At 46.2% G+C, this 72,089-nt stretch overlaps 1 long non-coding RNA gene and 1 pseudogene across 1 annotated transcript; both read left to right on the forward strand.

Moving 5' to 3' along the window:
* Positions 1-19,434: 19,434 nt before the first annotated feature.
* On the forward strand, positions 19,435-41,305 carry LOC123583628 (annotated as a pseudogene).
* Positions 41,306-42,162: 857 nt separating this feature from the next.
* On the forward strand, positions 42,163-57,909 carry LOC123582161. The gene is made up of 6 exons (XR_006704252.1): positions 42,163-42,256; positions 42,579-42,581; positions 44,072-44,076; positions 45,751-45,754; positions 46,772-46,776; positions 57,895-57,909. It is a non-coding gene; the product is annotated as an uncharacterized LOC123582161 (long non-coding RNA).
* Positions 57,910-72,089: the final 14,180 nt, after the last annotated feature.

Genomic DNA, 72,089 nt, shown 5'->3' on the forward strand with positions numbered 1-72,089 from the left:
GGTTCCTAGGGGACATACATACCATGGAATATCGAACGGCTATTAAGAAGAGTATGTTGGATTTCCACTGGTTCAAGGGGATTTCCAGGGTGTATCATGAAAAAAGAAATGCAAGGTGCCGAGAAATGTATCCAGCCCAGTCTCAGTCTTTGTGAAATGAACCACCACGCTCCCTATGCCCTCAGGTTTGAATGAACATGAAGAAAGGCAGTGGAGCGGGCACCCCGAGGAGGGAGAATGGGGAGGGAAGCCCAACACAAACCAAACTCAATCAGACCAAATCAAACCGGACCAGACCAGATCAGACCAGACAGAATAACCCAAATCAAATCGAACTAAACCACATCAGACTAAACCAGTCCAGTCCAGTCCAGACCAGATTAAAACAGATCAGACCAGACCAAACTAAACTAAACCTAAACGAAAACCCACTGTCAAAGTGAGTAAACGGTATGCGTGACATCCCTTTTAATATTAGGTGTGTGTTCACGGATAGATGTGTATAATGATGAAGAAAATGATGGTCACTAAATGGTGACACACACTGGTGACAGTGTGTGGGATCTCAGGCAATTTTCATTTTCCTTGTACTTTTTGTGTTGTCTGATTAAAAAAAAATATACATATATATACACACATATATATATATACACACATATATATGTGTATATATATATACACATATATATGTGTGTGTGTGTATATATATATATATATATATATATATATATATATATATATATATATATATAAAGTATGTATAACTTATATAATTAGAAAAAATAAAACTTTTCCATTGTGGAAGACTGATTTTTGAACAAAGGAAAAAGGAAGTGGGAGAAAGAAGCTCTTTATTCTGCAAGTTAGAAATGTGCTCCCCTCAGTGACCCTTCCTGCCTGGGAAGGCACACCCAGAGCCCCCTCTGGGACCACTGACTGCTAAGACCCCAAGAAACCTTGCGCCCACACTATTTCTGGGCTACAACCACATCATGGTGCATCTTCTCGTCAGTTTGGGTTCGGCTCTGGGCCCCTTCCCAGGAATTTTGGAAGAGGGAGAGAGAGAGAGAGAGAGAGAGAGAGAGAGAGAGAGAGAGAGAGAGAGGAACTTTTGCAGGAAGCAGAGGTAGCTCACAGGTCCCCTCCCAGGGTAGGAGAGCAAGCCTGACAACAAGGAAACATCGAGGCAACAAGAAAAGTTTATCGTGGCACAGGGCTGAGTCATACTGATGGTTAAGAAAGATCTGTCCTTACACTGGTGTGAATCCCCAGGCCTTTCTCTCTCCAGCTCCCAAAGTGTCTGGGAGCGCGGGGCTTTCCGGGGAAAGAGAGTATTGAGAAGAGAGTAGGCTCGTGCCCCTATTTTAGTTGCCTAATATGGAAAAACACAAGCCACACTCTCAGCTGAATCTCCATGGCCGGCCGGGCCTCTGGTGGAGTTTTTTAATAATATCTGCACACCGGCTGTAATTAGGGGCCAAGTACACCCTCAACCCTCCTTCTCCCCATGATGGTTGGTGCTGGAAGGGGAAGGGTCCCAAGGCCGCAGCTCAACATTGCATCTCTGTTTTCATACCGAGTTTGACTTTCTCTGAGTTCTCTTTGTTCTTGGCTCTGTCATCTTTTTTCTCTGGTCTAAGGGCTGAAATGTCAAAACATGGACAAATCACAAAGACAAACACAAGAACTAGGCCCAAGGAATGTCTTTTTAAGTCTTTTTCTTGCGTAACCTTTTCAGCTTTGGGGGACATTGACAAAGTCCGTTGTAGGGCCTTGCACTAAATAGTTGCTCAGTAAACACGTATTAAAGTAAGCCTCATGTCTTCCCCCATACTGTGTGTGAGATGCCGCACACGCACCCACTTGCCTCAGTCACGTATCAGCATAAGCCTGTTTAGCAGATTAACTCACAAAATGGCCCGTCTGTTGGAGGAGCTCCCCTTTGATCCTTGGACTCCTTTGGCTCTGATGGAATGAGACAAGGGCAGGTATACTCTAAGGCCTGGGGCGGTGGGTAGGGGGAAGCCAGGAGGGAACGGTATGTCCACAGATTCCCTGCTACAGAGAAAGGTGGAAGGGAATGAGCCGAGGAAGGGGAAGAAAACCATTCAAGAAAGGCTAGGGACTTCAAAGAGATAGCCAGTGATAGCAGCAACCATGATAATATAATTGCCATTGGGTAAGTGCTTCCTAAGGACTCCAGAGATATATCATTTCCTCTTGCCCTGCAGAGGATGTTTGTGGGGTGACTTTTGAATTTTGCTTTTCAGTCCCCAGGCCCAGGAAGGGATCATGGGGCCAATGCCACACACCCCTAGCCCTGGTTCTGGGCCATCATGCCTGGGGTGCTACGTCTTTCAGTAGGAGATCAGTGTGCTGGGCAAAGAGGGAGGGAAGGTCTCTTCCCGCATAACAAGGCAGCCGGCAGGAGCAAGGCTTTAGGGAAGACTTCAGGGAGGACTGAGACTGCAGTGGCCGAGGAGTCAAAGTGGGCAGAGCCTGAGCCCCAAGCCCTGGGACAAGCCATTTCGACACAGCTCTGAGCCGGCCTGGGGAAATGAGTTCATTGCTGGCTCCCGTTCGCGTCTGAGCAGCCTACAATTAGGGTGCGTTCAGGATACTGCCTGGTTTCCTGCTCTGGGCATTCTTACCCACCCCCGCCCCCAAACTGCCCCCTAGAAGGGCTGACTGGCCCACAGGCCTACAGAGGGTCAGGTTTACATCCTCCATGAAGCCTTTTGGGCTCCCAAGGGAAAGGGCTGTCCCCCGACCTTCAGATAGATCCCTGTACATCTTGTCTTGGTGACCCAGAGTAAGCTGTTTCTGCACAGGGCTGGCGCCCACCCCTTTCCTGGTCTCCATAGCACTTGGCACGAAGCCTCCTACATAGGTGGGTCCTCAGAGAATTTTTCAGAACTGGCTTGGAGGTCAGATAGACTGGGGTGCAACTCCTGCCTCCGCCTCTAATCAGCTGTAGGACTGTGGTCCGAAGGCATCCTCTGAGCCTCAGTTTCCTCATCTGTAAATTGGTGATAAATTTTTTTTGACAGCTGTGAGCATTACATTAAATAATGCATATGAAGTGCTTATTACTCAGTGCCACACATGTACAGGCCGGCCACCGTGTCTGCAAACAGGCTCTATTAGTCAAGTACTGTAATGCAATACCAATAAAGCCCTTACCATGTTTTCGCCTGTGCTTGCAGAGTGGTTCCTCACCCTGCTGAAGGCCCTCAATCCAAGTCGTCCATCCATCGCGGTAACCAGGGGGGTACACAAATGCTTGCTGCCTCCTGGAGCCCAGATTTGCCTGGGCCGTTTCCCCTAAAGGCCACCCCAGCCTGCCCCTTGCTGCTTCTGCGTCTAGCGAGGGCTGCCTCCCAGATCTGGTTTTGGTGACCGAGGAGAGCGCTCAGAGACAGGCTGGGCTATGGGGACACTGCAGGGAAAAGCCAGTTCGGGGCATGAGCCATTCTGTGGGGGTTGGGTCTGTGTTCACTAGAGACCAATGAAGCATCTGTCACTGACATGCTGCTTCGAGCCCCCGGGAATCAACATTTGTACCTGTACGTGTCTGCCTGCCATGTACAGAGGTGTCGAACGTTTAGGAGAATCGGGAAGGGGGCAGACTATTAGTGTCTGCTAGATCATCAGTTCAATCACCCTACAAATGTTTATTGGGCACCTACTACGATCAGGATCATATGCTAGAAGGGGTTGCACAGACACAGACATCTAACAGATGGTCCCTGTCCTCAGGGACAAGAGACGTATCCAGAGCAGTATAAGGTGAAGAAGTTTGCAGGAGCAGAGGACCACTCAGACCTGGGCAATTTAGGGAAAGTTCCTCAGGGGAGGTGCCCAGGTCTGAGTGAATTCTGCATTCTTAGATGGAAGTATTTGAGCAGATATTGGTGGTGGTGGTCGGTGTCGATAATCTGAAAATAAGCTCCTTTTGGGCTTCGAGAGCTGGGATTCACAAACTTCTTCGATAAAGGGCTAGACAGGAAATGTGATCTTTCTGCTACTTCCTCCTCCTCCTCTTCCTCCTCCTCCTCCTGCTCCTCCTCTTCCTCTTCCCCCCTCCCCCCTCCTCTTCCCCCTTGTCCTCCTCCCCCTCTTCCTGCCCCTCCTCTTCCTTCCCCTCCCCTGCCCCCTCTCCTGCTCCTCCTCCCCCTCCCCCTCTCCCTCCTCCTCCCCCTCCCCCTCTCCTCTTCCCCCTCCTCCCCCTCTCCTCTTCCCCCTTGTCCTCCTCTTTTTCTTCCTCCCCCTCCTCTTCCTTCCCCTCCCCTGCTCCCCTCCTCCTCCTCCTCTTCCTCCTCCTCTTCCTCCTCCTCTTCCTCTTCTTTCTCCTCTTTCTCCTCCTCTTCCTCCTCCTCCTCCTCTTCGTCCTCCTCTTCCTCCTCCTCCTCTTCCTCCTCTTCATCTCCCTTCTCCTCCTCCTCCTCCTCTTCCTCCTCCACCTCCTCCTCCTCCTCCTCCTCCTTTTTATGACCCTTTTAATGTGTAAAATAAAAACCATTCTTAGCTCACAGGCCATACAAACACAGACAAAGGGCTGGATTTGTAGTTGTTTATGAACCACTGTTCTAGAGAATTACCAGTAGCTTGATATCCTTATGAGCAGCAACAATGACTCAGCCCCTGGTTTAGGGTGCAAGCACTAGGCTATGTACTTTACTTACACTGTCATGTATAATTCTCACAACAACCCTGTGAACTAGGTATTGTCATTATGCCTTTTGTAGGGAAGGAATTGAGGCTCAGAGAGGTTAACTAATTTCTCAAGGGTGCTCAGCTGGGAAGTGCAGAGGCTGGATTTGATTCTAGGTCTGTTTGATTCAAGCACCCACTCTCAGCCACGGTAGACACCAACCTCAGCAGGCGGAGGCTGGGGTAGGGCTTTCCCCTCTCATGAGTCCAGGGGACAGTCCTGTGGCGAAGGGATGGAAAAAATGCAGGAAAAACAGTTCAGAATCAAGAAGAGAGGTTGACAAGAAACACAATCTGGCTTTCCAGTGGCTTCCCTGGACTCTCATGTCCTTTCACACCTGGAAACCTTCCTTTGACCATCTCTGAAATGGATGTACAATTGTAGTAGCTGTTTCCCTGCCCCCGCCCCCAACTACGAAGAGGGCTCATTTTAGGCACTTAAAAAAAGAGTGTTTATTTATATATTTTAAATTTTTTTGATGTTTATTCACTTTTGAGAGACAGAGACAGAGTTTGAGCGGGGGAGGGGCAGAGAGAGAGGGAGACACGGAATCCAAAGCAGGCTACAGGCTTTGTGCTGTCAGCACAGAGACCGACATGGGGCTCGAACCACAAACCGCAAGATGATGACCTGAGCTGAAGTCAGATGCTTCACCGGCTGAGCTACCCGGGTGCCCCTATTTATTTATTTTTTTAGAAAGAGAGTGAGAGATAGCATGAGCAAGAGAGGGGCAGAGAATCTCAAGCAGGCTCCACAATGGCAGCATAGAGCCTGATGCAGGGCTTGAACTCAGGTACTGTGAGATTGTGACCTGAGCCAAAATCAAGAATTGGATGCTTCACTGACTGAGCCACCCAGGTGCCCCCTTTTCAGGCACTTTTAGTACCTCCTGGGGCATTATTTACATGAGAGTCTGGATTTATTTGTTCATTCGATATATACAAAAGTCCATTCCAACAAAGATCTGATAGGTGTAAAAGGTAGCATTTGATCATTCTTTCCTCAAAAAGAGTGGGGAAACAGCCATCAGCCCTGAGAACACACTGTACAGAATTTCTATTTCATTATTTTCTTTGCTCTTGAACGCACTCGGAGAGGAAATTAAAATGCAGACAAGAAAATAAATACATTTGTTACTTCCTAGAATGAATTACTTTGTAATTTTAAAAAACCCAATAAACTCAAACACACGCACTCACACATGTCTCAGGCACAGCATGAAAGAAAGGGGTAATTTCTGGATTGTTTTCCCAGGGGCAGGCCCTGCCTCAGTAGAGACCGACAGGCTCGGCCTGCTGCCCTTCAAGAATAAACAGAGTGTGCGAGGTAATGTTTGCGATTTCTTAGCACAGGATCAGGACCCTGGACGTGTTGGCTTTTGCTATTATGTCCATAAATCCACTCAGCCGGAATGAGCCAAAGTCGTGAACAGTCGCATGGGGTGCTTCCATGGAGCACACAGCTGCCTTGGGACCCCCAGTCCTGGCTCCAGAGGTGGAAGCAGAGAGCAGGGACAGGAGGAGCACCAGCAGACTCACACGGGGCGGGGGGGAGGGGGGAACTCATTTCTAAAAATGAGAAACAGACCAAGAAACCTGTAACCCATCCAGGACGAGGCTGTTTCTCTCTCATGCCCGACAAGCCAGCAGTTTAGGGGTTACTTGGGGGAACCCAACTAGAAGTTCTCACAGAATATTTTTGCAGACCCCTTGGGTGGTGCCTGAGACTGTTTCTGGGATCTGAAAGGCCCAGTTTTTAAATTCTTTTTAATGTTTATTTAATTTTGGGATAGAGAGAGAGAGAGATAGAGAGAACGAGCTGCAGAGGGGCAGAGAGAGAGAGGGGGAGACGCAGAATCTGAAATAGGCTACAAGGCCCCGAGCCTTCACGGAGCTCCGACAGCGTGGGGACCGATGCGGGGCTGGAACCCACCAACAGTGAGATCACAACCTGAACCGAGATGGACGCTTAATTGACTGACCCCTTAAAGTGCCCCTCTTTTCAATTTTTTTAAATGTTTATTTAAAAAATAAATGTTTATTTGAGAGAGAGAGAGAGAGAGAGAGAGAGAGAGAGACCCCAAGAGGGGAAGGGGCAGAGAGAGAGGGAGACACAGGATCCGAGGCAGGCTCCAGTCTCTGAGCTGTCAGCACAGAACCCGACGCGGGGCTCGAACTCACGGACCGCGAGATCACGACCTGAGCTGAAGTCAGACACTCAACCAACCCACCGAGCCACCCAGGCACCCCAGCCAAACCGTTTTCATAACAATACCAAGGCTGCTTGGTATTTGCACTGCGGGTACAAAAGCAAATGTGTGTACAAAAACGGGTGTAGCCGCTCTTGTCTGCTGTGCCCTCACAGGGAAGAAAGAAAGAAAAGGCCAGTTCCAGTTAGGAGTGTCCTCGATGAAGCGGCAAACTTCTTAATTAAATTAAGTCTCAGTCCTTGAGCAGATGTCTTTGCGCTGTTCTGTGTAGTGAAACGGGGTGCACCCGTAAAGCGCTCTCCCTAGGAGAAGCACTCAGGGAACCCTTTGAATCGCAAGGTGAACTAGCCGCTGTTTTATGGAACGCAATTTGTACCGCATAGAATGACGAACATCCAAACTCTGGTTCTTTACCCCTGTATCGGGCAGACAATTTCCTGAAGATGGATGAAGTGGCTTTTCGCTATTGGCCAAAACGGAGGAATAGGAACTGAATTTATCCTCTTACCTAATACGACTTGAAAAACAGAGAAAGCCAGACAAACTATGGGAAACAATGGCCTTCAGATACTGGGCGATAGGCAGCTCAGGACAGTGACTCTCGGGGAAGGGTCACAAATGAGGTGTTTCAGCTCGCTGGAGGGTTTCCAGGCCACAGTGTGGGGAGGGCTTCCCAACAGAGCCGAACGGAATCTCCTTGAATCGAGAAAAGAGAGCCGAAGATTCAGGGAACGTGTTGTGTGGAGCCCAGGAGAGGAGAGAGCCCCCAGAGAACTGCAGAAGGGCTCTTGAGACTTCAGCGAAGTGCTGAGCTAGCCCAGAAAGCTGTGTGGATCTCCGGCCCCATTAAAAAGATAGAAGACAGTAGCGACAGTAGGTAGGTGAGGTTTCAAGGAGCGCTGGGGTCACTCTGTGTGTTTTTGTCCTTCACCCCTGCACCTCCAACTTCTCAGGGCCTGAATCAACGGACAGGACTGAGGCTCAGGAATGGGGAGGGTCCACTAAGAATGGAGGCCTCTGCCTGCTCTTTACACCCCAAAGCTGTGCAGCAACAGAAGTGTTCTGGAAGTCACTCTGGGTCACGCTCGCTTGGAGCCAGAAGGGGATGGATTTACTAGGAAACGAATGAAGCTTTAGCTGTAAGGGTCCCTTATTGGCAAGTCCCGAGAATGGCCTAGATTGCGTGCTCCCATGCCATGTTTTTGTAAAGCTTATAGCACAATTATTTTATATTATTTTTCTTCAAAGGGACCCCCCTCCCAATTATACAAGCTTCAGGGTTCACAAAGTCTAGATCCTCTGGTAAGGAGGTTTCCCACCTAGATCCCTGTCCTAGGGACTCTGCGTAACCACGGCCCTTTATGTAACACAAAACATCCTGTTGCAAAAACAGTTCACTTTCCCTCATTCATGTATTCAACAAATGTGCTGAGTGCCTGCCATGTGCCAGCCCTGGGCCAGCTCTCAGATGCAGGGGTGAGCAGAGCAGCCATGGTTCCTGTCTCTGTGGAGAATGCAGACTGACGGGGGAGAAGGGTGCGAAGTAATTGCCCAAATAGGAGTGGGACTGGACCAGGGGTAGGTACGGTGAAAGGGTGGGGTGGGTGCTGAGAGCGAGCACATCAGGGCTTCCAGACTCTTCTGGAGGGTGATGTCAGGGGGGCTTCCCTGGAGAAGTGATGTTTAAGTGGGACTTCGGACAAGAGCATGAGGTGGCCAGGCATAGGGTGAGTGCTGGGAGGAGAGCTTCCGGGCAAAACAAACACTGTGTGGCAAAGGCTGGGAGGGGTGGAGAGCTGAGTCAGTCTGAGGAGCCCAGGAGGGCCAATGCGGGCGCCGGGACATGGTGGGGGCAGAGGATGAATCTGGGGAGCCAAGCAGGGGGCAGTCCCTCAGGCCACTGCCAACTGGTATTAGGGATTTTGACTTCCCAAGTATTTCTTTCTAGAAAAAATCCAGGGCTGGGACCAGACTGTGTTGGCAGGGTTTCAGCCCAAATAGTAGGCTCCTTTTATGACTCTTTGTAATTCTGCTCGCATCCAAGTCAAAACCGTCTGCGTCTGGAAGGCCACCCTCTCCAGGCCAAATTACAGACACCATCCTCCGAGGGACCAATGGCAACGCGCCACCTCCTCCCACAACGCCAGTCCTGCGGCCAAGGCCCAGCCTGCAAGGAGAGTCAGAGCACACGGGGTACGGGGACAGGGTGAGGGCTGACCAGGAGTGGTGGCCACAGAGGTCACGCAGGAAGCCCACACCCAGGAAGCTGCGAGGTGGGGGTGCAGGGGGTCTGCCCCTGCCAGAGATGCTGGCACACAGAGTAAATTGCCCGTAAGCCTCATATTACAACACTGGCTGTGTGTGACTGGACCCACCCCCCGCGAGGTCCCAACTGCCCTTAAGTCATTTCCTAGGACCCCACAAAACCTGCATCAGTTTCCAGGGCCTGGATGGCTCACTCTCAGAGTCACCCCTGAAAGAAATACGTCCTGTGTTGTGTAGTTAGGCTAAAACGTGGCTCCGCGGGATCAGCTTAGGGAACGATGGGTGTGGGAGGGGGTAGTGAGATCGGGCACTCAGCGAGCACCTGCCTTTGGGTGGCAGGCACCGTGCACCTGGGCATCTGTACACGTGTCATCAGTTCAGTCCTCGCCTGCACCTGGGAGACGCCCGTGTCCCCAAGCAAACTGGGGACTCCTGGTTTGAGCTGCAGTTTCCGTTCACAAGGCGTTAGTTACATCCAGAAGTTCACAGTGGCCCTACATCCACATATCACCGAAAAGCAATTTAAATTGCTTCTGCCGTCGTCTCTCGAAAAACATCCAGGAGGATCACGTGTCTGTGAAACACAGCAAAACGTTGACCGCTGTGTGCTCACGCCTATCTGCCCCCGCCCCCTCATCGGAGCAGGGCGGCTGGGCCAAGATCTCTCATCGCTCCGCCAAGTCCCCCCAGACCCTCCGGAACTTTCCTCTCACCGTTCCCTCTCCCTTTCAGGATAGTTCTTTCCTTCTCCTGACAGCCGTCAGGGTAGCTTTCCCCGTCCATTCAGTTCTGCAGGCACAGCTCCTACCTCTTTCCAAAGGTCCCTGACCCCAGAGCCACACAGGTAGGTTTTGTGAAGCCTCTGTTGTTTGCGGGGAGGGGGCAGGAGGACGGAGGAGGAGGAAAAGGCCAGGGTCTGGTAATGCTAGAATCCGCACCTGGCTGGCAGGTCCAAGTATCCCGCTCCCCGGAGTCGGGCTCTGCTGTCCACAGCACACGTGCTGGCTGAGTGACTGCGGGCAGGGCAGGGATGCGGCCAGCGGGCAAGGGGGCCAGGTGGCAGTGGGTGCAGCCTTCCCTTCATCAAAGGGTGCAGCCTGGTAGTGGTGTGCCGGAGACAAGTGTCCCTGCCTCTGTGAGGCCTCTGCTGAGAGTCGAGGGGATCAGTCAAGATAACAAAGGGCAGGAAAATGCAGTGGTTCTTTTTCCACTGGGAAAAAGTTCCACCCCAAGTTCTTCCACAACAGACACACCAGAGAGGGGCAGCCACCGTTTGGAGCGTCTCCCACCCTGCTCTGATTGCCCCGTTCCCCCTCAGCCTGATAACCCCCCAGTGCTTTATTAGTGGCTACGGTTCCATTTCTTTCTTTCACCCTGGCTTGCTCAAAAATACTCCTTGATCTCATCATCAATGTCTGCACATTAGACTTGTCTGGGGAACTTTCACAAAAAGGGTCCCCCAGTCATGAGACCACTTAAATAAAAACCTCTGGGGTGTGGCTGGGACATCAGTACTTTTCACAAGCTCTGCCAAGGGGTTCTAAGAGAGATCCAGCATTGAGACCGTGAGACCTAGAAGCAGTTAGGACTGGGAGTGTCCTTATCGTGCAGCAGGAGTCCAGCCCTGTGAGGCACACGCATGAGCTGGGGGCCCAGGCTCTGGATGTGGGGGCACTCTGCCTGGCTCAGAGAAGCAACTGGCTGTGGCATGGGCAGGAGCTGGAGGGCCTCGCCTCCCAGAAAGCAATGCTGAAGGCAGGGAGAACCCGGCAGCTTTCCCGCCCCCCGGCCCTTTCTGCCCTTCTTCCACTGCTTCTGGAAGGCCTGAGCGGTGAGAACAAAACAAAGAGGCCCAACATCCAAATGGGTAGCAGAAGAGGTAAAACTTTCACTATTTGCAGATGACTTGGTACCATATATACAAAACCCAAAGGACTCCACCAAAAAACTACTAGAACTGATAGATCAAGTCAGTAAGGTCGCAGGATACAAAATCAATACACAGAAATGCGTTGCGATTCGATACACCAATTCTGAGTTGTCAGAAAGAGAAATTAAGAAAACAATCCCACTTACAATTGCACCCAGAATAATAAAATACCTAGGATTAAACTTAACCAAGGAGGTGAAGGACTATAAACTGAAAACTATAAAACACTGGTGAAAGAAATTGAAGATGACACAGACACGTGGAAAGATAGTCCATGCTGGGAGAACAAATACTGTTAAATGTCCATATTACCCAAAGCAATCTACACATTTAATGCAATCCCTATCAAAATACCAACAGCATTTTTTCACAGAACTAGAGCAAATAATCCTAAAATTTATGTGGAACCACCAGAGACCCTGAACAGCCAAAGCAACATTGAAAAAAGAAAGAGCAAAACTCACAATCCCAAATTTCAAGATACACTACAAAGCTATAGTAATCAAAATAGTATGGTACTGTCACAGAAATAGACACATAGATCAATGGAACAGAATACAGAGCTCAGAAATAAACCCACAATTATACGGTCAATTAATCTCTGACAAAGGAGGCAAGAATATGCATTGGAAAAAAGTCTCTTCAATAAATGGTAGTGGAAAAACTGGACAGCCATATGCAAAAGAATGGAATTAGACCACTTTCTTATACCATACACAAAAATAAACTCTAGATAGATTCAAGACCTAAATATGAGACCTGAAATCATAAAAATCCTATGACTTCAGCCGTAGCAACATTTTCCCCAAATATTCCCTGGGGTAAGGGAAACAAAACAAAAATAAACTATTGGGACTACACCAAAATTAAAAGCTTCTGCACAGCAAAAGCCACAATCAACAAAACAAAAGGATAACCTCCTGAACGGGAGAAGATATTTGCAAATGAAATATCCAATAAGGGGTTAGTATCTTATACAACTCAACACCAAAAAACCCCAAATAATCCAATTTAGAAATGGGCAGAAGACATAAACAGACATTTCTCCAAAGAAGACGTACAGATGGCAAACAGACATGCGAAAGATGCTCAACATCACTCATCATCAGGGAAATGCAAATCACAACTACAATGAGATATCGCCTCACATGAGCCAGAATGGCTAAAAACAAAACAAAACAAAACAAAACAAAAAACCCCACAAGAAACAACAAGTGTTGGTGAGGATGTAGAGAAAAAGGAACCCTCCCACACTGTTGGTGGGAATGCAAACTGGTGCGGTCACTGTGGAGAACAATATGGAGGTTCCTTAAAAAAAAAATTAAAAATAGGACTATCCTATGATCCCGTAGTCACACTACTGGGTATTTATCCAAAGAATACAAAAACACTAACTTGGAAGGGATACAAGCACCCCTATGTTTATTGCAGCATTATTTACAACAGTCAAATTATGGAAGCAACCTAAGTGTCCATCAATAGATGAATGAAGAAGATGTGAAATCTATCTATCTATCTATCTAGATATAGATAGATATTTTTCTGTCATAAAAAAGAACGAAAGCTTGCCATTTGCAGCAACATGGATGGATCTAGACAATATAATGCTAAATAAAATAAATCAGTCAGAGAAAGACAAATACCATATGATTTCGTCCATAAGTAGAATTTAAGAAACGAAACAAAGAAAGGGGTGCGTGAGTGGCTCAGTCAGTTAAGCATCTGACGTGTGGTTTGGGCCCAGGTCCTGATCTCATGGTTGGTGAGTCTGAGCCCCACACTGGGCTCTGCATTGACAGCATGCAGCCTGCTTGGGATTCTCTCTCTCCCTCTCTCTCTCTGCCCCTCCCCTGCTCATTCTCTCTCAAAATACATAAACATTAAAAAAAAAAAAAAAGAAAAGAAAACCAAGGAACAAAGAAAAAAGAGACAAACGCAAAAACAGACTCTTAACTTTAGAGAATAAACTGACGGTTATCAGAGGGGAGGTGGGTGGGGGGGATGGGTGAAACAGGGGAAGGGGATTGAGGGTAGACTTACCCCGAAGAGCACTGAGTGATATAGACAATTGTTGAATCACTATATTGTACACCTGAAACTACTATAAACCCTGTCTGTTAATTATACCAGAATTAAAAACATAAAAAATAAAAACAAGAAACAAAAAAATAAACCCAGAGAGGCTGAGGGCTGAGACTCAGTCACCACATTTCCAACTTTCAGCAGCCCAGAGCTGGGTTCCCAAACCCAAGGGAGTTTTGGCAATTTATTAATCCCTATTAAATAGCCAGTCATTAATCTCAATGAACTTGATTGCTTAATTAAGTAGCGCAAATAAAGAAAAAGAGGAAACCCTCAAAATGAAAATGGCTCCTGGCACACGGACAGGCCGTGTGGCCTCTGCGAACCAGCATCAGGTGGGAGGTCTGAGTTCTGTTTGCCCTTCTGCCGAGACCCATGTCAAGCACAGGCATTCACATTGCTAAGCCAGGGGTTGATGAATGGGCCATTCCTGTTACCAGGGCTTTTGTTATGGATATGAGCAATTTTCAAAGAATTGGACAAAAATAAAACCCAAGTAAATAAATTCAAACTGAAAATCATACCAAAGAGCCTATAATTTCTCTTTGCTACAGATGGCTTTCCAGACTGCTCTGTCATTAGTATTGCATTATGAACATTGATTATAACCAGACAACTATGATCCTAATAAACAATCAATAGTTATTAAATAAATAAAAATGTTTCTAAGATCCTGAGCTAGGGTATCCATGGTTTACTTTGTTGCTGGATATTAACGTGTGTTCACTGTGGGGAGTTTGAAAGATACAGAAAAATGCAGGGAAGTCAACTTGAGATTATCACTATGAACGGTTTAGTATATATATAGCTCTAGTTTTCTTTTTCTATGTACATATACATATTTTTTTATGTTTGAGACAGGTATGCATACTGTTTTTAATGTTTGTTTATTTTTGAGAGAGAAGGAGACAGAGCATGGGCAGGGGAGGGGCAGAGAGAGAGGGAGACACAGAATCCGAAGCAGGCTCCAGGCTCTGAGCTGTCAGCACAGAGCCCGACGCGGGGCTCGAGCTCACAGACCGTGAGATCAGGACCTGAGCGGAAGTCGGTCGCTTAACTGACAGAGCCATCCGAGTGCCCCCATATACATACTTTCAAAGGTAAAATCTCTGATATGAAAATGAGTAGGGATGGGGCAGGTGGCCTGGAAGACTTTTAGGCCTTTGGAGTAGATGGTTGGTGGCCTGCCAGATCCCTATACCATGGAAGTGTGCAACTCCCAGGGGCTGTCAGTGTTGGATGCCGATGGCTCACACTTGTATGCTTCTCCTTGACCAAATGGGAGCCACTAACGCCTGGCCATACAGGGAGGTTCTGCCCTTCTCCCTGCGGCAGCCCATGGCCAATGACCGACTGACGGTGGGGCAAAACCCTGGCTCTCCCGCCTCAGGATGGAATACCGTCGCGGTATCACTTGCGTTCCAGAGCTGCCCTGAGGATCAGACTGAGGTTAGCGTTCTTCTGCACCACCCCTGTGCTTAGTTTCTTCCCTGGTCTCATCCTACACTCTCTTCCAAATTTCTCTAGAGGGCACTTCTACAAGAATTCCTGGCTCAGGCTCTGCTTGGAGAGAACCTGACCTTGACAGCTCCTTTCAGCTCCAGCTCTCTCGGACCAGAGCATGAGTGTAGAGCCTCACTACTCAGAGTGTGGTCCATGGACCGGCAGCCTCAGCATCATCTGGGATCTTGTTAGCACTGCTGAGTCTTGGGCCTCGTGCCAGTCCCAGTGAATCTGCACGTGTATCTACCAAGCTCCCAAGGAGATGTGTACACACAATGCAGTCTGAGAAGGCTGTCCTCGATTATTAGCACTGTAAAAGAGAAAGACAGCTCTGGATGGAACACAGTGGGGAGGGTGACTCTTCTGTGGCTAACTTCCACTGGTGCCTGGGAGGTTGGATAACGCGCGAAGAGTGTGCTGGGATTCTAAGTCTTTGAGCTGCATCCCTGCACACAGGGTGAAGAGTATCTTTTTGAGGAGACCAGAGACCGTAGAAAACACATGAGAAGCTGACAAAAACTGAAGCTCCAGCTTAGCCAGGGAGGGCGAGCAGTTCCTGGATGGGGAGGGCCTGGGTATGTCATGTGCAGTTTCTAATCCCACCCCTCCCACCCTTTCACAGGGTGAGCCTTGCTCTCTGAGCTTCCTTCACAACATACAGGACATAAGGGGTCTGGACACGTTGATTTCTAAGATGCTCTGCGGATTGCACCCTGTATGGGTCTAAAAAGAAAACAAAAACTGGTCTCTATAACTGCAATTGTAAGCCTCAGGCAAAGATGACAGAGATATTAAATGAGAGAGGCCGTTGCTAGGATAATGGGGCCTACAAGGCAAAATTTGGGGCCTGTGAATGAATCCCATTCCACTGCATCCAAAGTGTTTTAGAGAAGGAAGGAAGGAAGGAAAGAAGGAAGGAAGGGAGGGAGGAAAGAAGGAAGGGAGGGAGGAAGGAAGGGAGGAAAGAAAGGAGGGAGGGAGGAAGGAAGGAAGGGAGGAAGAAAGGAAGAAAAGAAGGAAGGGAGGGAGGAAGGAAGGGAGGGAGGAAAGAAGGAAGGGAGGAAAGAGGGAAGGGAGGGAGGAAGGAAGGGAGGGAGGAAGGAAGGGAGGAAAGAAAGAAGGGAGGGAGGGAGGAAGGAAGGGAGGGAGGAAGAAAGGAAGGAAAGAGGGAAAGAAGGAAGGGAGGGAGGAAAGAAGGAAGGAAAGAAGGAAGGGAGGGAGGAAGGGAGGGAGGAAGGAAGGAAGGGAGGGAGGAAGGAAGGGAGGGAGGAAAGAACAAGAAATCACAGAGTGGCTACTCTCTGGGAGGTACATACAAGGATCAAGGGAAACAATGGAGTGGGCAGCAATCTCCCAGTTTGTGGAATCAAATGGCATGGACAGAAGGCGCCTGATATCCAAGAAGATTCCATGTCAAGTGAAACTGCCCCCTGCACAGCAGTGTCTCCCAGAGCTTGTATAAAGTGTGGAGGTCAGTCACATACCTTGGAGCCACACCTATCTGGTCAAATTCCAGATGCCGAATGAATACGGCTGTGGCTGGAAAAACTTGAGCTGGTGAGGCTGTCTTCATACATCCCTCAGCAACACACCTTCCGTTGGAATTTCCCTTCCTTGTCTCAGATGCCCAGGGTTATTTATGCTGCAATGTGGTGCCTGATTAAGGCTAACCCTCTCCAGACATGGCCTCCGTTCCATAATTTTCTAAATGTAAGGTTAGTTTCTTCTTTGTGACATCTACTCTGGGAGCCACTCCTCACATGTGGCTATTCAAAATTTCAATTAATGAAATACAAAAAAATATGATTCCTCAGTCACACTAACCACACTTGCAGTGCTCCCTAGCCATGTGTGGCTAATGGCCACCGTATTGGACAGTGCAGATAAAGAACACTTCCATTATCACAGAAAGTTCTACTGGACAATGCTGCTGTAAACTACTCCTGAGCTTTATTTACTTGGCAACATATCTGACCAGTTACATGAGCGGGTAGGAGGGGGAAGTATTCGGAATGCCTTCCCACTTCTCCCTCCACATGTCTCCTCCGTTGGCAAGTCTGCATATCACTCTGCCTTCAGATACCATCTGCTGTTCTCTGGAGAACATTCGGGCTCTGGCAATCTCTGTACCTCTCCTTCCGGCCCTTCGCCACCACACATAGCCAAGTCTGTCTACCATCCACCGCTGCTGAAATCCCCCCAACACGGTCCCAGATTGCTTTCAGAGCAGCTGAAAAATAATGCGTGCCTTACGTCTGTTTGGGTTGCTAAAACACAAACCACAGACTTGGGTAGCGTATGAACGACAGAAATTGCTCACAGTTCTGGAGGCTGGAAGTCCAATGTCCGAGTGCCAGCACGGTCGGGTTCTCGTGAGGAACCTCTTCCAGGTTGCTGACTGCCTCGCTTGGCAGAAGGAAGGCAAGTCAGCTCTATGGAGCCTCTTTTATAAGGGCACCAATCCTATTCCTGAGGGATCCATCCTGATCACCTAATTACCTCCCAAAGGCCCCGCCTCCAAATGCCATTGCACTGGGGGTTAGGATGTCAACATATGAATTGCGGGAGGATGCAAACATTTAGACCACTGCAATGGTTACTGCTCATATTAATCATGATAGTGCGATTCTTCAAGACCGTGAAGGTTTACACGACGTGGTATCACCTTACACTTGCCAGAATGGCTGGAATAAAAAACACAAGAAATAGCAAGTGTTGGTGAAGATGTGGAGGAAAAGGAACCCTTGTGCGCTGTTGGTGGGAATGCACATTAGTGCAGCCACTGTGGAAAGCACTGTGGAGCTTCCTCAGAAAAATTAAAAATAGAATTATATGACCCAGCAACTCTCACTCGGGGTATTTACTAGCAAAGAAAATACAAATGCTAATTTGAGAAGATATATGCACCCCTATGTTTATTGCAGCATATTTACAATAGCCAAGATACGGAAGCAAGTCAAGTGTTCATCCACAGATGAATGGATAAATAAAATGTGTTGCATACATATAAATATAACAGAATACTATTCAGCCATAAAAAAAACAAGAGTGAGATCTTACCATTTGCAACAGCATGGATGGATAATGAGAAGTGAAATATGTCAGTCAGAAAAAGACAAATACACATATGATTTCACTCGTATGTGGAATTTAAGAAAGACCCAAACGAACAAAGAGACAAAAAAGCACACCCTTAACCAGAGAGAACAAACGGGTAGTTACCAAAGGGGAGGTGGATGGGGGGACGGGGAAACAAAGGAGGACTGAGCAATGCACAGAACTGTTGAATCACTATGTTGTACACCTGACATCATGTTAATATAACACCATGTTAATCGTACTTAAATGAAACGAGAAAAATACAATTTAAAACGGCGCTGGGCAGAAGATCCGCCAAACCTTTTCCTGCTTGCCCTTCGTGCATCCAAACTGTGGTTAAGGAGGCGTCAGAGTCTCAGAGTTGAGGGCTAGGCCACAAGGCACGGTTTCAGTTCCCTGCCTTTCACCTGCCCGTGGTGTGCCTCTTTTAGACCCTGTCCAATCCCCCTCAGGTACAATAGTCGTGGTAGGAGTGTTCAATGTCATCAGCTGTGGTACTTGGGGGAATAGGTTTACTCAGCACAATGTGTCCTTAGGCCCAATTACTCCCCAGGCTCCCTCCTGGATGGATGCCTCGGGAGACCCTCAATTCAATACAGATTATTCAAACTATTTTTATTCGGTGACACGTGCTCTCAAGTTTCTTGTTCTGATTTTGTTTGAATGAGTTAAGCTCCTTTCAGGGTCCCCGCTTTCCTGAAATGCGGTGGGGGAGAACGTGGTACCAGACAGACCGTGGACTTCGGAACGAGACAGCCACTGTTGAATCACTGCTTTGCATATGGTGCCACCTTACCTGACAAATGGCCGCAGAAACACCTGCCTCCACGCTGTGGTGAGAGAACGCACGGGAAATTGCCTGCCCAGCCTCTGATCCGTGGCAGGGACTCAGCAAATACGAGCCTCCCTCCTCTTACTCCCCTCCTGCCCAACTCCAGGCAACAGCCCTTTGCACTTGAACCCAAATTCACAGTTTTGAGTTATTTTCTTCTTCGTCCAAAGGCTTTGGATGCAGCGGCTTGCCGTTTCTTCTTTACCCACTGATATTTGGAAAGACGAGGCGCTCTCCATCTGCACTTTTCTTTCCCAGCTGTGCCAATTCGTCTGCAAGCTAGCAACCCTTTATTTTGCGGCTGAGTTTTGTAAGGCACAAGTAGGGGCGGGTACTTCCTGCCCTGGGAAATGGCCCAGGGATGATCGTCTCTGGGGGTTCATCAAAACTGCTGAATTGCGATTCTCTTTGCCAAAGCCCCTTCTACAGGATGTGGAGCAGATGGCGGGGTGGCACAGTCCTAGGCTGGAGACACGCGCTCACAAACGAAGGGGCTCTGACGAATACGCCAGGATGGTGTGCCTAAGTCTCCAAAGAGGGGAGGGACACTCAGTATAGACTGACAGGCTGGTTACAAGCAGGGCCCCCTGCCCACATAGTGCTTGTGGCAGCTCCATATACCGGAGCCCTTGTTAATCAATCAAGGTGTCAATCCAGATGGCCAGTGAGGAAAGGATGGGGCCACAGGTGGAGGGTTGGGTAATGGAGCTGGAACGGCCTTCTCCTGCACATAGTTAATGTATGAGGCGATATTCAATCACCTCCCAGCGCAGCAGTTAGAAGCCCCAGAGAAGCTAACTATGCACCGAATTACCACCCTGAAGACCACCAGAGTCGGGCTGCAGCTGAACGATGGTCCCGGACTGGTTCCCAACCATCCAACTGGCCAGGGAGGATCTCCTAGGGGCTGGATTAAGCAGGCCCACACTCTTCCTTCAAGCAGAAAGAGACGGCTGCAGGCTTCTGTCTTGTGCCGCTGAGCGAGGGCGTCGAGGGATCACTTTCAATCCCATCCCACTTTGGAAAAGGCAGGGCTTTGGGAGGGAAGTCAGCATGGGGGACCAGGCCAGGGCAAGAACGGGAATGACAGGGGCACTGTCTGGGACCAAGGCTGGGGAGCAGAACCCAGAGTGGGAGCACCCATGTCAGGGACAGCTGCATTTCACCCACAAGTAATTGTGTCACCCAGGGCAGACTGCGGCGGCTGGCTTTGAACAGGGTGGCCGCCTTGGCCACCCTGACTCGAGGCTGTCGATCCATACATCCTGGTCCTCGTGGGGCCCAGCTGACAAGTCCCCGCCAGCCCTGGAGACCTCTACACCCACTTGGGGATGGGGGCGGGGAGCTCTCAGACACAAAGAGAATGGCCCATGTTCACAGCGTTCTCTGATTTGTTCTCTGAGGTCAGAGCGAGGAGCGGTTGGGACAGAAGACACCCTATTCATGGGCAGAAATGGTGTGCGCAAAATTTCAGGGGCGAGGAAAAGCATCACATATGTGGGGAGTTCAGCAAAGCAGGGGCATGTTGAACAGGCATGTTAACGTTCACGTGTTTCAGATGAAGCCCTCATCACCAGCTTCCCCGGATCTGCTCCTGTGCTCAGGCCTCCTCACCTGAGGATGAATAAAGGGACTCCATCCTTCTAGTTACCTCAAGCCAAATCCCCCCCCACCCCCGCTTTGTTTTTAAATTAAAAAATTTTTTCTTAATGTTTATTTTTGACAGAGAGAGTGTGTGAGTGGGGGAGGGGCAGGGAGAGAAGGAGACACAGAATCCGAAGCAGGCTCCAGGCTCTGAGCTGTCAGCACAGAGCCCGATGCAGGGCTCGAACCCACGAACCTCAAGATCACGACCTGAGCTGAAGTCGGTCACTTAACCGACTGAGCCACCCAGGCGCCCCTCAGAGCCAACCTCTTTAAAGTCACCTCCAGCCCTCTCAAACCCACATTCAAGGTCTCAGCAAGTCTCGTTTCTCCTCCTTCAGGCACTTCGCCATCTAGGTTTAAACCACCATGCACCATCCCGCGGGGTGCCTTCCAATCCATCCTCTGAACTGCATCCCGAGTGACCTTCCAGAACATCACCTCCCTTTTAAAATCCCCTCAGTGGTTCTCTACACCCCACAGGATAGAGCAAAACCTCCTTTACATGGCTTACAATGCCTTTTGGGATATGACCCCTTCTTATTGCCAGGCTCCTCCTCAACAACACTGCACCCCACATCCGGCCCCCATATAGACATACCATCCAGCCCATTCATTTGTTCATTTTATCAGTGACTCATGTATCAAATATGTGTTGAGGGCTTACTATGTGCTAGATTCTGTTCCAGGTACTGGCAATACAGCAATGAACAAAATAAATTATCTGCCCTGAGAAAGCTTATATGCTTGGGCGCAGAACCCCAAATAGGTAAACAGGCAAATACACAGTATGTCAACGATGATAAGGGCTCTGGAGAAAGGGAGGAGATGGTTGGCAGCAATTTCCAGCGCTCACCTTAATCCAACTGCCCCCTCCTTGCGGGCCAGGACCCAGCAGGGTCCCCCTCTGCCACCCCCTCCTCCCATCGAAGTTAGATGGGGTCACATGACCAGTTCTGACCAATGGTGTGTGAGCCTTAGTAACGCGTCAGCTTAGGGCTAAAGTGTTTGCGGGTGTGAGGGCTTGCACCACCCACTTTCCCTGCAGCAACAGCGAAAAGGCTTCGTGAGCCAAGGTAAGGAGACTGAGCAAAGGGGGTCAGGGAACTACGTCATGAACGGGAACGAATGGTGTAGGTCAGGCTTCTCAGACTTCGAAGCCCACACAAATCCCCCGAGGCTTTTGTGAAAATGCAGACTCAGTAAATCTGGGACCGAGCCCAAAATTCTGTGGGTCCATAAGGCTCCCGGGTGATGCTGATGCTACTGGGCTGCAGACCATTCTTGGAGAAGCAAGCATGTAGGAGAAGTCAGGGAAGAGGCTTTTCAGAAGGAGAAAGTGGTTGGCCATGGGATTTCGCCCTGCAATGACGGTCTGTCTCAGCAGGAGCACGGAGTGGGGAGGACTGAGGCTCTTGGGTTTAGGAATTCGGGGGCAAGAAGACTGACTGAGCATAGTACCCAGGTTTACCTGGACCGGGTGATGCCATGGTCTTTAGTCCCTACTATGGATTCTGAAAGGCAAGCTCTCTCCAGGAGCCCTTCTGGTGGAATGCACCACCTCCTTAGGGCCCCCAAGCAGGGCAGGGTGTCCCCTCTTCCACAGGAACAAGGGCAGGGCTGTCTGAGATGACCTCTAACTGATGCAGCTGGATGGGCATTCCCCAGGCTCTCCCTGTCCTGTGATGCGTCTGCACACATGTCTCAACCACCCCTCTGCGGGATGCGGTCATGCTGACGCCCGCCTCAGGGACTCCCTCAGCTGTAGTGAAGAGCATCTGGGACCCCCTTTGGAAGGCCACAGTGTGAATTCCTCTTGCAAGACAACCCCGCTTCTGACAAAGGCCCAGGACAGGGGGTTGGAGGGGATCTCTACTCCCCAGATTCCTCCGGCTCCATCCAAGCTCACAGTCCTCAGTAAGTCCCTCAATGCTCTCCCCCATATGACCTTTATTTTCATCTCTTATAACATCCTCCCAGCTGTCTTCCTCCATCCTCTGGCTTTCATCTGCGGCCGTAACAGTCGACACCCCTTTCCTAGAAGACACCTTGAAATCCTGTGCCTCCTTTCTCTACTCCCCTGTGTGGCAACGTTTCAAGGCCTGGCTCAGATTCCATCTTCTCAGGAAGCCTTCTCCGATTTCCCTGACAGAGTGAATCTCTCTGGTCTGTAGGAAGCCCCCACCATCCTTTGCACTTCTGTTTCAGCATTTCCCAGAGGCTGCTTCTGTTAGTTGGCTGGTTACGTGTGTGTGCTGGCCAGCCCATTTATGAGCTTCTGGGGGTGGAAGGCTTTGCCATCTTCGTCTCTGTATCTGGGGCTGCCGTGTATGCTTGCGCAGGTTGGACACTGCACAAGAGCCCCCAGCTTGGAGGTGCGAGGTAGTGGGATCTGATGTAGGCTGCACGTTGCTCACCAAGCTGTGCTCCCTGGCAAGGGCCTGTATTGGCCCAGAGGAAAAGGTGGGTTTTCTTCTGTCTTACCTAAAGACGCTGTACAGACAAGGAGGGGCCCAGTCTGTACCCTTCTCAACACCTGAGCATTTTGCTTTGCAGGTGACAAGAGCTTCATGAACGTTTGTAGGATCAATGCAGTCCTGTTCTTCAATGTGAGTGCTACACGGTGATTCAAGGCGACTGGTCATGTCCACACCCTATTTTCCAGCTCTGTCTCTGTGAAGTCCTTGATGGATTTACTTTGTTATCCTGAAGAGGCTGCATACTTCTCTGACAGCATGTAAGAAATCTGTCCAACATCGATCCCTTTCTGGAAAGATCTCAGCCCCTCCCCCACAGACAGCAGTCTGCCTCTCTCTGGCCTCACGTGGGGTCTTAGAGCCGGACCACATCTCTAGGTGGCTGGTGGAAGACCTATTACCAGTGAGGACTGGATCTAGCTGAACAAATAATTGTGCGTTTCTTTCCCTCAGAGTGAGAACTGTCCATTTTCCTATTTCCACCCTATTTCCATCCAGCCCTTAGTGTTGTCACAACTGCCTGCTCTTTGCCTAGCCCAGAGGGAGGAATCTTATTAACAGGAAATTTCCTTCAGGGGTGTCCTTCAGAGGCCACTTGGACCTCCATGTAGGGAAGCCACTAATGGGAGGGAGGAGGGGGGGAGGGGTAAGCTGGCCTGTCGCGGTCCAAGGGATGGCTGGTTTTGAACGTGTACCTCACTTGGAGAAGCTGTTCCTGAAAAACTGAAACTCCCCAGGTGGACCTTAACCTTTCAGCCTCCTGTCCTTCTTCCTCTGTCTTTGCTCCCCCTTCACTTTCCAGGACCCACATCTCTAGATGTCTTGGCTGGTCACCTTCCTTCTAGAAGTCTCTGCTCTTCTGCCTTCCACACCATGGCATACTCCCGGGCTCTCTGTATCACTTCCCTCTGGCGTCCTTCCTGCTTTCCTCTCCCTCTGCCCACCTCTCAAAAGCTGGTGCACCTCTAGTCCTACACTGTAGGCTTCCCTGCTTGGCCAATGGTGATGTGCCGCCTTGTAGCTTTTCTGTGCATCAACAAAGTACAAGTACACACACACACACACAGGTTATTTTTAATAAATATGGTATCCTACTAGGTGTATGGACTGTGCTCTTGATTTCTAATGATAGCACCATCATCTCCTACCTAGTACCTGAGGCAGAAGTCTAGAATCCTCCTTGACTCTCCCTATTTCTGTGCTTTCCAATTTAACCTCCTCAATAGTTCTGGAATTGTCCTTCTCTATTTTGACTATCTCTGTCCACTCATCACCTCCTACCGGGATTATTACAATCATTTTCTAAAATTGGTCTTCTGTCTCCAGGTTGGCCTGTTTCAAATTAATCCTGCATATCAATGAAATGGTTTTTTGAGATGAAATTTATATCACACAAAAGCCATCATTTTGATCATTTTAAAGTGTACAGTTGTTTTTGGTATATTTCCAAAGTTATACACCCATCCTCATGATCTAATTCCAGAATATTTGAGCAGTATTTTTGCAATTCTGGTCCTTCACCTATTGGTGGGATGTGAAAAAAAGTTAATAGTTTTGGATCATTATGGTTTTTAAAATTTTTTTTTAAATGTTTATTTACTTTTGAGACAGAGAGAGAGAGAGAGAGAGACAGAGAGACAGAGCATGAGGGAGGGGCGGGGGGGGGGGGGCACAGAATCCAAAGCAGGCTCCAGGCTCCGAGCTGTCAGCACAGAGCCCAGCGCAGGGCTCAAACCCACAAACCGCGAGATCATGACCTGAGCCAAAGTCAGATGCTTAACCGACTGAGCCACCCAGGTGCCCCACATTATGTATTTTTTTTTAAACAAAGTAGCCATAGAATAGATCAAATAGAATAGATCATGGAGCATTGTAAAAGGTGAAAAGGGTAACTATTATTTCATGGAACTTTTGTTTCTGTTAGACTTTTTTTAAAGTATATTAGTGTGTATGTAGTATGTGTTTACTGTGGGTCATGTTAAAAAGAGGGGGAGAGGGAAAACTGCCATGAGTCTATGCTGTGTAGCTAGAGTACGTCCCTCCCCTCACCTAATGCCTGTTCGTGGTTCTCTAGCTTAGTCACTTGTTAACTAAGAAATACTCTCTGGGGCGCCTGGGTGGCGCAGTCGGTTAAGCGTCCGACTTCAGCCAGGTCACGATCTCGCGGTCCGTGAGTTCGAGCCCCGCGTCAGGCTCTGGGCTGATGGCTCAGAGCCTGGAGCCTGTTTCCGATTCTGTGTCTCCCTCTCTCTCTGCCCCTCCCCCGTTCATGCTCTGTCTCTCTCTGTCCCAAAAATAAATAAACGTTGAAAAAAAAAAATTAAAAAAAAAAAAAAAAAAAGACTCTCTGAGGGGCACCTGGGTGGCTCAGTTGGTTAAGCAACCAATTTATTTCTCCTTAGGTCATGAGCTCACGGTTCGTGGGTTCGAGCCCTGCATCGAGCTCTTCACTGAAGGTGCAGAGCCTGCTTGATGTTCTCTCTCTCTCTCTCTCTCTCTCTCTGCCTCCTCCCCACTCATGTTGTCTTCCTCTCTCTCAAAATAAATAAATAAACTTAAAAAAAAAAAAAAAAAGAAAAAAATACTCTTGGGGCACCTGGGTGGCTCAGTAGCTTGGGTGTCTGACTTCAGCTCAGGTCACGATGTTCCCGTTCATAGGTTCAAGCCCTGAGTCCAGCTCTATGCTGACAGCTCAGAGCCTGGAGCCTGCCTCCGACTCTGTGTCTCCCTCTCTCTCTCTGCCCCTCCCCTGCTTGCACGCTGTCTCTGTCTCTCAAAAATAAGTAAACATTAAAAATGTTAAAAAAAAAAAAAAAAAAAAAAAAGAACTCTTTGAAAGCATTATGGGCTAGCCACGGCTCTAGGTGCTAGGGACATAGCAATAAAGAAGGTAGATAAAAACCCCTGCCTTGGTCCAGTTTATATTCTAATCGGAGAGACCTAATAAGTGCTCTGGAAGAACAAAATCAAACAGGGTCAGGGGTTTAGGAGTGTGGAATGAGAGAAGGAGGGTGTGGCAGTTTTGAAAGGAGGGTCAGGGCAGGCTTCACCAAGAAGTAACATTTCAACAAGACTTAGAGGAGGTGAGAGAATGAGCCACATAAGTATCTGGGAGAAGAGTGTTTTGGGCAGAGGAATAGACAGTGCAAAGGTCCTGGGGCAGGAGTTTCCTGGCTTGTTGGAGGGCTCAGGAAGAGCTTGTCAGAGTGTGCAGTGCGGGGCGGAGGCAACAGAAAACGATGAGGTCAGAGAGTCAGCTGGAAGCCAGGCATGTGGGGCCTGTGGGCCACTATAAGGACCTTGGCTTTTACCGTGGGGAACATGAAGGCCACTGCAGAGCTATGAGCAGAGGAATGACAGGCTCTGGGTCACATTCTAACAAGATCATTTACAGGATTCGTGCTCCTTAGGTTGAGGTTTGAGGTCCCTTATATTTTGTTCCTGACTACTGTTCTACAGCCATTTCTTGCTACTTCCATCAGCAACAGCAACATGCTCTCGTTTTTTTCTATGTACCGTGATGTCTCCCCACTCTGGGAGTCTCTCCACTGTCCGTCTCCCTGGAAGTTCACTCCTCTTTGGCCTGGCTCATCTCTACTCATCCTTTAGCACCCAGCCCAGATGCTACCCCCTGTTATAACCCCCTGCCCTTAGGCTGGGTGATGTGCACCCCCCCAACCCTCTAGAACCTTCCACGTATCTCTGTCAGTAGTTTACTTTATAGTACTGTAACTTCTGTGTTAGCTTTCCTGTACATCTCCGATTCCCAGGGGACATGGGCTCTTGCCTTTTGCATCTTGTGACCCCACCATCCATACCTAGAACAGTGGTGCATGTGGTTCAAGGATGCATGAATACACGAATTGCTGTTAAATCCGCTGTTGCTTATGAGGACTCAGTGAGCTCAAAATCAATGGCTCAAGACCACAAAGTTCAATGCTCCCTGTTCCTTGCTCAGTGCACCTCCTCAACCAACACACTCCTCTCCTGGGTTCTCTGAGGCTTTCCTGGTGGAGGCGGAGGAGGGATGTGATTCCCCATCATCCCTGGAGGAGTTTAATAGATGAGACAAACTGCTCAGTTGGAGGGGTGCAGGTGGGGAAGGTGCTCCCAGAGGAGGCGGCATACCTAAGGTTACGCTGTGCTCATTGAACTTGGGGGTCCCCTTGCAGTGTTTGGCTCTGCATCGAGATAAGTGCACACTGATACTTCACCACGTCCATTGTATCTCCTCTCAATGGCAGATTCCCTTTCACCCAAGGTGCTTCCTCAATATTAGACCCAGAGAAGGGGGGCCAGCCCAGTGTCCCTGTGGCCCACGGCGCAGACGGGGCTTTGGTATTTTTGAGAGCAAACTTGGGGATTCTCCTCCAACATCTGGGGGAATCCTGCCCCCGGTTACCCTACCAAAGCTCGGAGGTTAGGGAGGGAGAGAATCAGACTCCCCCAGTAAGTTCCACTCTCCTGTAGCGAGAAATACTCCCAGACACACACAAGGACCGGACACTGTTGAAAATGAAATAAAAATTCAACACACCATTTTTCTCCTGATGGAATCGTCAGCTTTCCTTTCTTTCTCTCCTTTCTTCCTACAGGCAACCAAGAATCTAACTTTTCTAGACATACCAGAAAGCCCTTCTTCCAATAATTTTTGCAGCCTAGACATACCGTTCTTCTTCCCAGGTCCATTTCCTTATAAATATTCCAAGGTGAGGCTGCCAGCGGGTGATTTATTTACAAGGGGGTATCATTTCCTGCCGCTGTGAGTGGTGTCCATGCAAATGGCTGACTACAGCTCTCACCAAACTCAGCCTCCTTATCTATTTTAGATGAGACCAGGGCAATTCACTCCATCTCTAGTTTCAACTCCAGCCGAGCTAACAGGATTTCTGCTTTATAAATGTGAAGAATATGAAAAAGGGGAAAACTGTAGAGACGACAAGCCTAACGAGTGGCTATTCTGATAGCCACCATTACTCATGACATCTGAATGCTGTCACAGGAAGGGCAGACACACGTTGAATGCCACAATGCTGGAGCCTCTCCCAAAGTTTCCCCAGCCAAAAAGGGAACATTACAAAAGGGACAAGGAGAGCCCACCTGCACACTGCCAGGCCAGTCTTACTAAAGCGCTGCTCTGTCCAAAGCCTTCCCGGGCCTCCTCATCCCCTCCCCCATGGTTCTGAAGCTTTTGGGGATCGAGGACTCCTTTGAGATTTCCCGGAAGAGTATGCCTATGCCCACGTGTGGACCACTTCTGCTTGGGATCTCAGGAGATACAGTGGAGTGCAGGGCAGCAGGTATAAGGCAGCAAATACTGAAGGAGGCCAGAAGGGCGGAAATCTTAGGGGACTGGGAGAGTCAGGCCCGGTGGACTTGGCTACACAGAGGAAATGAGAAGTGCTTCTGGACAGGAGATATTCTTGAAGGTGAAGGAGCTGAGATTCAGATGGCTTGCTTGCAGAGGAACAATGAGGGGAAGAAAACTAATGTTTGTCCAACATCTACTATGTTCTAGTCACTGTGATTGGTTCTAGAGGGACAAAAACGGGTGTGGTCCTTCACCTGAGGGAGCACAGGGTCTAGTGGGGCAGGCAGCCAAGACCCAGGGTACCATTCACAATAATACGAACCAGAAGCATCAGGGAGCAGTGGTCCGAACATAAAAGCCTGGAGGCTGTAGACGGGCTGCGCTGGATGGGTGCCAATGCCCCCTGAGAATCCGCATCACCAGGGCAGAGGGTTGGCTGCCTCTTTCCAGTTAGGGGTTGGGTCACAAGGGCCGGGACCGGACCGTTGACTCAAATGGGTGATGCCTCAGTTAGGGTTTTTGGAGATCTTGTGGTTCCAGCTGGTTCCAGCCCCTTTGACCAGACGCAAGGTGGGGTCATATCTTGTTTTCTGGTGTGGTGACTCCGCTAACCAAAATAACTCGTGCTGGCAGGAGCTCTTTCTGCAACTTATGGGCTGAAGATGGGTATCCTGGGAAGGGCAAAAACTGCCAACCAGTGAAATGTGAGGACTCCTCCATCTGACTCAGCCAGTAAGAGAGAGAGAGAGAGGCAGAGACAGAGAGAGAGACAGAGAAAGGGGGAGAGGAAGGGAGTGAGTGGATGCGAGGGATGGTGAGGGAGGAAGAGAGATGCTCTGGAACTAAGTGGGGCTTCCTCGAGTGCTGAGGATGACAAGTACCTCAGTTCCTGGCCCAGCAGCTGGGGAAGTCACAGGATGCTGACTTCCAGTGAAAACAGCTTCTAGGTCCCAGGACTCACGATGCCCTCCAAGGCACTGCAAAGCACACCTGCCAGGTGTTATCATCCCCTGAAAATGGATTCCTGTTGGGGCGCCTGTGTGGCTCAGTCAGTTGAGCATCCGACTTAGGCTCAGGTCATGATCTCACGGTTTGTGGGTTCGAGCCCCGTGTTTGGTTCTGTGCTGACTGACAGCTCAGGACCTGGAGCCTGCTTCGGATTCTGTGTCTCCCTCTCTTTCTGCCCCTCCCCTGTTCACGCTCTCTCTGTCTCTCTCTCTCAAAAATAAATAAACATTTAAAAAAAAAACCTTAAAAGCAAAAAAGAAAATTGATTCCAGTTGGGTAGCTGCTCCCCTCTTACAAGACCCAGAAACTACCCCTTTAGTTGGCTCCTGTGTGGTCCTGCATGATCTGTTACCAGGGTCCTCTTGTCTTGACCCTCAGGTACAGGGTCTGAACATACACCTGGCTGAATCACTTACCAAGTGCCCTCTCCAAAGACCGCCTTATTCGGTGACTTGGAATCTGACAATGAGGAGGGATGCTACCTACCCTTCTTGCCCACTCACATCCAATCCACCCACTGAGGCTCACTCGTTTCATTTCCACTTCTTCCACGGAGCATCAGCAAAGGAAGCTCACACTTCAAAAATGGGTCTGACAGTATGCTGGGTGCTAACAACATCATTTCCTTTCAAGTAGACAGCAATCCCAAGACACAGCAATTGTTTAGCAGATGAGAAAGTTGAGTTCAAAGAGCATAGATGATTTGCCCGAGGCCACACTGTTGGTTAGGGTAGAGCTGGAATTTGGACACCAGTGGCTTCTGTGGCCTTATGCCCAGTGTCACAGTCACATGTCTCCCTCTCAAAGTCTGACCATGGTGCTGGAAGCCTAGACAACTCTTCTGAAAATGAGGATTATTTTATAGGACTAGCAAATGGAAGGAAGCCTTCTATCTGATGTGATTGGGACAGGTAGTTGGTTGATTAATAAAAAATTTTGGTTGTTCCGGGAAATCATAAAACAGGACACATATAATCTTATTTTGATGTGAATCCAAGGCCTCTCTTTTAAAAAAAGCCCTCGGATGACCATTTTCCCTGTCTGTCTCATATAAGCTCATGATTTCCATGTTCTGTTTTTATAAAGAGAAGAGAAACTCAAGTTACTTGCAAAAGAATGCGAGTGCAGAATCCTTCTATGTTTATACAAAGCTCCTCCTCTGTGTGTGTGTGTGTGTGTGTGTGTGTGTGTGTGTGTGTGTGTTACAGTCATCTTGTCTGCATTTTATTCCGTAAGAATTTTTAGTGACTCACCTTTGTCAAGTTTTCCCAAAGCAACATGTGTGTCATAAAACAGCAATGAACTTCTTTTGTTCCATACCCCTCTCTTTGGGTTAAATTGCACAATTAAAATGCCAAGTGTAAGCAGCATAAACGGGTTTGGGAACAAAAAGAATTGATTCTTGGTAAACATTTGATAGGAGCAGAAGTACAGAGATGCATCACAGATAAGCTCCTAGCTGGGGGCAGCGGTTGGTGGATTTATGCCAGGGAGTGGGGGCTGCTGAATCTGACCAGTTGGTTAAGGGGAGTTTGGTTAAGAGGCTCTGCACAGGACTTGACAGATCATTGAGGTGAGGATCAAGTGTAGACACCAGGTGTGAAAGGCTTTAGTGAAGTGGCATTCATATACTGCACCCACATGCCCCTCTCCCCCACTCACAAACCCTTCTGTCCTGGGGAACACTAGAGGGCCCCTGACCGGTGGTCAAGAGGCCCAGATCTAGTTCCAACTCTGCCACTAACTGCCTCTGTGAGTTTAGACAAAAGGCTTAATCGCCTCACCTAGGTTTTCTTCTCTATCACCCAAGGGATTGGGTGACACTGTCTTGAGAGGCTCTTATCGTTAGTTCTGAACATCTCAGGGCCAGGCTTCTTGTTCACGCTTTTCCTTGGGTATCTCTGTCACCCCCAGGGTCATAGCATGCCCCCCAAAGTTTATCAACAGCCTCCCCTGTGTCCTGGGTTGAGCAGGAGACCCACACTTCCTGCTGTTGACTTGGATGCCATACAAGCAGGATGAACAGATGAAATTTCTTAGACCTACTAAATCCAAAGGTATATATTCAAACAATAATTAAGACCATGTGGTTCTGAAGCAAACAGACTCTCATATAACACTGTAATATATGATAAAGGCAGTATCACAAAAAAAAAAAAACAGTGGGGAAAGGAAGTAACGTTCAGCGCTGGAAAAGTTGGGTAGCAGTTTGGGAAAAAGTCTTTTAGACTCATATCTCAAACTATACAGTAAAATATATGTATACCTCAACACAATAAAGGCCATATACAACAAACCCACAGTTACCATCATATTGAATGGTGAAAAGCTCAAATCTCTTCCTCTAACATCAGGAACCAGACAGAGATGCCCACTCTTACCACTTCTATTCTGCAAGGACCGGAAATCCTAGCCACCCCAATGAGGCAAGAAAAAAAAAAAAAAATAAAAGGCATTCAAATTGGAAAGGAAGAAGTAAAACTGTCACTATTTGCAGATGACATGATATTATATATATAGAAAACCCTAAAGACTCCATTAAAAACTGTTAGAATAAATGAATTCAGTAAAGTTGCAGGATGCCAAATCAGAATACAGAAATCTGCTGTATTTCTATACACTAGTAACAAACTATCAGAAAAAGAAATTAGGAAAACAATTCCATTTACAGTTGTATTAAAAAAGAATAAAGTGCACAGGAATAAATTTAACCGAGGAATAAAAGACCTATACACTGAAAACTATAAGACACTGAGGAAAGAAATTGAAGACAACACAAATAAATGGATATTGCATGCCCGTTGAAGAATTAATATTGTTAAAATGTGCATACTAACCAAAGCAGTCTATAGATTCAATGCAATCCCTACCAAAATTCTAACGGCATTTTTCATAGAAATAGAACAAATAATCCTAAATTTTGTACAGAATCATAAAAGGCCCTGAATAGCCAAAGCAATCTTAACCAAGAACAACAAAGCTGGAAGCATTATGTTTCCTGATTTCAAACTGTATTACAAAGCTACCATATCAGCAAAGTATGACATTGGCATAAAAACAGACACATAGATGAACGGAACAAATAGAAATCCCCAAAACATCGAGCTCCCCCCCACCACTGCCCCCGCAATTGGGCTCACATTGACAATGTGATTGGGATTCCCTCTCTCTGTCCCTTCCACACTGTCACTCCCACTCTCTCTCAAAATAAATAAACTTAAAAAGAAAAAAACAAAAGAGAAAGCCCTGAAATAAACCCACGTGTATACAGTCAATTAATTTATGACAAAGGCACCAAGAATGTACAATGAGTGAAAGCCAGTGTCTTCAATACACAATATTGGGGAAACTGAACATCCACATGCAAAACAAAGAAACTGGATCACTGTCTTACAGCATACACAAATTTTGACTCAAAATGGACTAAAGACTTGAATGTAAGACCTGAAACCATAAAACCCTTAGAAGAAAACATAGTGATAAGTTCCGACATCATCCTGAGTGGTGATTTTTTTTGGATTTGACGCCAAAGGCAAAAGCAACAAAGGCAAAAAAAAAAAGTGGGACTACATCAAACTAAAACACATCTGCACATCAAAGGAAACCATCAACAAGATGAAAAGGCAACCTACTGAATGGGAGAAAGCATTTAACATATATCTGATCAATGGTTAATATTCAAAATATATAAGGATACAACTCGTACAACTCAATAGCAGGGGAAAAAAAATCTGACTAAAAGTGAGCAGAGAATATGAATAGACATTTTTCCAAAGAAGACATACAGATGGCCAACAGTACATGAAAAGAGCTTCCATATCACTCATCATCAGGGAGATGCAAATGAAAACCACAATGAGGTATCGTCATCTTACGCCCGTCAGAATGGCTAGTATTAAAAAGACAAGAAATGACAAGTGTTGGTAAGGATATGGAGAAAAAGGTGCCCTCATGCTCAGTTGGTGGGAACGTAAATTGGTGTAGCCACCATGGGAAACAGTATGGAGGTTTCTAAAAAAATTACAAATAGAACTATCATGGGATGCAGCAATTCCACTGCTGGGTATTTATGCAAAGAAAATTAACACATTAACTCAAAAAGATATATTACCTCTATGTTCACTGCAGCATTATTTAACAATAGCCAAACTATGGAAACAACCTAAGTTTCTCCAATGGATGAATGAACAAACAAAATGTGGTGCGTGTGTATGTGTATATATACATATAATATATTAATATATACACACATATGTAATATATGTTAATATGTTATATAATTATATATAATATATGTAATGGAATATTACTCAGTCGTAAAAAAATAGTGAAATCTCACCATTTGCAACACCAAGGATGGACCTTTGTGGGCATTTGGCTAAATAAAATAAGTCAGACAAACAAAGACAAATAGCATATGATCTGACTTACATGTGCAACTATCTAAACAACAACAACAGCAATGATAATGACAACAACAAGCTCATAGATACAGAGAACAGATTGGTGGTGGCCAGAGGCAGGGGCAGGAGGGTGGTGAAATGGGTGAAGGGGGTGACAAGGTACCAGGTATAAAATAAATAAGCTCATGGACTGTAATGTATAACATGGGGACTACCGTTAATAATACCATATTATATGTTTGAAGGCTGCTAAGAGAGTAGATACCGAAAATTCTCGTTACAAGCAAAAACATTCTGTAACTATGTATGGTCCTGAATGTTAACTAGACATATTGTGGCGATCATTTCACAAAACAGTAGTCTCCTTATCTGCGAGGATATGTTCCAAGACCCCTGGTGGATGCCTGAAACCACAGAGAGTACCAAACTCTCTTAAGTTTTTTCTATACATATATAGCTATGATACAGTTGAATTTACAAATTAGGCACAGTGAGAGATTAACAGCAATAACTAGTAATAAAATAGAACAATTACGACAATATGCTCTAATGAAAATTCGATGGATGTAGTTTCTCTTTTTCAAAATACCTTATTGTACTGTACTCACCCTTGTGATGATGTGAGATGATAAAATGCCTACATGATGAGATGTAGTGAGGTGAATGGTGTGTGCATCACGACACAGTGTTAGGCTACCACTGACCTTCTAATGATACATCAGATGTTCTGGACCACGGTTGACCACAGGTAACTGAAACCATGAGAAGCAAAACCAGAGATAATGGGGGGACTACTATATACACAAATATTGAATCACTATGTTGTACACCTGAAACTAATATAATGTATGTCAATTATACCTCAATTAAAAAATAAATGGTGGATTATTCTTTTTTTTTAAAGTCTATTTATTTTGAGAGCGAGTGAGTGAGCGAGCATGGGGGAGGAGCACAGAGAGAGAGAGGGAGGGAGAGGGAGAGACAGGAGAGAGAGAATCCCAAGCAGGCTCTAAGCTGTCAGTGCAGGGCTCGATCCTATGAACCATGAGATCATGACCTGACCAGAAATCAGGAGTCAACCAACGGATGAGCCACCCAGGTGCCCCAGTGATGGATTATTCTTAAATTTAAAACAAATTGCACTAAGGAAAGTCGGGAGAAAATATAACTGAATGTTGTCAAAGCCTCAGATAGAGGTGTCTGTGAAGTCTAGAAGCTACAGATAAATTCACAAAGGAAAAGAACAATAATTTCCATATGTAAAAATAGGCAAAGTATTTGTAAAATAAAGAAATAGGCAAAAAGGGGAAACATTTTCAGCTAAGATAAAACATTAATGGTTAATATATTTATACAGAACTCATACCCATTACTAAGAAAACCCATGAGATTCCAATAAATAAAGGGGCATAAATCATAGATAAGTTACAACAGAGAAAATTCAACTGGTATGGTAAAAAGCCCAACCCTTCTAGTAGTGAAATGAATGGAAATTAAAATAAGGACAAGATCCACTAACTGAAGCAGAACATTAAAATCCTAGCATGTCTAGTGCTGACGAGGATAGAGGTGACTATCAATCCCAACCCTTTGGAAACTGATTTCACTTCAAGAAATTTTAAAATTATTTTGTTTTTTTTTGGGGGGGGGGGCAATTGCTTGAAAAACATCCTAAGAAGATAATGTTCAGTATAGATAAAGCTTTTTCTAATGAAGAAGTTCATCACATTTTTTATGGAACACCATACGTGTTACAGAAGAGGAAAGAGTTAAGTATTATGTGGCACACTGACCCAATAAACTGTTTTGCAGACATTAAAAGAATCAAGACCACAACGCAGTGTGTAACATGGAGAGTATGGTTAATAACATAACAGCTCTGTATGGGGATAGATGGTAACTAAATTGATTGTAGTGATCACTTTGTAATATATACAAATGTTGAATGAATGTTGGCCACCTGAAAGTAACATAGGATTGCATGCCAACTATATGTCAAGAAAATAAAATAATAAAGAACTCTGGAACACTATGAAAAAAAAAAAAAGATTCCCAACTGTAACAAGGGTGGGGCGCCTGGGTGGCTCAGGGCACCTCGGTGGTTCAGTCGGTTAAGCATCCGACTTTGGCTCAGGTCATGAGCTCATGGCTTGTGAGTTCGAGCCCTGCGTCGGGCTCTGTGTTGACAGCTCGGAGCCTGGAACGTGCTTCAGATTCTGTGTCTCCCTCTCTCTCTGTCCTTCCTTATTCCCACTGCCCCCCCCCCCCATTCACTTTCTCTCAAAAATAAATAAACACTAAAAAAAAACTGTAATAAGGTAGAAAATTAAGTTTACATAGCAATTCAGTGAATCTCTTTGAGCTTCAAGTTTCTTTTTACTTCATGTTATTTTAAGTGAAGTACAGTTGACATACAACGTTCTATTAGTTTTCGATATACAACATAGTGATTTGACGATTCTACACATTATGCAATTGAGCTTCAGGTTTCTTCTTAATGGTAATAGTACCTTCCTCCTGAAATGTTGTGAGGACTGAACGAGATGGCCCGTGCTCTGTGTTTAACCTGGCATGAGCCATGGGAAGCCTGCAGTAACTGTTGGCTAATGTTATGTTCATAATTGGCAACTGCAGATAATAAATAGCTAGAATGGAGGATGAAAAAATAATAATAGTTCTGTTAGGGGGGTGGGGTTTACAGGTGATCGTTTCCTCTCTTTTCCAAACTTTATATATCGTGGATACGTTTTGTTTATAATCTTATCAATTGTATTGAGGTATAATTTATATGTCATAAAACTTACCCATGTGAAGTATACCATTCAATGATTTTAAAAAATATGTATCTAGTTTTGAGAGAGAGAGAGAGTGCACATGCACGAGCAAGCGGGGGAGGGGCAGAGAGAGGGGGGCAGACGATCCAAAGTGGGCTCTGTGCTGACAGCTGCGAGCCCGATGCAGGGATTGAACTCATCAACCCCGAGATCCTGACCTGAGCCTAAGTCGGGGCTCAACTGACGGAGCCACCCAGGCATTCCCATTCAATGATTTTTAATACACTTACAGAATTGTGCGACCATCACCACAATCCATCGCCAGGAAAAGGTCCCTCATGCACCTTTGTAGTCACTCCTCATTTGTACCCCAGCCCCAGGCACCAGCTGCTCTGCTTTTCTGCCTCATAGATTTCACCTTTTCTGGATATTTCATGTAAATGGAATTGTACAATATAGGGCCTTTTGAATCTGGTTAATTTAAATTTATAATCTTAGGAGTTAAAAAAAAAATAGCTTGCTACGGCTGTTGTAAAACAGAAACAAAGTATGTATTTTCCCTACAAAAGGGAAATAATAATGTGACATGATAGAGTATATCATACTGCATCTATAAACGTATCAGACTAATACCTTGCGCACCGTAAGCCTATACAATGTTGTACGTAAACGAAATCTCTCCTTTATTTTTAAATGTTCTATTTATTTATTTTGAGAGGAAGCATGAGGAGCATGAGAGGGAGAGGAAGAGGAAGAAAGAGAGAGAGAGAGAGAGAGAGGCAGAGAGAGAGACAGAGAATCCCAAGAGGCTCTGCCCTGCTAGTGCAGAGCCCAACACGGGGCTCAGTCCCACGAACTGTGAGACCACGACCTGAGAAGAAATCAAGAGTTGGACACTTAACCAACTGGACCACCCAGGAGCCCCTAAATTATCTCTCAGTGAAACAAAACAAGACCAAAAGCAACTCCTGAGTGTGACGGTTCTTTACATTGGACCCAGCCTAGCAGTGTCCACCGGGGTTCTGGCAGGAAACAGACGACCCCTCATAAAGGTCAACGGAAAGGAGTTTAATAAAGGGACTGTTTGCAGAAGGGTTGGTAAAATTAAGGGAACCAACACTGCAGCATCCAAGGCTTCACCAGAGAGATGTTCCCACTTCTAGGCTAAAAGGAAAGGGCAGTGTTCCTGGAACCTGGAGAGAGCTGTAGCCACAGAGGACAGGCCACCCGGTGGGAGCTGTGGCCTGGGAAGGAATGCAGGAGGCCGCCACCATGGCCTGCAGGGAGGGAGCCGGTGGGTGGCAGGAATCAGTATTCCACCCTCACTTTCCATGTTCCCTCTCACCTTCTACTGGGACCCCCCTGTTGGCTGAACCCAGCTGGCAGGCAGGAGTGTGAAAGCCCAGGTAACACAGTCCCTGAGGTCAGCTTCCAGGGCAAGAGCAGGGCAGAGAAAGGCCAAGAACGAGCTCGCAGAGGCCACAGAGACAAGCCAGCACACAGCTTTCCCACACGTGTCTCCCACCCTCTCTACCTTCCTCCAGCACAGGACTTAATCACAGTGAAGGACCCTGAATGCTTTCCCCAGACCACAGATGTTCTTTCTGGATTCTGGACCTCTTGGGGCTTCAGGAAGATGGCTTCCCCAATGGGTATTTTATTCTTCCACAGAGCATTAGCATATTTCACTGTAAATATGTGTTGGCATGACCAACTCTGACAGGAAACCATTGCTTCCCTGGAGGGGAATGGCTGTTCTATTCATGGTGCCTGGAAGGGTACCTGCCACACGGTGGGTGCCACATAAATATTTGCTGGACCGAAGAGAGTCCTCTAATTCTTTTGTGCTTCCCCCACCACCCACAGCACCAACCCCAGTGCTGGCAACTGGCTTAGCGGATGGATTCTGGTATCCTGGTGAGAGATGAATAACCTCAAATTTTCAAGTTTCCTTCTGGGACAATTCAAGTCCATTATGGCCTCAGATTTTAGGAATATGCTAATAACCTAATGAAGGTGGGACGAAAAGGCACGGATGCCTATTTTGTACAGAGGCAAAGTGATTTCCTCGGTTTCGAGCAGCTTAAATTGCTTCATTTTCTTGGTGGCAGCTATCCCACATGAAGTCAGCGTCTCTAACCGTTTTTTCTTGGCCCTGAAAGGAGCTTGTCACCTCTGGTTAGGGAGACATCAACCACCCACGAAACAGACCTGACAGGGTATACATAAGACAAAAGAGTGAAGCGGAACGAACTCAAAGCATGCATATACAGCTAATAGGAACTCTGTCAACAGGACAGAAATTATCAGACATTTTTCCCACTTAGCTGGTTCTCAAACTTCTGCAAAAATCTTCAAAGGAAAGAAAAAGAAACAGTAATTTTCAGATTCAGTCATCCTCTCGGCCAAAATAGATGCTTCTATGGGCAGCCTCGAGGCCAGTGGCATTTCCTGACTGACCGTGGCCGTGAACATTCCATTGGGGCATCGACTTCCAAATATTGTCCCTAGCAGGGAGGCTCTAGGCTGACTCCCAGCCTCCTGGCCCCATGGCTCAGAGGATGCTCGGGAAGCCACAAAATTGGGATGAGTGCCACAAGGCAGGACGGAAAAATTCCCAAAGCTGGGCCGCAGGGCAGAGTTGTCTGGAAAGAGGAGAAGGGATGAAGTGTGGGAGGACAATTACTAGCTCTGTGGAAAAATACAGAATGAATCCAACGTCACCCAGATAACCCTGAAAATCCCCTTCCAGGAACAGTCCAGAGAGCAGTGGGGAGTAATGAGAAGATGATCCTCTGAGAAGAAGACCCATTTTCAAGTCCTGGCTCTTTTTCTGCCATTTACTGGCTGGGGGACCTGAGGGTTCTTAGGAGTCTATAAAAAATAATTTCCTGTTGGCTCCTTCCGAGGAAGGCAGCAGAACGTAGTGGAAAGGGCATGGCTTTGGAATCCTACAGATTTGAGTTCGAATGTGAGTCTATTATTTACTGGAATGCGCGATACTGCTTTTACGTAGGATTTTTAGCCGGGCACATAGCCACCAAGGTAAACGCTATGTTTCCCAGCCTTCCTCATGGTTGTACATGACCACATGACTAAGTTCCAGGATTGTGAGTGAGAGTAGGTGTTTGGCTTCCTCATCTGCCCAGAAAGTGACGAAGTATGTCCTGCCCTCCCCCCTTTCCTGTTGTCTAGAAAGCAAACTTGGTGGGCGACTCACTGTGGGTCATACAAGTGCCCCAGGTGACTGACGGAAGCAAACACAATTCATTTCTGGAACGATGCAGTGACTCTCCAGGCCTCAATGAATTCCACAAAGTTCCAAGGCACATAGACTCACAGTAAAAGGCAAGACACAGACTGAGAAAAAAAAAAAATATTTGCAAATCACGTATCTGACAAAGGACTTTGTCTTAGTTTGGGCTGTTATAACAAAGTACCATAGATTGGGTGGCTTATAAACAACTGAAATTTATACTCAAAGTTCTGGAAGCTGGAAATCTAAGATCGGAAAAACAGCATGGTTCGATTCTGGTGACAGCTAGTTTCTTGTATCCTCACATAGCAGAGAGAGGGCTAGAAAGCAGTCTGGAGTCTCTTTTACAAGGGCACTAATCCCATTCATCAGGACTCTAGCCTCATGGCCTTATTACCTCCCAAAGGTCCCACTTACTAATATCATCACATTGGGGGGTTGGGATTTCAACGTATGAATTTTCAGGGGGCTCAAACATTCAGTCCACAACAGACGTGTATCTGGAATATACAAAGAACCCTTTCAAGTCACTGATAAGATACACAACCCAATTAAAAAGTGGGCAAAAGGTTTGGACAGACATTTCACCAAAGAAGAGAACCGCATAGCAAACGAGCACACGAAAAGTTGTTCAAAATCATTAGGGAAATGCAAACTAAAACCACAAGAAGGTATCATGTCACACCTACTACCACAGCTATCACCAGAGACAGATAATAACAAATGCTGACAAGTACGTGGAGAAATCAAAATCCTCAAATATTACTACTGGCAGGAAGCTATTTCGGAAAACGATGTGTCAGTCTCCTAAAAACTTAAATTTACGCTATGACCCAGCATTTCCACTCTCAGAGAAATGAAAACATGTGTCCACCCAAAGACTTATGAAGTGTTCACAGCATCCTTAATCGTAACAGCCAAAAGGAGAAACGGGCCATTAGTGGAGGGATACGCCAAATGAACTGCATCCATACAATGGAGAACCAACTAGAATGCGAAGTAAAGATGCCACACAGAAAAAAACCACATGTTATGTAATTCCATGCATGTGAAATGTCCGTAAAAGGCAAATTGTGGGAGATGGGAAATAGACTAGTGGTTGCCTGGGCCCAAGAGTAGGATAAATGGGTACAAAAGGTCTTATTGGGGTAACATAGAAGTTCTAACACTCAGTTATGGTGATGGTTACAAAACTTGGTAAACTCATTAAAAACCATTGAATTGCATACTTAACATGGGTGAATTTTATGAATGTAAACGATATTTCAATGAAGCGAAAAGACCCAGGTTTGCAGCCGCTGTTAGGCTGCCATGGCTTCTAATGCCTCGCCGAGCTCCGCCCGAAGCACAAGGGTAGGTAAATAAAGAGGTGTCCACGAACGACGGCTCCTACAGAGCAGATCCACCAGAGCCTGCGAACCCACCAAGGGTAAAGCCCAGAGGAAGCCACTTGCTACAAAAGCTACTCGCAAGAGGGCGCCCTCTCCTGGAGGGGTGCCGAAACATCATCGTCACAGGCCTGGTAACTGGCCCTCTGGGAAATTAGCCGTGATCAGAAGTCCACTGAACTTCGCACCCGCAAACTTCCTTTCCAGCAGCTCGTGCGAGAAATTGCTCAGGGCTTTAAAACAGATCTGTGCTTCCAGAGAGCAGCTACTGGTGCTTTGCAGAAGGCGAGTGAGGCCTATCTGATGGGCCTTTTTGAAGACACCACCTGCATGCTATCCATGCCAAACGTGTAACCATTATGCCCAAAGACATCCAGCTGGCACACTGCATATGTGGAGAACGTGATTAAGATTCCACTAGGATGGGGCGCCTGCGTGGCTCAGTTGGTTAAGTGTCTGACTCTTGATTTCTGCTCAGGTCATGATCTCAGGGTTCAGGAGTGTGAGTCCTGCATCTGGCTCTGCACTGATGGTGAGGAGCCTGCTTGGGATTCGCTCTCCCTCTTTCTCTGTCCCTCCCCTGCTCGCTCGCTCTCTCTCTCTCTCTCAAAAATATAATAAATAAACGTTAAAAAAAATCCACTATGATGGAAAACATTTCATTCTTAAAAAAAAAAAAAAAGAACTTCTCTTCTTTTTGTTATTGGTAGTTCTGAATATTACATTTTTTTCCCCCATGGGGTCAAAAGGTACCTGAGTATCTGACTGCGAATGGGAATCAGGCACTGGCAGTATTTCCATTTTCATTTATGCGTGAATTTTTAATACAAATGCAGGGACTTAAAGCATTAAATCAAATCAAAACGTTTCTGTGAACACACCTCAGCAATTCAACTTTACAACAATGATAAATAAACCTGTTACATTTTTCTGGACGACGCCAACATTTGGATTTATTTTCTTTTTTTAAATATTTATTTTTGAGAGACAGAGCACAAGTGGGGGAGGGGTAGAGAGAGAAGGAGACCCAGAATCGGAAGCAGGCTCCAGGCTCTGAGCTGTCAGCCCAGAGCCCGATGTGGGGCTGGAACCCATGAACCACGGGATCATGACCTGAGCTGAAGTTGGACGCTTAGCCGACAGCCACCCAGGTGCCCCTGGATTTATTTCAAACACAAGTAAATTTCTTATGGATAGCTACTAAATGGTATTTGTAGCATTTTTATCATACAGTAGATTCCATCCATTCACTATACTTTGTGAGGTATCTTACACGCAAGCACATGTTTCTAATGTTGTCTGTCTTCTGTGCTGTTCCTGTAAGTTTGCTATTAAAATATATCCCACTATAAAAAATAAAGGTTAAAAGACATAGACTTTTATGCACTGAACTTTCTTTTCAGAACAAGAGCAAAAGTCAAATTAAAAATGTTTTCAGATAAACAAAAACTAGGAGAGGTGATGAGCAACAGATTTTTTTTTATTAGAGGGGTTTTTAGAAGACATATATACATATATATTAATTTTTTAATGTTTATTTTTTTTTTTGAGAGACAAAGAGAGACAGAGCATGAGTGGGGGAGGGGCAGAGAGAGGGAGACACAGAATCCGAAGCAGGCTCCAGGCTCTGAGCTGTCAGCACAGAGCCCGATGTGGGGCTCGAACCCATGAACTAACTGTGAGATCGTGATCTGAGCCAAAGTCGAACGCTCAACCAACTGAGCCACCCAGGCACCCTGAAGACATACATTATCAAGAAGAAAAAATATGTGAGAAGGTGGAGGATGCTGAAAGAAATGATAAGCAAATAAACCAGGAAGGGAAAGAAATTTATGTTTTATTTTTTAAGTTTACTTATTTATTTTTGAGATCAAGAGAGAGAGAGAGAGAGAGAGAGACAGAGAATGAGAGCATGCAGGGGAGGGGCAGAGAGAAAGGGAGATAGAGGATCCAAAGTGGGCTCTGCGCTGACAGCAGAGAGCTCAGAGACTGATGTGGGGCTTGAGCTCACAAACCGTGACCTGAGCTGAAGGCAAACGCTTAACTGACTGAGCCACCCAGGCACCCCAGGAAAGAAATTTATTAACCTGACCCAAGGCAACTACAAAAGCTCACGGCAAACAGTATACTTAATGGTGAAATGTCAGATGTTGGCTCTTTAGAAGCAAATTCAAGCAAGGATGTGTCCCATCGCTACTTCTCTTTAATTTTGTTCAGGCCAGGGGCGCCTGGGTGGCTCCGTCGGTTGGGCATCCGACTTTGGCTCAGGTCACGATCTCGCGATCCCTGAGTTCGAGCCCCGCATCGGGTTCTGGGCTGACGGCTCAGAGCCTGGAGCCTGTTTCGGATTCTGTGTCTCCCTCTCTCTCTGACCCTCCCCTGCTCATGCCTGTCTCTCTCTGTCTCAAAAATAAATAAACGTTAATTTTGTTCAGGCCAATTGTAAAACAACCAGAAAAAATAAAAGAAAGAAGGATCAGAAAGGAGGAAGTAAAACCACCCTTATTTGCAGATTGCATGATTATCTTCTCTGAAAACCTCAAAGAATTTATAAATAAATTATTAGCATTAATACGATTTTTAGCAACATTAACAGATAAAAAATCAATACACAAAATCTAATTATATTTCAACCCACCACCAACAATCAGATTGAAAATGTAATTAAAATGATAAGATTGACAAGAGAAATGAAAGGTACAGAGTAAAGGTTTACTTAGGAGTAAATCTAACCAAATATGTGCAGGCTTTTTATGGAGAAAATTGCAATAATTTCCTAAGAGACGTGAAAGAAAACTTAGATAAATTAAGAGCTACATCATGTTCTTTGGTAGGGAGATTCACTATTGTAAACATGTCAATTCTCCGCAATGCAGTGCCACTAAAAGTCCTAACAAGATCATTTGTAAAACTTGCAAAACCTATTCCAGATTTATACTGAAGAGAAAAAGCTCAAGAGTAGCTAAGACACTCTTGAAGAAGAATAAAGTTTTGGGAATCATACTGCCATAGAGCAGGGCATTATTAATATAAAGTAATTAAGACAGAGGGCAGGAGCAGGGATAAATAGACCAATGGAGTAGAAGAGAGAGATAAGAAACAGACTTAAACATACGTGGAAACTTGGATGGGCAATTCAATAAATGATGTTAGGACAATTGGTTATCCATGGGGAGGGAAGGTGTGGACAGAATCCCTACCTCACACTCTGTGCAAAAGGAATTCCATTTTGGATTCCATGTGGATTAAGCACTAAATAATGAAAGACAGATCTATACATGTGATCAAATTGAATAAGAACTACACACACACACAAGTGCCTGTAAAATCTAGTGAAGACTTAAATAGGATGTAGTACAGTTAATGGTATTTATCAGTGTCAGTTTCTAGGTTATTATATTGTACTATAGTTTGATAAGATAGCACCATTGGGGAATGCTGAGGAAAGGGATCACAGACCTCTATGTACTATTTTTTTTTTATTAAAAATATTTTTTTAGTGTTTATTTTAGACAGAGAGACAGAGTGCGAGTGAGGGAGGGGCAGGGAGAGAGAGAGAGACAGACAGAATCTGAAGCAGACGCCAGGCTCTGAGCTGTCAGCACAGAGCCCGACGCGGGGCTCGAACTCACGAGCCATGAGATCATGACCTGAGCTGAAGTTGGAGGCTTAACCCACTGAGCCACTCAGGAGCCCCAGTATTTTTTTAATTTTAATTTTTTATTTTACAAAGAAAGAGAGGGGGGGGAAGAGGGGCAGAGGGGGAGAGAGAGAATCTCAAGCAGACTCTATGCTCAGTGTGGAGCCTGATATGGGGCTCAATGCTATGACTCTGGGATCATGACCCCAGCTGAAACCAACAGTCGGATGCTCAACCAACTGAGCCACCAGGGTGCCACCATGCACTGTTTTTGCAAATTCCTGTGAGTCTACAATTATTTCAAAATTAAAAGTAATAAAAAAGTGAAAGGAAAAGTTATAAAATGTTTAGAAGACAGTATAAAATGTTTACGACCTCGAGGTGGAAAAGAGTTCCTTTAGCCAAGACTGAGAGGCAGAAACCATAAATATAGGTTAATGAATAAGATTACATTGTAGAGTTAGGAATTTCTTCATGAAATGATGCTATACAGAAAATAAAAATGAAGAAAAGACATGTGCCACACATACAATCATCATTAAACGATTCGTACCCAGAATACAAAAATAACTATGAATCACCCAGAAAAAGAAATACAACTCAATAGAAAAATGGGCCAATATATAACAAACATTATTGGAAAAGCAACACAAACAGTCCAAAAGTATATGAAAAAAAATCTCTCCGTCTATTTAGTAATCAGGGATGTGTTAGATAAAATCCCGATGAAATATCATTTTACAGCCAAAAATATGGCAAAAACTAGAAAAGGAGACAGTATCAAGTGTGAGTAAGGATGTAGAACAACAGGAGCTCGCATACACTGAGGATGAAGGCACAAAGTTGGGACATCCACTGTGGAACAGTGTTTGGAAGGAGCCACTAAAGCTGAACACATGCCTGTCACGTGACCCCACAGCGTGCAGGTAAGCAAGAGTAGGAAATGACACAAATGTGCATCAGTAGCTGAAGAGATACACCACAGTATATTCATATGATCGAATACTCTCTAGCAATTAAAAATGAACAAACGCTAAGTCTGCAAAACAGAATGAATGAATCTCACAAATAGCTTGCCTGAAAGAAGCCAGACACTAAGGAATATACAGAGGAGGGCTCCAGACCCAGAACAAATCGAGCTACACTCTTCAGTGATGCATACATAGGAGGTAAAAGCAAAGCAAAGCAAGAAAACGATTGTTCAAAAGGCAGGAGAGCGGTTCCCATGGGGGCGGGGGGTGGGATGTGCTTTTGATCAGGGAGAAGCAGACAGACGGCATCCGGGCTATTAGCAAATATTCTCAATCTAGACGTGGGTCATGGTTCTATCAGCACCTACTCTGTAATTATTTGTTAGTTCGTATGGTAGATGGACTTTTCTATACGAATATGACCCTATGAAAGAGGAAAAAGGGTAGAGCATATACCATTCCACACGTCTTCCGTCAGAGTGTTTATCACCAGGTTACCTTCAAATCCAAGTTACGTGAGAGCAGGAGTCCCGTCTAATGTATCCTTGCAGCCTTGCCGAGCACTTGGTGGTTGCTCAACCATTAACTTGCTGTTATTGAAAACTAAGCTCGGGCTTATGAAACAGCATCTGGTTTTACAGCCTCGCTTGACATTTTGCCCAGGAGTGACAGGGCAGGACTCAAGCAGCAGCCTTACCTGCATGCAGACTCTGTGACTAGCGCAAAGCAGAAGACGGAGCAGAGGCAGAGGACACATCCAGTTGACTCTGCTAGGCCTCGTCTCACCGCCTGTGTTCTATTAGACAACTTGTAGTTGAAAGTTACAAGCTCGGCTGGTCGGCAGCCTCATGACTAAGCAGCTCCACTCTCTAGAGCTTTCAACGTACCGATCTTTGGTGGGATGGTCTTTGGCAGGAACCGCCAGGGAAATGTTCCTGCATGGAGCCAGCTCTTGTCTAGAGAGGCACCTCTAGAAACTTCAAACAATGACAACCGCCCCAGGGTTTGGGGTACAGTTTATGGTTCCCTGCTTGTGGCCCAACATCAAATTACTGAGTCCAGCTGCCTGGTAGATGACACCAGCTTGTCTCTCCTCCATGGGCTCCAGGGGACACAGAAATGAGGAGGAGAAAGGTCAGACGGTCTTTTGTTGCACAGGCAAATTGTGGCCTAGTGGTTCAGGCAGAAAGTCTCCATTTCCGCCTTCCTGCCTCCACAGGCTTGGAATCAGGTCATTGACTCATTCTGAGTCAAGTTAACCCCAGTCGTGGTTGAGTCATGAGGAAAAGCCCAAGGAAGTTGGGGTTCCCACATGAAACGGTCTACATCAAGTCACAGGGATCGTCACTTAGTGTTCAGTTATTCACTCAACAAGCAGGCACCGAGGGCCAACAGTAGGCAGGCCCCGACCCTGATACCAGGGTCAGCGTCCAGCAGGGGAAAGTCATGTCACTGTCTTAGACAAGGTTGATGCAGGTGTTGTTCAGGAAGAAGCAGATACGGTAGAAGTGGTAGTCTCAAGATATCACTCTGTTCTAGAGGAGTCTCCTTGAGTTTGGAAAGATGTAGTTTCAGGATCAAGGAAAGGAAGCACCTGACCATACCACCTGATCTGTCACGGCAAGTGCTAGAGAAGGTGGGGGGATGTAAATGCTTACAACATAAATTCTTGGATGCCTGGGCTAGAAAAAAAGACACAGACGTTTGGGGAAAGACCCCCAACTTTTGAAGTTATGTCAGGAAGAGCAATTATTCTTTTGGAAGAGCTGTGTCTTAGTACTGTGTTAGAGACAGCAAGCTTGGCTATATGTGTAAATATATATGTTTACACTGCCCCTCTCCAGGGCCCCACAGCATTTACGGGGCTCCCTCTAATGCCCAGACTGTACCTGGGTGACAGGAGACAGGCTGAGCCACTCATCATTGAAACACAATGGGCTCCATGCTGTGATATGACTACATGAGACAGCGTGTCCTTTTTCTCAGAGCACACGTTTTACCTTGATCACTCATGGCAAAGAATACAAAACGTCCGGTGATCAGGACTCTTATTTGTTTAATTATGGATTTGAACGTGCTAAGAAGTATAAAAATAAACTATGACAGGAGCTTCGAGAAATGGTGGCAGAAATATTAATTAAGCATGAGAGCAGAGAACAGAGCGACGGCAAGACAGATCTGAAACTCTACAATTGAAGGACCTTCTTTATCTATTGTGAAGAGAGAAAACAACCTTTAAAACTGAGAAGATTGAAATCCTATGGGGCTGATAAAAAAAAAATAAAAGAAATACTAGATACAGAATGTTGAACAAGCGGTAACCAACGCGGGAACACTGTAACGCAGGATATTCATACTACAATAGTGAGCCCTACGCTGGGGAGTACATTGTGAACGCCTGCTGAAGATTTTGGACGTTAGCCACAGCAGATTTGGAAGCCAGCGGGGTACTGTGAGACCCCGCATTTTATAGGTAATCATGGTGCCATTGTCCTGTGCAGTGAAAGAGCGGGACTGCAGTCAGGGAGGCCAGGTGGGAAAAGAATGCAATTGTCTGGAGAGACGGGATGAGTCTGTGCCAAGGTGGAGGCGGTAGGATGAAGGGAAGAGCCGGTCTGAGAAGCATGTTAGGGACAGAGCTGACACCTTGGTGTCATTCCGGTGATGGAAAAAGAGAGCCAGAGAGAACCACGCGATTCTGGTAAGGGTGAGTCAAGGACACGGAGGTCGCAGGCTGAGGAGCAGGCCTGAGATGGGTTTGGCATTGGTCATGTTGTGGTCCTTGTGGGAATGTCACAGGGATCACCTGGGGAGAAAGCTTACAGTGGGAAGGAGCATTTGAGAGGGCAGAGGAAGACAGTGGAAGACGTGGAGAGATTAGTTAGCCTAGAAAAGCAGGTCTTATCATCTTAGCAATGAAAGCAATTCCCCTTATTGGGAACATGGTCCCAGGTTCGTGGCCTACGTGACCTCTTTTCCCATGATCTCTCTGCATTACTGACCTTTCTATGTTCTTTCCCACATTGCTCTGGTGTGGATCATGGACTCCTGGTTCTCGAGGGGGAGATCAGCTCTGGGGCTCCTTCCCTGCTCCACACACAGGCCACACCAGCAGCGATTCTTGGCCTGTAGGGTGAACAGCATGGAAGGATCCCTGTGTCCCTCAGCTCTCAAGAAATAGCCCCCATCATGGGAATCTGTCATTTTCCATGCCTCAAAGCTGTCAGCTTGGGTTTCCCCCCCGCCCCATAGAAGCCCTACCCTAAAATAGGGTCTTATGTCTCTCTCTCGTTCAAACCAAAATGCACGTCAAAAGACAGTTTTGCACCGTGCCTGCCGTGTGGCCTCAGAACTCATGACCAGGTTCCTCATGGGAACAGAGCCAGGGTAATGCTCAGGAACCGGTCGACAGAGAACAGTCTTTCCTGGAAGAGCACATTCTTGAGGTCCCAGCCTGTGGCTGGGTGCACAGTGTTCACCGTAAGAACCTGGACAAGTGTTTGCAAGTGTCTGTCCTGTGTCAGGTGCTGTGCTACGCCCTGGGGATGGGAAGTGGCCTGGCTGCCATTTTCTTTCTATCTGCTCCAAGCAGAGGTATGGCAGAGACTTGAAGTCTGTACGGGCCAGGGAAGCCCATCTTAGGTAAGTGCCGAGTGGACGGTGAGGGAGGCAAATCCATTACAGAGAAACAAAACAGCAAAAAGAACACCATATGAAAGAAATCTGGTTGTCAGCCTTGCCTCAAACCCCCAATTTCCAAACCTTAAAAACAGGAATGTCTCTGGGAAGATTATTTTTACAATAATAAGAGTTTGGATTATATTTGAGTTTGAGTAATGACGGATATTAGATATTGCAGTGAAGGAGAAATAATCAAAGGTTAAACAAGAAACTTATCGGATGGAGCCAATGATTTTGTATTTCTTTTAATTTTCCATAAGTTGTATGTTGAAGCCTCACTTAAAATTGTGTTTTTTTTTATATTATAGAGTAAAAAGTTATTTTTAATTGTTCCTTCTCTGCTATTCTGACATTTAAAAATGATCTTTGTATAAAAACATAACTGAGTAGACTCTTTGGATTATTTGCTCAGGCCTAAGGGAAATCTATCTGTGAGATTTCAAGATTAGCTCTAGGTATCGCTACTCAGTTGGTAGAAGCTTATGTGAACGGCAGGTGTAAGAAAATAATTAAACAACTATGAAAACATATATGCATAAAAGTGATTATTATCATGATAGTGTTTATAATAATGAGAAAATGAAAACACACTAAATGTACGAGAGAGAAGTGAACAAATTATCATAGATATAACTATTCAAAGTAGTTTTGTATTGCTATTAAAAATGATGGCGTGGGGCCCCTGGGTGGCTCAGTCGGTTAAGCATCTGACTCTTGGTTTCAGATCAGTTTGAGCCCTGCATCTCACTCTGCACTGGCAGCCTGGAGCCTGCTTGGGATTCTCTCTCTTTCCCTCTCTCTGCCCCTCCCCTACTTGTGCCATATCTGTCTCTCTCAAAGTAAACAAATAAACTTTAAGAAATGATGACATAAGGGCCCCTGGGTGGCTCAGACTCTTGATTTTGGCTCAGCTCATGATCCCAGGGTCCTGGTATGGAGCCCCGCTTAGGGCTCCACGCTATGATTGAGATTCTCTCTCTCTCTCTCTCTCTCTCTCTCTCCCTTTGCCCCTCTCCCTGGCTAACATCTTCTCTCTAAAATAAAAAAAATAAATTAATTAAAAAAAAGAGAAAGTTAAAAAAATAATTATGTAAATTATATTTCTGGAGGTTTGGATGTGAGGTTGGGTACACCCATCATACACTTGGCTCTCTTTCCCTAGGATACTGGCCAATGGAAAATCACTAGGCAAATGGAATTGAAATATTAGCTTTATTACTACGTAGGCAAACACCAACAGCCCTGAGTGCAGGACTGTCTTGGTCAACTGGCTGGGAGAACAGGTCTTGGAAGTGAATCCAGGGTAGAGCCTCCTTCCCCTGGATAAAGACCTGAGTGCTTGACTATGGGGAGAGCTGGACCCACAGAACTGACTCTGTATCCAGACCCCAAGCCAGCTTCCTTCCTAGACTATTGGTCTGTCTCATCTGCCTAATTATGGTCGAAGGGAGAGCGTAAAAGAAGCAGGTGCTGGGCCTTGCCGGGGGGGGGGGGGGTCACCAACCAGAGACAAGAAGCTAAGAAGAGTCCAGTGAGCCCACCTCATAAGAGCTGAACTTTTAACACTTTAAGCCCTGCCCACTAGCAAAATGTGGCCCAATGTTGGGCCTCACCCAAAGAGCTGTTTCTGCTCATGCGAGTAGGTGAGTATAGAGAGAAAAACCCAGAAGGCTGTGGTCCCTCCAACACTCTCCAAGGAGGCAGAGAAGCTCCCTCCTCCATTTGCTGTGGTAGGAATATGACAAGAAGGAAAACAGTGTCCCCTCTTCCCTGATCCATATTAACACGACAAGAAAATACATGATGTGATTATTACATTATTTATATTCTCAAGTATCAACTATAACATTTTTTTTTTACCATTAGCATTCATTGCTTGTACACTGAAAAGAAGTACAAATAAAAAATACATTCGAGGAAACTGGGTGAAGCGTGTGCCAGAATTCTCTGCACTATATTTGCAACTCTTACATTATGTCAAAATAAAGGTTTAGAATACACTCGCCTTGCGAACACTATCAGATTATGGGGAAAATACTTGAAGTCATAAACACATTCAGGTTTATACATGCTTTCTGTCCTGGCCAAAATGGAGTCGCAGGGACTCACTGTACCCACCAACTTGAAATAGCTAAAAAAGTGGGTGAATACATGAAATAATGGTTTTCAAGACGTTGGACAATAGGCACTGAAGGTCAGTGTTCTCTAAGAGCTGGGAAACCACTGTGGAGGTGAGCCCTATAATTACCCAGCTTGCTACATGGAGTTTCCAGGTGCACAGGGAGAGGGCACCCAGGAGGAGCCCTGGTGGTCTCTCTGAGTTGAAAAGGTGGAGCAAGGGGGCATCTGGGTGGCTCAGTTGGTTAGGTGTCCGACTTTGGCTCAGGTCATGATCTCGCGGTTTGTGAGTTCAAGCCCCGCATCAGGCTTTGTGCTGACAGCTCAAAGCCTGAAGCCTCCTTCAGATTCGGTCTCCATCTCTCTCTGCCCCTCTCTCCCTCGCACTCTCTCTCTCAAAATATAAATAAACATTTAAAAAATTGAAAAAAAAATATGGAGCAGGAACTTCAGAGAGGCCAAGGTGACTAGATTCCACAGGGCCGAGTACCAGACAGGAGCAAGCTGCCCAGAGAGAAATTCTAGAGATCTATAGAGCAGTCTTCTAAGTAGTGAACTGTGCATTCATACAAACAAACTAGTCATGGCTGGAAAAAGAACCACCCTGAAGGATTAGGAGGAACAATTCTCAGAGGTCACACAGAGCTGAAAATAGTGCCTATTCCCATAAGCCAGACTGAAAAAGCTCAAAATTCACAAGGTACTGGGCAAAATACACAGGAAAGTTCTGCCTCAGTAGTGGGGAAGAGCTAATTCTAGGTGGACTACTGCTCCCCCGTCACCTAACAAATCATAAAAGACCTAAAAGCACCATGTTGTTGCCAACTAATTCAACTGTGTCCCAGGATGAAGCTTGAGAATATTTATAGGAATACAGGAAGGTCCAGTGCCCAACAATGTCTGGCAGCAAACAAAAAGTTGTTGGGCATGCAAAGAAGTAGGAAAAGAAGAACCACACGGAGGAGGTACGTTGACCGGTCGAGACTGCCCCAGAGCTGACACTGAAGGTAGAGTCAGCAGAGAAGGACATTAACAGTTATGATAACGGTTTTCCAGATGTTCAAGAAGCTAGAGGAACATGTCAAGTGCTAAGGTGGAAGATATATTGAAAAAAAAGAGGCAAATCAAACTTCTAGAGATGAAAACTGCCATGTCCAAGGTTGGATTAACTAGACATTGTGGAAGGTGGGCTAGTGAACTTGAAGGCAGCAGTAGGAACTACCCAAAATGAACCGATAGAGACTAGACAGAGAGAGAAAAGACCAGGAGAAAATGGGCAGAGCATTGGTGAGCCATGACATAATTTAAAACAGCCTAATTATATGTGTAATAGAAGTCTCTGAAGGAGAATGGGAGGAATCTGGGAAACAGAAAAGATTGCTTGAAGAAATAATGGGCCAAAATGTGCCAAATTTGATAAAAACTGTAAAACCACATGTCCGAGAATCTCAACAAACCACGGGCATGAGAAACATGGAGAAAGCTATGCCAAATAACACCGTAATCACTTCGCTCAAAATCAGGGATAGCGAGAAGCTCTTAAAGGCAACCAGCGGAACAAAACAAGTCATGGACAGAGGAACAAGGATAAGAATGACAGCAGTTATTTTTCTTTGGAAACAATGTGAGAAGAGAGTGGAACAATGTCTTTTAAGGGTTGAGGGGCGGGGGGTTGGGAGGGGGGAGCCAAACCTGTCAACCTAGAATTCTATAACTAGCAAAAATATTTTCCAAAACTGAAGGTGACATGAAAACCTTTTCAGATGTACAAACGCTGAAAGAATCCATCACCAGCAGAAGTGCATTATAAACAATGTCAAAGGAAGTTCTTTGGGTAGAAGGAACAGGGCACAAGCTGGAAAGATGGACCTAAGCAAAGGAACAGACAGTTCCAGGAACTTTAACTCCATGGCTAAACAGTAAGATTTTAACATTATTTAACTCTCTTTAAAAGACATTGGACTGAGTGAAAATCATTGCAATGCAACGTGGAGTTTATAAAATATGTAGACGTATGTGCGTAACAACAGCACCAAGACTGGGGTGGGGGGAGAGAAATGGAGCCGTTCTGTTGTGAAGTTCTCACAGCACCTGTGAGGTAGTGTGATTCTACTTGGAGGAGGACATGGTAAGTGAGGAGGCACCATGTGCTTTCTGTTGGTACTGTTAGAGAAGGACAGATGGGGTGGGGAACAGAGAGGTGAGGACAACCCATGAGGAGAACTCCTGGGAAGGGACCTGGGCAGGACGTGGGTACCACCCCCTGGTCGGGCAGCTCTGCGGGGCCAGGGGACATAGGAAGAGGCCAAAGCCCGCCTTGAACAGCGACAATTTCTAAGATTCAGAACTGAACTGAAGAGAAGCAAAAGGGTTCTTTGTAGAATCCCCTCTTACAGGCTCCGCCTTCAGCCTTCATGTGTATTATCCCGGAACAGAACCAAACCAGCTTCCGTATTCCCAGCAGATGCCATATTACAGTTGATATTTTTGAGGCCACGTACCATAATGTCATTAGGTGAGACATTCAGATGTGAGACTGAGGAGCTGGAGGGAATAAACACAGTGAAAGGAAGGCATGATTCAAAGACCAAGTTAGAGTCTACGTTGACAAGGCTAGACTGCATGAAATCCATGTAAATCAAGCTTCTAAATATACAGTGAAAGAGCACAAAGAAACCCACATCTGCCTCCTGGGATGCTAGGTCTCTCCACATGTAATAAAGCATCTAGCTGGGAACATTGGGAGAAAGGATTCTCTCCCTTTCACTGACGAAAAATCCAAGGCATGCAGAGAATGATTTGCTCAAGGATATGAGCAAATAATGATAATCGGAATCAGGTCTAAGACTCAGGTTTCTTGACCTCAATTCAGATTTCTAGCTCTTTTTAAGTTGATGGATCTTTAAAACTTTTCAATGAAGTATAATATATAGGCAGGGAAGTAAACAAAGGATCAGACACTGACCACACCAACATAACTAGAGCCCAGATCAAGAAAGAGAGCCTTCCCAGCCCCGGAAGTCCACTCCTGTCCCCTTCCAATCACTATCCCCTCAAAGTAGCTACTATCCTGACTTCCCAAAGCATGGAATACCTTTGCCTGTTTTTATACTTTCTAGAAATGGAAAAATAATTTTTCTTTTGCTTTTGGTTGTTGTAGTTAAACATTATTTTTGTGAGTTTCATCTATATTATTGCATGCATATTCAGGTAGACTCTTCATCCCCAGAGCTGTATCGTATCCCATTATTTCATCAGACAACCATTTATTTATTTCTTCTACCAGATGCCAAGGACCCTGGAGTAGTTTCTAGTGCAAAGCTTTTGTAAAGAACGCTGTCATGAAATTCTTTTAGGTGTCTTTTGATGAATACAAGTACACAGCTCGACTGGATACATATTTAGGACTAGAATCGCTGAGTTTTAGGATATGTGTATGCTAAGCATTAGTGGAGGGGTCCCTGCTTGGGTCAGTCGATTGAGCAAGTGACTCTTGATTTTAGCTCAGGCCATGATCTCACAGTTTGTGGGATCGAGCCCTGCATTAGGCTCCATGCTGTCAGCACGTGCTTGGGATTCTCTCTCTCTCCCTCTCTTTTCTGCCCCTCCCCTGCTTGTGTGCACTCTCTCAAAACAAATAAACTTAAAAGAAAAAGGATTAGTAGATAATCTAATTGTCGTATTTGAATTTGGGTGATCAAAATGTAAAAAATCACCTGACTACAAAATTTTGTATTTGTTTGTATCTGGGCATTTGCCTTCTATTGCTGTATAATTGTCTTTGCAGCTACATCATTGAAGAGTGGCTCATGACTTCATCTGCTTTGTATCTCTATGGTGCTGGGGGCTTGGGGCTGGGTACAGAGTACCTGCTACGTGAATTCTTTCTTATTCAAATGTACGAAGAACTGCATAGACACAGTTCTGCTCTCAGGAAAGAATCACTGACTTCAGACACACATGGGAAAGACAAAACAGCTCAAGAGAAAGAATAACTAAGCCAAGACGGGTTTTAAAGTGGAGAGCAGAGATCACGGCTCATAAATCTTTCTATCAGTCACAGTACCTAACACAGTGCCTTCCTCATAGGATGTGCCCAATAAATATTTGCCAAATGAATGGAATCAAGATAGAAATGATCATAAATTGGTTATGTCATGTACAGCTCCAAGGAAAGTACATTTTGATATGGGAAAACAAATACAGACTGGGTAAATGTTCGGGGGGGGGGGGCGGAAACGTGCACTAATCTAACCCACAGAAAACATTTCACGTAAGGGACGCAACATAAGTGTTTTATTAATTTTCTGGCCACTTCTCCCAAAACAGAGAAATCCTGGCTCTCTCCTCCTGATCCCTAACAATGTAAAACGGAAGAGCGGACGAATTTGAGTGACTGAAGGTTGAACTTCATTCTTCAATAACCAGATGCATAGGAGAAGATTTGGAAAATTTCATTAACACCAAAGACAGTGGATCTCTCGAAGAGACCCGACCTCAGAAACTCCAGGTAAGATGTGGGCTGGTGGTAGGGACACAAGACAGTGGGGGCTTGACCCCCTGGCCCAGGCTCCAGCTTTTAGGAATAAGGCCAAACTTCTCTGTCTATGCAGCAACAACATTCACAAAGGCAGGCTTAAGTCACAGGGAACAAAGATGAGATGCCAAGGCTTTTCCTGAAAGGGATTTTTTGGAGAAAGGCAAGTCTTCAAAAGAAATCTGAACTTGACAGTGTCTTGAATCCCTCAACACACCCTCAGGCCTGAGCCGACAGAGAGCAAGTTACACAGATGTGTGCATTTCTGAGGAGGGCAACACAAAGGAAGCGTCTCTCATCCATTTCCAAGCCAGATAGAACGAAATGTAAACCTCTGTGAGTTATGCTCAGTGGCAAGTTCTGACATCTCACAGGAAATCAAGTTTCTGCCAAGGAAAAGCCAAGAGTTTTTGGTCAGGACCCAAAGGACTTTTTCAAGCTTCTCATTAGCAAGCCAGAGAGTAATATGAGGTTTCTAACCCACTCTGTGAACCGCAGTATCTCCCCTTACTTAACATCAGAAAAACCCAAGACTGCTTTTTAAATGGACAAAGAACTCAGAGTGGCCTGTCACAGCTCTCCTGCAGGAAAGGGGGACAGTGAGCCCTTCCCAGGGCGGCTGCGGTCAGCTGTGCCGAGCCCAGTCCTGTTGGGCCTTACAGAGAAAAGAAAGGGGGTGAGGATGGGGGTGCGGGGAGGGGGGGTGGTGGTAGAAAGGAAGAGGAAACTAAACACCTACTCTGTGCTAAGTTTTTTATATAAAGTGTTTCACTTGATCCTCAAAGCCACTCTGCAAGGTAGGTTAATAGTATCCCTATTTTTATGGGCAAAGGAATAAATGCTTGCCTAAAATCACATGGCCAGTCCCCCTTCCCCTAGGCAAGTGGGGCCCCCGCTGCGGGCCTCATGCTCTAGAAGGCTTTGCTTTGGTCATACTCTGGCCATACCGCTCTCCATGAAGTAAAAAGTTCCAGGGGCAACAGATGTGTGCCTCCCCCCCAACAGTGGACGATGCTCCAGGTACCTGGAGCCCTGGAATTCTCTGTCCAGATAGCCCCGCCTTCTTTCAAGGCCCACAGAGGCCTCTTTCCTGGGTTCATTCTCCTGAGTGGGTGCTGGGATGTTGATGTGTAATCCCAGGCCCCAGGGTGACCAAGGAGGCGATGCTGAAAGGGCCGTGTGAGCTAGTTGTCTGCACACATACACGTGAGGCTTCTCATGATGCACGACAGCGCTGAGCGGGAGAGGGTGGGAAGAGAAGGGAGGGTCAGGCGACAGAGAGGGTAGGAGCTCGAGGCTGGGTCTTCTCATTCCATCATGTCAGAGCAGAATTCCAAGTAGTCTGGGAATTCTCAATCAAAGATGGTCTTCCAGGTCACTATGAGGGTCTATTTGTCAAGGTTGGAGGGAAAAAAAAATCCTATTTTTAACAGTTTGCTATATGTATATTTTATAACTCTTCAGTACTGAGGTATATGGCCTGGGGCCTTCATCTGGGCCCTTCCCTGGGTCCTGCAGATGTTGGTGGTGGGCCTGCCTATAGTCAATAAAGAGGTGGAGCCCAAACCTAGCTCTGTCGTTCTGCCAAGGGTGAATGCTTTGGTGACTGCTCCATGACGCCTGATCCCACAGAGAAGTCAGGGGCAGGAGCAGTGCTAAGTATTTTATGAAAATTGTTTAACAGAAATTATTTCTGACAATTTCCCATCACAGATCCTGAGTTGCTATGAACACACTGTGGGGCCCTTAGAAAGCCAGCCAGTTCTCTGGGTTCAGTTCCCTCCTCTGGGAAATGACATCTGAGGAGTCATTCAGCTTGAAGACATGAGGAGTCTAAAGAATAATACAATTTGTTTCCTCGTTCTACTTGGGGGTTTCAGCAATAGGTCTTTTAGGATCGCGAAGTGCTTTAAAGAATAACAACAGTAAACGATAATATAAAGAACACAATGGTAGGGGAGTAAAATGAACGGATCACCTCAGACACTGAGCGCCTGAAAGAGGGCTTTGGCAACCGTGGTCTTGAAAGGTCAGGGGAGCCAGAGATGGCAGTAGGGAAAGAGGGTGGTATGTCAGACATCCCTGAATGATGGACAACAGAGGCACAGGAAAGCTTGTGTTGGGACCAGCAGGGCCTGGCCCAGGCGGCAGCCAATCTGTCATGGCTCCTGCCTGTTCCTGGTGTCCCTTGGAGGAAAAGGAGCAGAAGGCATGGTGCAGACCCAGGACAGGCTGAGGGAAGGGAGGGGGCCAGGCCCAGAGTAGGATGAGACCCTGACTGTCTTACTGGGGGACTCGCAGGAGTGGATCCTTCTGTGGTAGGCCCGGGAGCGGTGTTCCTGCCTCTTGACCTCCATCACTCAGTTTTCTTTCTCTCCACGGAGAATCCCACCTTCCTCACCCTGTCCAATTGGCTCTTTCCTATCCATTAGCCTGGAGAGGCAGCTTGGTACTGAGCCTCTCACTAGGGAGTCACGTGGGAGTCACTAGGGAGCCCTACTCTGAGCTGTTGATAATCAGGCCCGGGTGAGATATGACCCACTTCACCAGAGAAGCAGGGCTGAGGGTGTCTGTGGTCCCACAGGTCTGTGTCTGGCTCCACAGGTGTGCAAGGGAAGGCTGTAGCTTGAAACCTACAGGATGGAAGGGGCCTGGGCTGTAGAGCCAGAGGATCTGGAGTTGTTTCCTTGCTCCCTTCCTTACTGACTGCGTGCCTTTAGGCAAGTTCCGAATTGTTCTGAGCCTCCATTTTTCTAATCCGTAAGATGGGAATAATAATTTTCTGTCCTATAGGGTTGGATAAGAAATATATTCGATAAGAAAATATATTCAAAGACTTTAATCTAGGGACTAGTTCAAAATAGGGACTGCTTAAATAATGCAATATTGCCTGTTTCAAGCACAAACTGCAAAAAAAAAAAAAAAAAAAAAAAAATCCCTTCTGTCTCAAGTTCATCTGGAGCAAAACACCATGGCCGCTAGATATATGCTCCTGGTCTTCCAGAGGGTTCTTACACTTCACCATCCATCTTCCTCCACTGAGGGTAAGCATCTACGCATTAGGCATGGAGGAAAGCCAAACGGACAGTGTATAGGAGGAAGAAAATCAGGATTTGTGTGTTGGGGAGAAACACTTGTGGCTCAATTAGGCGGGACCCAGCCTCCTGCTGCAACCTCTGCTGTAGCAGCGGAGTCAGACCTGGTGACACAGAGAGATCTGGGTTAGTAGAGCAAAATCTGTAAGACATGCAGGCAAAAACCTGGGTTATGGTAGAGACGAAAATGTGTTATGTGACATGTTGTGACCTCCAAAATGAATAAGAAATATTGTTACAGTATCTGTGCTCAGCGGGACAGTCTTGGGTAAAGAGGGGTCCAGGGGGTTGGGGTCAGGGTAGGATCACAGTTGCTAGTACAATGAGGTAAGACTAAGGTCACTGGATGTGACTGTGTTGGCTGTCTACTCATAGCTCCAAGTTCCGGTCATGCAGACCCCCGGACCTGTGAATGATGGGTACGGGCTTAACGTAGAGATATTGTGGGTTTGGTTCCAGACCACTGCAATGGAGCAAATAATGCAATAAAGGGAGACCAGTAAAGTTTTCGGTTTCCCTGGGCATATAAAAGCTATGTTTACACTAATTAAGTGTGCAATGGCATTGTGTCTAAAAAGAAAAAAACCCTTAACTTACCTTAACTTAAAAATACTTTATTGCTAGAAAATGCTAACCACCATCTGAGCTTTCAGCAGGTCATAATCACTGATCACACATCACCATAACAAATATAATAATGATGACAAGGTTTGAAATATTGTGAGAATTACCAAACTGACAGGGACATGAAGTGGGAAAGTGCTGTTGGAAAATCATAAATACAGAGAACCAACTTGTGGTTGCCAGCAGGGAAGGGTGGGGGGGATGAGCAAAGTAGGTGAAGGGGATTAAGAAGCACAAACTTCCAGTTATAAAGGAAGTAAGTCATGGGGATAAAAATTTCAGCATAGGGAATATAGTCAATAATATTTTAATAACATTATATGGTGACAGATGGTAACTACACTCACGTGGTGAGCATTTCGTAATGTACAGAATTGTCAAATAACTATGTTGCACACCTGAAACTAATATAACATTGTAGGTCAACTATACTCCTATTGAAAGAAAAGAGGGGCGCCTGGCTGGCTCAGTCGGTTAAGCGTCCAACTTTGGCTCAGGTCATGATCTCGCGGTTTGCGAGTTCAAGCCCCACGTTGGGCTCTGTGCCGACAGCTCAGAGCCTAGAGCCCGCTTTGGATTCTGTGTCTCCCTCTTTCTCTGTACCTCCCCGGCTCACACTCTATCTCTCCCTCTCTCTCAAAAATAAACAAACATTAAAAAAATTAAAAAAAAAAAGAAAAGAAAAATGGTACCAAGAGAGTTACTCGACACAAGATTGCCATAAAAGCTCCAGTTTGTAGAGTTCCAGCTGACGATGGTGATGTAGGAAGACTCTGAACTCACCCCCACCATGGGACAAACCTTTTATAATAGAACAGTTTCTCCTGAAAGAGAACTGAGGGCTGACCGAACAGCCACTGAGCAACTAAAGATACCGAGAATGGCAAGAGAACGGCAAGAGAGACAGAAACATGCCACGGTTTAAAAGCGTAACTAGCATATACAGCCATGGTTCTAATCAGCCAGCAAGAGTCACCAGGGACACAAAGCTGCACAGGGGACGCCATACACAAGACCACTCCTTCAACTTTAGGAGAAGTAGGCATTTTGCCTACTCTGTGGAAACAAACACAGAAAGTCAAGCAAAATGAGGAGACAGAGGAATATGCTCCAAAAGAAAGAATGAGAAAAAAAAAAAAAAAAAACTCAGAAAAAGAACTAAATGAAACAGATTAGCAACATGTCTGATAAAGAATTTAAAGTAATGATCATAAAGATACTCACTGGGCTGGAGTAAAGAGTGGAAGAACTCAGTGAGACCTTCAATAAAGAGATAGAAAATGTTAGAAAGAACCAATCAGAGTTGAAGAATGCAATAACTGAAATAAAAAACACACTAGGAAATCAATAGTGGGTCAGAGGATGCAGAGAAGTGCATTAGTGATCCCGAGGACACAGTAATGGAAAGCACACAGCTGAACAGCAAAAAGAGAAAATAAATTTTTTAAATGAGGATAGATTAAGAGACCTCTGGACAATATTAAGAGAACAAGCATTCACATTATATACATAGGGGGAGGAGGCGGAGGCGGAGGCGGAGGCGGAGGAGGAGGAGGAGGAGGAGAGAGAAAAGCGTAGAAACCTTATTTGAAGAAAGATAACTGAAAACTTCCCTAACCTAGGGAAGGAGATAAACATCCAAGTCCAAGAAACACAGAGAGTTCCCAACAAGATGAACCTAAGGAGGTCCACGCCACAGCACATTATAATTAAAATGTCAAGGTTAGGGGCACCTGGGTGGCTCAGTCAGTTAAGCGTCTGACTTCGGCTTAAGTCATGATGTCACGGTTCGTGGGTTCGAGCCCCACGTTGGGCTCTGTGTTGACAGCTCAGAGCCTGGAGCCTGCTTTGGATTCTGTGACTCCCTCTCTCACTCTGACCCTCCCTTGCTCACACTCTGTGTCTCTCTCTCTTTCTCTCAAAAATAAACACTAAAAGTTTTTAATTAAAAACGTGTCAAGGTTAAAGATAAAGAGAGACTCTTTTTTTCAGTGTTTTATTTTTTATTTTTGAGAGAAAGGGAGCACATGCGAGAGGGTAAGGGGCAGAGAGAAAGGGGGGACAGAGGATCTGAAGTGGGCTCTGTGCTGACAGCAAAGAGCCTGATGCAGGGCTTGAACTATGGACTGGAAGATCATGATGACCTGGGCTGAAGTCAGATGCTCAACTGACTGAGTCACCCAGGTGCCCCAAGATAAAGAGAGACTCTTAAAAGCAGCAAGAGAGAAACAAAAAGGTGCACACAAAGGAAAACCTATAAGGCTTTCAGATAGTTAAAAAAATTTTTTTTAATATTTATTTTTGAGAGAGAGAAAGACTGAGTATGAGTTGGGGAGGTGCAGAGAGAGAGGGAGACACAGAATCTGAAGTGGTTTCCAGGCTCTGAGCTGTCAGCACAGAACCCAACGTGGGGCTCGAACCCACAAACCGTGAGATCATGACCTGAGCCGAAGTCAGGCACTTAACCAACTAAGCCACCCAGGCGCCTCAGTCAGCTGATTTTTCAGGAGAAACTTTGTAAGCCAGAAGGGAATGGCATGATCGATTCAAAGTGCTGAAAGGAAAAGCAAAACAAAACAAAACTATAACCAAGAATAATCTATCCAGCATGGTTATTCAGATTTGAAGAAGTGATAAAGAGTTTCCCAGACAAACAAAAGAGAAAGGAACTTATTAGCACTAAACCAGCCTTAAAAAAATCTTAAAGGGACTTCTTTAAGTGGAAAAAATGGCCATAATTAGACATAAGAAAAATATGAATAAGATGTAAAATGTGACAGTATATACATAAAATATAGAGAAGAGAGTAAAAAAGGGAAGAGAGGGGAAAAAGAAAAAGAAAGAAGATTTTTTCTTTTTAGAATGTACTTGAACTTAAATGACCATCAAATTAATATGGAATGCTATTTAATTAGGATGCTATATATGAACCTTATAGTAACCACAAACCCAAAACTTATGATAGATACACAGAAAATAAAGAGAAAGAAAGCCAACCAAAACACTATAGACACTCATTGAAAATAAAGAAAGAGAGAAAGAGAATAATAAAGGAACAAAGAAGTACAAAAACAATTAGAAAACAAATTTTTTAAATGGCATTAAGTATATTCCTATCAATAATTACTTTAAATATAAATGGTTTACATGCTCCAATCAAAAGCTATAGTTGTAGAAAGGATGGAAAATCAAGACCCAGCTATATGCACCTCCAAAAGACTCCTCTCAAATCTAAGGATTACCGTCTTTGTCTCTCAAAAATGAATAAACATTAAAAATATAGAACAGAATAGAGACTCCAGAAATAAACCCACATTTATATGGTCAATTAATCTACAATAAAGGAAGCAAGAATATACAATGGGAAAAAGAAAGGCTTTTCAATAAATGGTGTTGGGAAAACTGAACAGTTACATGCAAAAGAATAAAAGTGGACTACTCTCTTACACCATACACAAAAATGAACTCAAAATGGATTAAAGACCTAAATATGAAACCTGAAATCATACAAATACTAGAGGAGAACACGGGCAGTAATTTCTCTAACATCAGCCATAGCAACATTTTTCTAGATACGTCTCTTAAGCAAGGGAAACAAAAGCAAAACAAAAACAAAAACAAAAACAAAACCCCAAAAAAACAAAAAGCAAAAAACAAAACAAAACAAAAAACCACATTGGGACTAAATCAAAATAAAAAGCATTTGCACAGCAAAGGAAACCATCAACAAAACGAAAAGATAATCTACCAAATTGGAGAAGATATTTGCAAATGATGTATCTGATAAGGGGTTAACATCCAAAATATGTAAAAAAAAAAAATTATATAACTCAACACCAATAAACAATCTGATTAAAAAATGGGCAGATGACCTGAATAGGCATTTTTCCAAAGAAGACATACAGATGGCCAAGAGACACAGGAAAAGATGCTTAGCATCACTAATCACGAGGGAAATCCTAATCAAAACCACAATAAGATATTACCTCACAGATATCAGAATGGCTAAAATCAAAAAGACAAGAAACAAGTGTTGGTGGGGATGTGGAGAAAAAGGAACCCTCGTGCACTGTAGGTGGGAATGTAAATTGGTAGTCACTGTGGAAAACAGTATGGAGCTTCCTCAAAAAACTAAAAAATAGAAATACCATATGATCTAATAATTCCACTATTGGGTATTTACCTAGGGAAAACAAAAACACTAACTGAAAAGATGAATGCACCTGTATGTTTACTGCAGCATTATTTACAATAGCTGAGACATGGAAACAACCCAAAGGTCCATTAATAGACAATTGGATAAGGAAAATGTGGGGTGTGTGTGTGTGTGTGTGTATGTGTGTGTGTTTATGGATGTACACACACATGTATATACATACATAATGGAATATTACACAGCCATAAAAAGGATAAGATCGTACCATTTGAGACCACATGGATGGACCTAGAAGGTATTATGCCAAGTGAAAGAAGTCAGACTAAGAAAGACAAATACCATATGATTCCATTCCTAGGTGGAATCTTAAAAAAAAAAAAAAAAAAAAAAAAGCCAAATGAATAAACAAACAAAAAGCAGAATCAGAACAAACCAATGGCTGCCAGAGGGGAAAGGGTGGGGGCCTGGGCAAATAGGTGAAGGGGAGAGGGATATATAGGCCTCCAGTTACGGAATGAATAACTTGCGGTAATAAAAGCGCAGCATAAGTAATATAGTCAGTGATATTATAATGATAATGATATGATATTATGTTGTAATAGTAATGTAATGGGACAGATAGTACCTACACTTGGGGTGAACATAGCGTCATGTATCTATTTGTCAAATCCCAAAGTTGTCCACCTGAAACTAAGGTAACATTGTGTCTCATCTGTGCTAAACAAAACGACGACAAAAACCCTTTCAATCTATAAAACACGCAGTATCTGCAAAGCACAACAAAGCAAAGAGCAGTAAAACGAGGTATGCCTGTACCGAAGCTGGGCTATGCAGTAGATCTTGGAGAAGCACTGTGACTGAAATGTGTGCACAGGGGTCTAGAAACAAAAGCGAGAGGGCAGTTGTTTCTGCCGGTGTGTGTGGCATGGGAGAGATAAATGCCAATAGTTATTCCATCAATACCTCCTGTAAATCTTCATCCTGCACCTCCCTCCTCTTTTTCTTTGGCCAAAGTCCCCCCTTTTTGACAGGGCATCATAATTGCTGGAATGATTCTCAGCCCCGCAATTCTTTGACATGCATAAGACTTGGCAGGCTCACAGGAAAATGAGGTCATTTTACCAAATCCTTGTAATGATTGAAACCTGTGCTTTCTAGGGTGGGCGGCGGGCGGGAGTGGGGGAGGGGAGTGACCGGGGACAGAGGTACAGACAACTGAAGCGGCCAGGCTAGGGAGCTCTCCTCCCTTGGGGAGGTGTGATGGACAGAGGTCTTTCATGCCCGAGAGTGGGTTTCAGGCCCCTGCTAGGAAGCCTTTGCCCCTCTGTGCTGGGGGAATGGCGGGGCCAGCCTGCTTTTCCCAGCTGCTTTGCGCATTACATCTGAACCGGTTTATTTTAGGAAGGAACTCAATGCTGCAGGCCCGATCTGCGATCTGCCGGGGCTCACACATACCTGGGAGTGAACCAGACCAGGCCACCCTTGCGGGGGGGGGGGGGGGGGGGGGTTGCGCAATCAAAGTCGTCCCCAGTAACATTAGCTGGGGCGACAGCCTTTTGCGTCCTGCCCTGTGGAGTTGCCAATTCACATTCTCGCAGGGCAGCAGATTAACAGCTGTGGCTTCTCTCCCTACCTACAAGCCTGAGATCTGAGGGCCTCCATCCGTCAGGCACGTCTTTGGGAGTTAAGTGTTTTCAACACTACAGAATAGTCCGTGCTTACACGACAAACTGCTTCTTGATAACAAAGAAAGAAAGAAAAATTTCTCCGAGGTTCTAATTCTTCTCTAGGTGAAGCCTTTCTTTCCCGTGCTCTTTTGTTCTTTGTTTTAAATTTTCTTTCCTGTTTACTTTTTTATTCTGAGAGAGAGAGAGACAGAGACAGAGAGACTGTGGGGGGGGGGGTGCACAGAGAGAGAGGGAGAGAGAATCTCAAACAGGCTCCATGTTGTCAGTTCAAAGCCCAACGTGGGTCTTGATCTCACTGAGCAGAAATCAAGAGCCAGATACTTAAGGGACTGAGCCACCCAGGCGTCCCCTTTCCGGTGTTCTTTTTAAATGTCCCCATAAGTCTCTACAGAGGTGCACTGGGAGTGCCAGTGTGGGAGAGAGGAGGGTGTGGGGCAATGTGTGGGGTGAGAAGGACAGACAGCCAGTGTCTGATTTCAGCTCTGCCTCTTGGGTCCTTGGCCAGATCATATCATTTCTCTTCTTTAGCTTATCTGTTAACACGGGGTTGATGTCCGCCTTGACCCCTTGGGGTCAAGATAAGTTAAAGGGCACTTTGAAAGCTGAAAGGCGGTAGGATTATTGTTATTCTGCTGTGTGGTCAAAGTCAGGTTATTCTGTCTCGTGAACTCTTCTGCTATTTAACATGGTACACATGGAGGGCCCAATAAATTCAACCTACTAGTAATGTGTGTGAAGAACCTATTATGTGCCAGGAATTGTATTAGCCACTGTAATGGCTAAAGTAAAAATGAATATAAAGATGAAGTTTACATGATTTCTATTTTCTTTTTTTTAACTTTATTTATTTTTGAGAAAGAGAGAGACAGAGTGCGAGCAGGGGAAGGGCAGAGAAAGTGGGAAACACAGAATCCAAAGCAGGCTCCAGGCTCCGAGCTGTCAGCACAGAGCCTGACGCAGGCTCGAACTCACAAACCATGAGATCATGACCTGAGCCGACGTAGGACCCTTAACTGACTGAGCCGCCCAGGCCCCCCCACATGATTTCTGTTTTCAAGTTTACTGCATTTTAAGTGCCGTGTAAGCACTTATGGGCTGTATATGTAGGAGTTGACAAACAAAGGACATTTCACTTCCATCGACCTTTGGAATCCAGAGTTGACATGTAAAACCACAAACACAGACACACACACACACACACACACACACACACACACACGTCCTCACTCCCTTCCCCGTTGTGAATCTGTGGTTACCGCTCTTCTGTCTGCAGCTGAGATACCCTGGCGTGGGGGCACAGAGGCCCCCTGGGATTGCAGTTAGCAGGACACGCAGACGGCGGCCTTGCAGAGAATAGATGGTTCAGTGCTGTCAACACGGGAACCTGTAAGGGCCTTTGAGGTTGTTGGTGTGGTTCACTAGGGGGAGCAGGAAGCCTGGAGACAGTCAGACCCGGGCTGTTGATGACCAGCCCTTCCAGATAGGGATTTTATTGTGTTACCTTCAGCAAGACTGAGCCTCAGATTCTCTGCCTGCAAAGGTTCCCCCACCTCGGAGCTCTATCCGAGGAATTAAATGAGACTCTGACGGTAGAGCACTAGACAGAGAAAGCTCCCCTTGTCCACGCGCCCGGGAAATCTTATTCATCTTGTTTAGAAACAGTGGCAGCCCATCATTCATTCATTCTACAAGCATTCGTTGTGCGCCGCCTGTAGGCCAGGCACAGCTGCAGATGTGGAATAGAGCCGTGAGCAAACCGGCAAGGACCCTGCTCTCCTGACGCTCATCTTCCAGCTTCGGTGCTTCTTTATCATAGGATTCTTCCGAAGGACACAAGGGACTGAAGTCACATACGGCATGTGGACTTGGCCCTGTTCTTCTGACGTGGCATAGTTGGCATGGCTCGATTTTACAACTTCCTGCCTTATTTTAATTGCTGTCTGACATCTGGGAAAGAACTAAGTCATGGTTTAAGTCTTAGTCCGCTCCCAGTGTTTGCTTGCCACGTGACATGGTTGCTCTCAGGCTGCCCCCAGCAGAATGCCCATATGGGCTTCACAGACAGAAGAGGTGTGTGGTCTGGAGAATTGTCTCACCAGCAGCTGGCAGCACAGGGGAATTAAGTGCATTGCCCTCGGGTCCTTATGGAGCCATGCAGGGGGGTGCCTGGCCACCTGCTTCACCGAGAGCCCAATGGTGGTGCTGTGCCCTGTGCTGGGGCCTGGCCTGGCCACCAAGGGCTGGGTTTCCGTTAGATCCTGCAATGACTTTGCCTGGTGACCTTGGATGGTCCTGGTTCTCTGCACTTCAGTGGCCTCATCCTCCAACGAGACCATCATTGGCTTGACCAACCACAGGATTTTTATGAGGACCAAATAAAAGAACAAGAGGTTTCCTTGAGTCAACACACACACACACACACACACACACACACACACAAAGGCAACATCTAGCAATAACGAAAATGGTATCATTCCAGGACCATCTCATTGTCTGTATGTTAACATCACATTATCCTCTTTCTGCTCATTTTCTCCCTCAAGCATTACTTTTCCCTGGTAAAGAAAATGGAACCCACTGCAGGCTGCAAATCTGCGTCTGGAATTCTGTGTCCACAATTCAGCCGTTTGCATTTGCGACCATAAAAGCAAGGAGAGTAGAGAGCAACAAAGGAAATACGTGTGGGGAGCGGGAGGAGGCAGAAATGACGGTTTGCTCCGTGTAGCAGACAAACCACCAGACTTCCTCCTGCAGGAGATGTGAGGCCAGCCAGGCCAGAAGTCAGTCACACATGGCCAGGATGAGTCCCCCTGTTTGCATCCAGCCAGGGAGGCTGGGGGACGGGTGATTGTGCCTTTCTTCATCCAAGGCAGCCACAGGACTACTCTCTCTTCTTACCCATGCAGGGCCTGACCTCCCACTGGAGCCCAAGGGTGGGCAGAGTGGGGGCTCTGTCTTCCTCCAGGGCTCCTAGCGCCCTAAAGAGAGAACTGAACCTATACCATTCAACTCAGTTCAGGCAAGGCCTCCCCTGGTGGGTGCAGGCCTGGAGCCTCCTGCCCTATTCCCTTCCCGCCTCTCCTGTGAGGGGTCCACAGAGTGAGGATCTGTGGTCTGAGCCTGGAACAGCAGCCAGTGCCTCACGGTGGGTGGAAGGGAGCTAACATAATGGAGTGCATGCATTGGGCACCTCATTGTAGGGACAGAAGAGGGTAAAAGTTATGCATCCTGAGATTATTGGGTTCAAATGCTGGCTCTGCTCCTCACTTGCTGTGGAGCTTTGAGCAAATTACTTTACCTCTCTGGGCCTGGAGTCCCCATCTGGAAACTTAGGAGGAGCAAGCATTTTGGGGTTTTGGGTTGTGGGCATCTGAAACAGACTCTGGTTCACTTAAACATAGGAAGACTTGGGGGCTGGTCCTAGGTAGCTCACAGAATGAAGGAAACTGTCCCAGAAAGGGGGGCTCAGAAGTTTCAGGCTACCGAGTTACTCAGAGATCCCAGAAGCTAGAACCAATTGAGGTCGCATACAATAAGAGGGTAGATGAGGCCCTCTCAAAAATATAGATCTGGTAGGCAGACTTACTGAGCTTTTGGGGTCACGTGGCTGCCCTGTGGCTAAGAAAGGTTAGGAGACAGCCCCACCGATCTGTACAAGACCAAGATTGTCCCCAGATCAGAGCTGGGTGCAGTTCCAGAAGGACATGTGAGCGGCTGCTGGGGCCCAAATACCACAGAAGGGCAGCAAAGCGGACAACGGACCCACTGGCGGGGGTGTTCTGAGGAAGAAGAAAGATAGAGCAGTGAAACACGTAGCACAGCACCCTGTCCTGTCCAAGGGATCACCAAGGTGTAGCTGTCCCAGCTGTCAACAACTCTGAAGTACTATCCGCCTTTTCCAGACAGAAAACGGGAACTTGAACCGAAGAGCTGCCCAAGGTTGCCTCAGTGCCAAACGCGACTTCGACCCCAGCTTGGCCTCCAGAGCCAGACACACAAACTGCAAAGCCTCACGCAAAATGGAAGGAAGGGACCCCTTTCTCAAAAGGCCAGAAAAAGTACCATTAAGGGGCCCTGAAATATAAACATTTTTCTTTCGACCACTGTCTACTTCTTGACCGTCTTCAGTTTTTTTAATTTGCTATTTAATGTCATTCTAAGTGAAAAATTAAAAAACTAAGGGATCAGTGCTAATTTTACCAGTCTTTACATAGTACTATCCCAATCTTACAGGCCAATGAAGATACTCAATTTCTATGTGGAATCGCCAAATCACCAACTCGTTCTCAGCATAAGTGGTTGGCTAATACAGGGGAGTAACACGAGTGAGAAAGGAGATGACAGAACTCTCTAGATGTTCCTGCTTCTTAGAACATCACCGGCTCCTTTTTGCATCTGAAGTCGAGTTCTGATTCGATTGGAAAGCATGGCTTCTTGGGGTTTTCAGTGTCATCAACAGAACATGCTTACCTTGCACTCACACTGACTCTCGCTGGGTTCCCAGGCTTTATCCCCCAGAATGCTGTGCTGGTGCGGTGGCTGGAATGCTCTATGCATGTGGAACAGCAAGGAACAGCCGCACGCACATTGCCAGGCTCTCCTCTGCTCGCACATCTCCTCTGCTCAAGAGCACTCCCCAGGCTTCACTTGCAAAACACACATTGAAAGATAAAATGATTAAGAATGCCAGGACAGTGGCAGCAGATCATTTAACCAAACGGAGGGGTCCTGCCTGCCTCTGACCTTGGCTTTCTAGAGCACATGTACCTCCTCACTCCAAGAGTCAACAAACCTCTTTCTCAATTGTGTTTGCTTTTTGCTCTTGGAGGGAAACGTTGAGTTCTGGGACTAAGGCTCTAAGAACTGAGGGAAGCTGGGGCTGAGCGGGAACCAAGCAGGTGGAGGAATGTGTACCCAGGAACCTCTCTGCACAGAGAGTGGGGCCACAGGGACTGGGGTACAAGACCAGCGTACGTATTCCCTCATGGGCCATAGTGTCTGGACCGAGGAGAGTCTGGGTAAAGACAGACCAATGGCTGGCCCTGAATGCTTGTTCTGTGAGTGGAAATTTCAGGTCTATCATTTGCCCACCTTGGTGGAAAGGACAGGCATCCTACAAGTACTCATGTCACCGTCCTCGGGGCCGCAAGTGACCCAGCAAGAGCTCCCCAGGGAATATTAAGCAGCCATAGGCCTTGGGCTTGGCCCAGAGCAGAACTGGGTGCCTTGTTGGTTGGCCCCTCCTCCCCAGAAGCACCTCCCCGAGTTCTGTAGGCTGAGATGCTGCATCTCAGAGCATGAGGCCCATAGCTTTGTCAGCTCAGAGCGGCTTGGACAAAATCCCTCCTGGTGGTCTGGAGACCAGCCCTAGACACTCCTCCCTCCCTTGGCCCCAGCCTCCTTGGGATTTCCAGTGGCAAAAAGACATTCTCCCCCTCCCCACTTGTCTCCATCTTACTGGGGTGCCTCCTGGGAATTTTACTAGAAACCCAGCCCCATGCTTTCCAATGAACCACCAACCAGCTGGTCCCTGATGGGGGTGGGAGGGCGCAACAGGCAGGGCAAATAGCCATTTCTCCTGTGACCCTAAAGAAGAGAGAGTGAAGAGGAAGGACACGGGCTGGTTTCCTGTTCCAAAGAAGCCAATAAGGACACTGACTTTGTGACTCAGTTTCTTATGTGCAAAATTGAGGAAGTGATGGCTTACTATCCCAGAGGAGAGAAAGTGAGGGATAAAATGCGGGGACTAACCTGTAATGGCCATAACACCCTTCCCCATCCCCGGGACTGTCACTGACCATCTACACGACTTAGTGGGAGCCCTGCACCAGCTTCCGTTCCTGCACCTGTTAAGGGGTCCCGTGTCCTGCAGGCTCCTGTGGGCACCGTGGCCATACAGGACACAAAGCACCACCACAGGCTGCCATAGATGGAGGGATTGCATGGTTGCTCTTGTAATAAAATGCTTTCAATCTCCCCAAAGGCAGGTTTGCCTCCTGGTAAGCAAACAGAATTGGTAGACAATGGCGTTCGTCTTTGCCAGCTTCATTATTTTTACTCGAGAGAAAGAGTCATTGTATGACCCACAAATATTATTTCATTTTACAAACTCTGCCTCAGGGAAACTGCTTGGTCAACAGTCTTCCTTAAGATCTTGTAGGAGCTCTGAGATCGTCCCTCTCAATCCCTGGAGAATCCTTGTCCACCTGGCCAAAAGAGGCCCTCTCCAGCCCTACAGCGAATGGTGGGTGCTCAGGGAGCCCCTGTGTCAGGCGACTTGCCCCCGTGGGGGTTGGAGCTGCTGAGAAGGTGTCATATTTTCAGATGGGACATCCCTCCCCTTCGGGAACATAGAAATACCACATACCTTGCAATTAAAGCCAGGCTCCTACCCTCCTTTCCTTTGGATCTAAAATGGGTGCTCGGGGCTCAGACTAGCCAGCATTCTCCATGGGCTGGACCTGTCGGCCTCAGGCTCCAGGGGCGGGTCTGTGAAGTCCAACAGCTGCAGTGCTGCGTAAATATTTTGAGAGCACCAACTTGGAGCCATCTGCCGTGAACTCGCCTCCTTGGCTTGGGTCAGAAAGAGAAGAACAAACCCACGCTCATGAGCGCACGCCTACATTTCTCGCTCAGGCCCTGGAAGCAGGTGTGGGGCTGCTGGGCTGCTAGGCTGGACCAGGT

The sequence above is a fragment of the Leopardus geoffroyi genome, chromosome B3 (assembly GCF_018350155.1).
Source record: "Leopardus geoffroyi isolate Oge1 chromosome B3, O.geoffroyi_Oge1_pat1.0, whole genome shotgun sequence".
NCBI classification, from domain to species: domain Eukaryota; kingdom Metazoa; phylum Chordata; class Mammalia; order Carnivora; family Felidae; genus Leopardus; species Leopardus geoffroyi.